Source organism: Vigna angularis, chromosome 7 (genome assembly GCF_016808095.1).
Source record: "Vigna angularis cultivar LongXiaoDou No.4 chromosome 7, ASM1680809v1, whole genome shotgun sequence".
NCBI classification, from domain to species: Eukaryota; Viridiplantae; Streptophyta; class Magnoliopsida; order Fabales; family Fabaceae; genus Vigna; species Vigna angularis.
In genome coordinates, this window is record NC_068976.1 from 2,998,417 (window position 1) to 3,070,505 (window position 72,089).

A 72,089-nucleotide genomic window follows, 5' to 3' on the forward strand; every position below is an offset into this window, starting at 1 on the left:
GTCTATTTGGAAAAAAAAATCTAGTTCAGTACTAGTGCAATTGTTGTTTGGCCTCTATTGGGGATTATCTGAATCTCTTTTATGGTTGTTGCTTGAAGATAGAAAAATTTGTATTCTAGTAGAATAATTTTGAAGGAGATACTTTTTGTGTGCATATTATTTTAAATTATGATATTTTTATTTTCTTAGAATAAATATACATAATGTTGAACTTTTCTTAAAAACTAGATCACAAACTTTTGTATGATACTGATGCTTCCAATGAATTTATTCAATTTAATTATAAATATTGAACTAATATGTTAGTTTAAAATAAATTAATTTAGATGAGTAAAAATTAAAAAGTTTAAACCAAATAAGGAGCTTTATATATATATATATATATATATATATATATATATATATATATATATATATATATATATATATATATATATATATATATATATATATATATATATATATATATATAAAAGTAAACAAAGTCAAAACACGGTTGCTTTGAAAAAAAAAAATCAGTAATAAGAAACGATTATTTTAAAGGGTTTGAAATTTTGAAAATGGTTAATCTGATATTTTTCTTCAGTATAATCTGATATTTTTCTTCACAGCTTTCCGGAATATATATATATATGGATTTTTTTAAGTTTATAGTGGAAAACGTAATCCGAATAATAATAGTTTTAATGGAAATTTTCAAAATAAGCTGTATATTGATAATTTCGTGATATATTATTTAATAATTAGATATATTATTCTGAGTAAAAAATTTATGTTATTTTATATCTTTAAAAATTTAGTTAGTATTTTAATCATTTTGATGAGGTTTATAAAATTTATTTTAGTATGAAAAATACAAGAAAGAGTGAATAGTGATTTTACTTCAACAAAATGAGTTTTCTTTCTATGTTTAAAATAATATACATGGTTAAAATATATTTTTTAAATTCCAGGTGTTTTATTAATTTATGAAATTGACTTAATGGAAGAGTGGAATGAATCTAGAGGGATATGTCGTGATTCGCGTAAAAAAAACTAATACATCAATAATTGTTATTTAACGATAAAAAAACAATTGTTTTCAAATATTTATTCATTTATTTGGTAATAATAAACAATTAATAAAAAAAAGTACTATCTCTGAAATATAATTTTTTCTGTTTTATTTTTAAGTTTATGAATAAATCATTCATTATCTTTAAGTGATATTTAACGATAAAAAATTAACAGTTGTTTTCATTATTAATTTATTTGGTCATAAATAAATAAACAATATAAAAAAACCTATCTCTCTTAAATATAATTTTTTTGTTTCATTTTTAAGTTTATGAATAAATCATTTACCATTTTAAGTGGGGAATATCTCTTACGTTAGTAAGGACAAAATAATTCAATTGACTAAAAATTCTTTTAAAATATTTGTTTTTACTTAACGATAAAGAATAGTAGATATAGTTTTTATGGAAGATAATACTTCATTATTTTATTATTAAAAATATTAATTATAAATAAAATTTTAATAATAAGTTTCATTTTATAAAAAACACTTAATCTTTCTAAAAATAGTTTTAGATTCTCTTCAACTTTTTTATAGATTTTTTACTAAATTATTTACCTAATTGACAATTAGAAACCACGGGTGGAATTACATCAAAGAATTATATATATATATATATAATCAAAATTATAAACAACATAAATTCATATTTTTAGAAACATTTTAGCATTTTGACGTGCAAATGGTTGTAACGATAATGGATATATTTTAAATCAACTTTAGGTGAATCTATATTTAATTGTGATATTAGTGATATGCTTAGTTTTCTCATTTAATGTTTGTGTAGGTAGAGAGAGAATATCATGTGCAATGTAAAGTTCTAGGAGCATATCTCTAAGAAAAAAAATGTGTTATATAATAGGGGAAGCTAGATTTGAATATAAATATACTGCAATGTGATGAGACGTGAATTGCATGACGATGTGTTGTGATAAATTGTTGTGTGAAATTTGATTTGAAATGATGTCTCTATATAAAAGAAATCTTAAATTTAGTGTACACTTGCTAAGTGAGTAAACGCATGACTGAACGAGTTAAAAAATGTTAAAAACTTGAGAGTAAGGTGTGTGCATGACTCAGAGAAAATTTTTAAAGAAGTTAGTCCTAAAACATTTTTGCAGGACAAGCCTACATGTTGTTGCTTTTATGCCTAGTTAGAGAGTAGAGTTATATTCTCACGTATTATGTTGTTACGTGCATCTCCTCCTCAATGACACTCGTTGAGCGAGACATTTATTCACTGAGCGAGAGTATACCAATATGAAATGGTGATACTAGTACAAAAATCGCATATAACATTGAATATTTTGGACTTTTAACGGCGAATTCGAGAATGACGTCATATAAGGAAACGTTAAATTTACATCGAATTTAAAAAATTTGACGTGAAATTAACGTCGAATTTTATCAATATTCGACGTTAATCATTTTTTTTGTTTTTTTTAATTAATTCTGATCCTTTTTTACAACTCTATGAGACCTGAAAAGAAAAACAACAACAAATTTCAGTGTTTGTATTTTATAAAGCATGAATTATGAACGTGAGTGTAGTATCAACAACAAACAATAATAACCAACAACAAACAAGTTCAACCAAACAACAACAAACAAGTTCAACCAAACAACAACAAACAAGTTCAACCAAACAACAACAACAAACAAGTTCAACCAAACAACAACAACAAAGTTCAACCAAACAATAACAACAAACAAGTTCAACAAAAAAAACAACAAGTTCAATACATAAGTTCTTCAAAACGAAAGCGAAAACTAACCTTCAAAAGGTGGGTTTATCGGAATAAAGTTTCGTCACCAGTGAGAGAGAAAGCAGAATACGCCTATGAAGGAGAAGAGCACGAAAATAATCGGTTAAAACAAACAAAAATCATACATAAAGTAGTTAATTAACATGCATTTGTATCAAATGAAAGAAAGATTACATGTGATGCTCGTCAAACTTCGTTCGAGAAAAGTTTGAGAAGAGAAGAGGGTATCGCACGCTAAGATAAAGTGAATGAATTTTCAATCTCCCGCTCAATTTTTTATTGAATTCACTGACCTTTTGACATCGAATTTAAAGGGCATTCGATGTTTTATATCCTTTTACGTCGAATTACAATTCTAAACGACGTTTAATAATTGCATTTATTTACAAAAATGTTACCGCTCATTTTTAACGTTGGCTATTTAGTGGTTAGACGTTGAACGCGTGACGTTATACATGGTTGCAAATTGTATTATGATTGGATATGAATAACTTATGATAATATAAGGATTCCTAGGGTATAAATACTACTATGTGTAGTGACGTGTGAAGTGTATTAATGTTAGAGTTGAAATGATATTTTCTTGACTTTACTAATATTGGACTCACATAGAGAAATAACCTAGTTGTGAGAGCCAAAAGAGGTTTTTATCCATAGATTTGGTAAGAAATTGATTCTAATAGATAACGATTTACCTAGCTAATGCTGTCAAAATGGGTTAGAAATCGTGCATCAACCCGGCCCACCACGGGTTCGGGTCGAGTTGAGTTTGAAAAAAATGTCATTTTTTTATACGAGTCATTTTTCAACCTGACCCACTTAGAACTCGGCTCACCAACCCACCTAATTTAATTTAACTATTTATTACTTTATGTTTCAATATTATTAATTCATACTTCTTATTATGTTGTAGATGAGGATAAAGAAAAATATGTTTTCAAGAGAGAAAAATATTGTGGATTTATCTATTCAAGACTCTAATATTATAAATGGATAAGTGACACAAAAATGAACCATTTTAGAAACTTATTTGTTCGCTTGTTGTGCTTGCTTTTGGATTACATTTGAATTGTTTAGTTTTTTTTTATTTTGAATTATCTTTGGAGTTTAACATCATTTTAGAGTGAAATTTATTTAGATTTGAATTAAAAAATAATATTTTTTTTAGATTTGAAAAGAAAATTATAATTAAGTGATGGTGTGTTTGACAATAGCAGAGGATAATACAAGGTCAAGAGAGAAGTAGCTTTAAGGTTGTCATGAGATGTCTAGTTGGTTATATAGTCATAGTATACATAGATATAAAAGTATTATATACTAGTTTAATGCTTTACTTCCTTTGAAATAATGTTTAGTAAGTTTTTCATGTGGATGAGTGTACATTATGTATTTAACTCTCTATGTATATTCTTGTGCTTGATATAATAGCTTTTATATACTATAATCAAGTCATTACACTTTATTTACGTTGGTTGCATATAAATGTTTCCATCATAAATTGTACTTAAAAATACGAAAAGAAAAAACACAAATTTAAGAATATAAAAATCAAATTTAAACAAAATTTAAAATTTTCTAATTTTAAACAATCAAATTATTTTCATAAAAACTTTATAATTTCAATTTTTTAAAAAATATCATTCAAACATTATATTTTAAAAATATATTTATTTTGATTATTTAGTGAAACAAATAAAAAATATATCTAAAGTAAAGCGAAAAAGGGGATTGAATAATATTTATATTAATTGTGAATGTTACTAAAATTTTGCAGTCATGACTAAATATACATTATTATAAAAACGAGTTTTTACATCTGCTATTTTTTATCTTTGACATAAGTTCAGACTTTGAGGTCTTAGTCGAAGATGTAAATTTGATGTCAGAATAACAAAACGACGTCAAATGACACTGGCTTTGAGCCAAACCAATGTCCATTGATAGCAAACAAAAGAGAAATTGATATCCAAGGGTGCTAAGTGATAGGATCTGCATCGCTTTGGCACTAAGCGGAAGTGGGGCATCATTGATCGTTATCTTTACATTGAAAAATGAAGAGCAATTGACGTCAATTATGTATAGACCGACATCAATTGACATTTGTTAACATTTGTTAGTGTACTAATATACGTCAACTATAGCATTTTTTTAATAATTTATTTGTTTTTACAATTTTACCAAACTTAAAAAATAGAAAACCAACACAATTTTTTGTATTTAATATTTTCAGCACATTTTCAAGATTAAAAGTATGAACTAATCAAAACTAAGTCTAAAATTAAAAGTATTAAAACTAAACTAATTAATGTCTTGAAAAAAAAAATACAATTATTGTTGTTGTGGGTCCTAGGTCCGAACTTCATTGCTCTAGAAGATATGTTTCTCGCTTCTGTCGTATCTTTATGTCATCCGTTATAGGTAATGGGTTTTTGAAGCGCTCCAAAAATAGCACAACTTCGTTATGTTTGCATAATAATGTATAAAGTTTAATGTGATTTGAAATATGTGAAATGTATATATTATTTATGTTAGATATATTATTTTTATTTTATATTTATCTTTTATCTTTATCTTTTATCTTTATCTTTTATCTTTATCTTTTATCTTTATCTTTTATCTTTATCTTTTATCTTTAGTTAGTTTATTATTATTTGTATTTTGGGCTTAGCCCATATTTTTTCTATTATAAATAGATGACCCTATGTGTATATTTAACACAAGGGAGATTAATCTCATATATATAGTTTTTCACTATATTCAACATGGTATCTAGAGCCTAAGGTTCTTTTAAGAAAAAGTTTTTGGTGCCTCTGTCACTACATCTGCCGCTACCGGCGGTGGCGCTATCTACTACCGCTGTCTATCATTGCCACTATCAGAGTTTAAGGTTCGATCGACGATCACATGGTTTTGATCGTCTCAGTTAGGCAATCACCATGTCATTAACGACGCCTTCATTGGAGCTTCTACACGCTCTTAGCACCTTTTGAAGTTATGGATTTGCTCCCTTTTCCGTCGTGCATGGTGGCATGTCTAGTAGCAATTCAGAGCGTCGAGGTCGCTCGTTTTCCTCTTTCAAATTCATCATCGCACGTTTTGTCTCCTCTCAGACAGTTATTTAGAGCATCGAGGTTGCTCTTTTCCTTTTTCAGGTGCCTTGATTGGAGAATTTTGGAATTTTTATGGTTTCTATCTCTTATTCATCCATGGCTTCTTCTGCAGGTGTCTCTTCTGACCTCCTTTTTTTGTCACTATTGCGTTTAACCCGTCCATATATGCTTTTTTGTCCCATGAAAAGATGTTTTTTGTTAGTTTATTTATAGCCATGGTGGCTCTCCAACAATTACCTCTTTATCCACTACTGGCATTCCTGAACGACGATTTGCAAGAAGAGATTTACATGAAGCAACCTCCCAAATTTGTTGCTCAGGGGGAGTCTGTTGGGTTGGTATTTCGTCTTTTATGTCGTTTTGCAAATTATTAGCAATTTGGTATCACTCGAGTGCAAAAGTAGATATTTTCACTAAGTCTTTATGGATTATATTAGTAATACGATTTGTATGCACCAGCTTGAGAGGGAGTGTTAGATATATTATCTTTATTTTATATTTTAAAAAAATCACGATTTGTATGCATCAGCTTAAGGGGGAGTGTTAGATAATTGTTGAATATATTATCTTTTATCTTTATCTTTTTATCTTTAGTTAGTTTGTTATTATTTGTATTTTGGGCTTAGCCCATATTTTTTCTATTATAAATAGAGGAGCCTATGTGTATATTTAACACAAGGGAGATTAATCCCATATATATAATTTTTCACTATATTCAACAATTACCTTTGTCCAATCATCTTTAATTCCTACTCGAATGATGATTTTCATCTAAGACATGATATAGTAGCCATATGCTCGTGAATATGGTTGCTTGTTTCACTAAACATGATAAAGAAAATAATCACATATCCAAGTCATAAATTGACATACAAAAATTAATAACTTAAAGATCAATGAGTTCCAACCTTTAGATACAGTACTTGAATTTGTTGTGCTCTACACTTACCCACAACTCTATTTAAATTTGAAACATTTAATGCATATATTAATATTAATATAACTAAGTAGATGATATGAAAAAAATGACACTTATGTTTGTAACATGGATTTCAAGTCAAGTTTCATCTTCTTATACAAGGAACAAAACCATACAACTGTGTATTGTCCTAGTATGATGACCAACAGTTGCCAATGAGCCATATCATGAATCACAAATAGTTAGTCGATTAATTAAGTAAACCTTCATAAAATATTATATTCAGTAACACATATCCACGAATGTGATAACTCCTCATTATACTAAAGATGAATAAATGATCATGCATGTTGCCAAAGTCCTGACGTATTTGATTAAGACAACGAAAACAATGAAAAAAATATGTTCCCTTCACAGAGTTTGCATGTTCTTGAACATATTGCAAGAACTCAGAAACCTTTTTTTCATACTTTTTATATGATGTTAATTCATCCAGTTTTGATCCATACTATGTTCGTAACAAACTCCATCAACCTCACATTTTTAACTCTTATAAGTTTAGACTATACCCTTTCGAAAAAAATATTTTTCATAATTGTTAAGACGTATACAAAAAAGTCTAATATCATAAATTTGATAAAATTTCAGCAGTATTTCACATCGGTCTTCCAAACACACAAAATGAATGTGATCACTCATGACCATAATCAAATATGCATATGAAGAACATTACAAAATGATCTTAACCAAAACTTTATCAAATTTATCAATAAACTTGAACGTACATGTTATTACAAATTATCAAAAATATTTTTTCCAAATTGTGTGACTGAACAATTTGAGATTTAATACAAATGATTATAAGTTTAATCACTTGTGTTAAATCTCAAACAAAACTTAAGTTTTACTTAGTGTTTAACTATCATTTCAACTACAAATATTTTAAAAATTTAATCAAAAATAAAATGTCAAAAATCACACTAAAAAATTGTCTACCATAAAAACAATAATGATGAATACAAATATAACCAATGTCACATATAATAAACAAGAGACAAAGTACAATGAAAACTAAACATACAATTTAATCAAATCAAATTCTGAAAAAAAAAAGTTTGGCTAAATTATATGCAAACCGTGGTATCCAAAAAAATTTCAAAGGAAAACACCAAAATGAAATCCAACTACCAATTTATAAAAAAAGTGCATTAAAAACCGAGAACCAAACTAATTGTATATATTTGAGGGTGGCGTCAATGCCAAAAGTAGAGGAGTCGTCATCAACGAGGGAGAAAAAAGAACTCGTTGTTGCTCAAAACAATGTCCATGCATGAAAACAATCGATCAAATGAAAGAAAATTGTACCCAAAGCATCCAATGAATGTGCATTTGTGTTAAATGAAGAAAAGATTACCTTTGGTGATCACCAAAGTTGTTGCCGAACTATGTTCGAAAGCCTGAGTGAACACACAAAAGCAGTAAGTGAAACAATATCCATGCACGAAAATAATCTTCAAACGATAGAAAATCATACCCAAAACATCCAATGAATGTGCATTTGTATCAAATTAAGCATAAATTACCTTTGGGAGTTGCCGAAGTTGTCATCGAACTGTGCTCGCAAGCTTATGAACAGTGAGCGCGCACAAGCATAAAGCGAGATGCACACTTTCGTGCTAATATTTTAAGTAATAAAACACTTTTAGACGTCAGAGACCCTGCATAACCAACGTTATACATCATTAGACGTCATACACCCTAGTTGGCCAACGTCTAATGGGTACTCAAAATCCATTTTAACACTGTATTTTTATACTTAGTATATTGATTTGAACACATTTAGATGTCAACCCTATGACCAATCCAACATCTAAAGTGGTATATGGACAACAAAACATCTTTTGTATTTAGGATTTTAATCATTACAATATAGGTCGACGACGGTCCTTAGACCGACCAACGTCTAAAAGGCTTTACACATTGGCTTTGGGGATTTTCAACGTCATATGCTTCAATTTTGCACAACCCTAACTTGACAACATAACAACCTAGGCTTTGTAGCTCGACAACCCAAGCTCAACAGCTCGATAGCCTGAGCTCGGTAGCTTGAGAGCCTGAGCTCAGCAGCTCGACATCCTGAGCTCGGCAGCTTGACAACTCGAGCTCAACAACTTAATAGTTTGAGCTCGGTAGCTCGTTAGCTCTAGCTCAACAACTACACAACTCAAGCTTTGCCAGAGTCGACATCATATTGGATGTTGGTTAGCTACCAAAGCCACCTTCAAATTGGGTTATGATGTCGGCTTGGCGTGGTGACTGACATCTATTTCGTCATTTTAATTCAAAGTCTGAGCTTATCAGGAATTCGACCTCCGAGTTATGAAATCAGTCTGTCGTCGTGGTTGACGTCTATTTTGTCATTTTTTTATAAAGTCTGGGATCGACAAGAGTTTGACCTCATATTGGACAATGGAAGGCTACGAAAGCCGACTTTGAACCGGGTTATGATGATAAACCGATGTGGTGGCCGACGTCTATTTCGTCATTTTTTTTATAAAGCTTGAGCTTAATAGAAGTTTCGCCTCATATTAGATGATAGTGGGCTACCAAAGTTGACTTCGAATTGAGTTATGACGCTGACCCGACAGGTTGACCAATGTCTATTTCATCATTTTATTTACAATAATGTCTATTTCGTCATTTTATTTTTTTCATTTACTGTTTATTGTTTGATGTTGAACAGTAGACATTGAAAGCCCATTTCGCACTGGTGATAATTTCATTAGGTGAAATAAATTAATGTAAAAGCTTGATATACTTTATTTCTCACTCTCTTATATATAAGTTGTTCTTTTAACAATCTTACTTTTTTCTTTTTAAAAAATTACAAAAGATTTTTAAATTTCACATTTATAGTATTGATTTTACTAAAACAAATTATTCTATCCACAGTTTTATTAAGTTTATTAACCGATCAAACCTTTATAATTGATGCAACATTGTTGATAAAAGATAAATTGTAACTGTAAAAATTTATTATAAATATTAAATAAATATTTTGAATAAATATATGCAAGTAATGTGTATAAATGTTTACTTACTTATTGATTAGATGAGTATAGACTAGAGTGACTAGAGTGATAGGATGATTGATTATGAAATAGTTGAACATAGGAAGAAGAACCATCACCTGACTAGTAAGATAAACCTTAACATGTATTAGGAAGCAATGTCCTCAATCTTGTAAGGAGTCTACAAAAATTGAAAAGAGAAATTGTACGTAGTATAAGGATAATGATACTTTGACAATATTTTTTTGACAATATTTTAACATCATCTACGTGTCATTCTGTGATTGGTTCAAAATTATTTCACAATCAATAATAATAATCATAAACACCAACATCGACCAATCACAGAATGACACGTAGATGATGTTAAAATATTGTCAACAAAACGTTTTCAAAGTATTATCATCCTTGTTATAATAGTATAATGATAACTTTGAAAGTAAGAATGATTTGATAAAGTACCTGTTTTAGCTGTATCTGATGTAATGTCTTGCTTATTAGACTGACTGTATTTGCAAGGGGATGTTACCTTTGCGTCTATACACGACACCACTTGTCTCAAATAATATATCTTTTATTTGTACAATAAATTAAATATAATAGAGTTTGCAAATTTATTCATAAAAGTATTTTTTTTAAGTGGGAAGCCAAGTCCCGCAACAACGTCTTCAATAGTTGAAGGTTAATAGACGGAGAAAGAGATTTAATGCGCTCCCATTACTAAAAATGCAAAAGTATGATGCAACCTCCAATACAACAAAACTTATTTTGTATATAAAATTAATAATAACATACCAATAAGACAATTAGAAAAAAACAAATATAAAAATCTTAAAAACTAAACACTAAACATTTAAATTATAACGCTATCTTTGAATATAATAATTGTGTTAATTTTAATGTATATTTTAAAGCCAAGAAAAAGTTTACAACTTATTATATATATAACACAGTTAAGTCTGGCACAACTTCTATCAGTCAATTAATCACGACTTTGGGGATAATTTTTTTAACTTTTGTCCATTTACATAATCTCCCGAAAAAATTGCGCAACTTTTGCACAACATAATCATGCGACAACAATGAATACTTTGGTTACTTAAAAAATGTAAGATTTGTCGTTATTTTGTCAACAGAGGAAGTGAGAGGAGAATATACTAGGGTACAAAAGTAATAATGGTTGGAGTTGAACCCTATTTTGGTAAGACAAGAGATAGTTTATTCCCACCAACCAATGAAAACCCACCACTCCCTTCATTATCCCAGTCAGCACACCAAGTCACCAACAATCACACAAAGCTTTTCCTTCTTCTTCTTCTTCTTCTTCCTCTTCTCCTCTCATAACACATTCATTCCACTTCAATTTCAATCCCACAGACACTTCTTCAGAAACCAAAATCTTCACAAAACAAAAATGACCAAACCCCAATTAACTAACTAACTAACCTTTCATTTCCCATGGCCTCAATCTCAGGCATTTGCTCATCCTCCCCAACTCTCAACCACCAAAACCACTCCACCCCAAAACGACGTCGCACCCCTCTCCCCTCATTCCCCTCCCGCCCCAAACCCTTCCCCCCTCGCTCCCTCGCGCGTGAGGCTCCCGCGCAACTCTCCTCGATAACAAAACCGCACCACGCGGGACTTGAGAAGGACTCACGCGCCCTATGGCACCGTTACGTGGAGTGGCTTTACCAGCACAAGGAGCTCGGCCTCTACCTGGACGTCAGCCGGGTCGGGTTCACCGACGAGTTCGTCCGCGAAATGGAGCCCGGCTTCCAGGCGGCGCTCCGTGCCATGGAGGACCTCGAGAAGGGCGCCATCGCGAACCCTGATGAGGGACGCATGGTTGGCCACTACTGGCTCAGGGACTCCTCGCGGGCGCCCACCGCGTTCCTCAAAACGCAGATTGATAACACGCTCGACGCCATTTGCAGCTTCGCGAACGACGTCGTCAGCGGTAAGGTTAGTTCGATGTCGCGGTTTGTAGTTAGCTGCGTTTCGACTTTATTGCATCTAGTGTGGTTGGTTAGAGATTGCGGTTTGGTGGTTTGCGTCTTGGCAGATTAAGCCGCCGTCGTCGCCGGAGGGGAGGTTTACGCAGATACTTTCGGTTGGGATCGGAGGCTCCGCACTTGGACCGCAGTTTGTGGCGGAGGCGCTGGCTCCGGATAATCCTCCACTCAAGGTAATACGATCCGAGCAGTTAAAGGAATGATTCATGCTTCGAAACCTCCATTATAATTGGAGTTTTTAGAGGTTAACATTAAAAATGTACTGGGCTTGGAAACTTCAATTTTGTTTGCAAAATGTACCCCTAATATTTGAAAGTTTATATATAAAATGGTAAAAGAGTAAATAATGTTTGCCGTGACGCTATAAAGAGTTTTAACATTGTCATCTAGTAATAGCCTCGCATGTTCGATAAGTTTGTTAAGTTTTACTATTTACTACTACAATGATTACATTAAAAGTCATACCAACGATGAATTTCCATTGGTTGACAATGCATATAAATTAAACTTATATATGTTTCCACTTATAGAAAATGGAAAACATTCTATCAAATCAAACAATCTCTCAAGCTTTGTTCTTTGTGGAATGTGAACGAGGCATTCTCAAACACATTGTTATGGGGTAAAATTGATGCTTTGGACTTTTGACAGATAAGATTTATTGACAACACGGATCCTGCTGGAATTGATCATCAAATTGCACAACTTGGGCCTGAACTAGCTTCGACACTTGTACTAGTAATTTCGAAGGTGTGCATGGAGATTATCCTCTTTTTGTTTGAATATGGTGTTAGTGGGATTTATTATTGTTTGTCGCTGAATTATGAATTTTGATTTATCTTCAGAGTGGTGGTACCCCAGAGACTAGAAATGGCTTGCTAGAAGTGCAGAAAGCTTTCCGTGAAGCTGGATTGAATTTCCCAAAACAGGTTTAATCTCAGGTTTTAATTTTCATAAGAAATTCCTTCCAAATTATTTTTGAATGACGATGTGTTAAATATTAAGATATTATTTTAGGTCATTTCTATGGCTTCTATTTTCACAGATTTTCTTGCCTTGTCTACGTATAACTGAGCCTCTTCAACTATTTAAGAGTTTTTTTCCACGCTCTGATGAATGAGTGAGGTTAATAGTGTATTTGGATATCAGTAGACACATGTTCCAATCCAACAAGTGCAAATGGAAAGGCTTGTCTCTTGGTGGATTGAAGTGAACAGATTAACGTATGTGCAAACGTAATTCCAACATGCACTAAGTCTTCGAATTATGGAAAATCTCTTTCTATATTAACTTAATATAATATTGATTTTGAGTATTTATCTGTCACAATTTTAGTTATTAGCAATGTGTTTTTCTGTTGGCATTAATATGAATTTCTCAATGACATTGGCCCTACTTTTGTACACATCTGTTGTCAGTTTGTGACCTAAAGAATCATCTTCATCTGCTGTTGCATGGTGTATAATGCAGGGTGTTGCTATAACACAAGAAAATTCTCTGTTGGATAACACTGCAAGAATCGAGGGCTGGTTAGCTAGATTTCCCATGTTTGACTGGGTGGGAGGTAGAACATCAGAGATGTCTGCGGTTGGCCTGCTTCCAGCAGCCCTTCAGGTAATTTGCCCTAAACAATAACAACTCATTGCTATTTTACTTTGACGTTTTATATTAAACTGTAACGCGTCTTGATTCAGAGCATTGACATCAGAGAAATGCTTGCTGGTGCGGCATTAATGGATGAGGCAAATAGAAGTACTGTGGTATGATCGTGTTTCTGGACATTCTATCCAATTTTTTAACATTTTAAGATTACTTAGTGTCGTGCTTATTTAGATGAACGTTTTTCCTGTATAACAATGCACCACCTAGTCCTGCATTTACTTAATGACTTACTGTATCTACGTTAGAGTACTATTGATGCTCCATGGGCCAAATACATGAGTGGTGCTAATCTGTTATGAAATTTGTTGGTCAACTTAATGTATTTTATCAAGTTGTTAAGGAAACAGTTGGGTTTTTGGTTGGTTATAAATGCAACTATTGCTGTTGCATGAGTTTTTTAGTTTTTGATGTACATTGTAATTCTTTCTTTTTCTGCATACATTCTTCAAGTATTTTCTAGAACTGGTTAGTTTTACAATATGGTTAGTTTTCCTAGATAAAAAAACCATAAATTAGAAAATTGCCGACATACCCCTAGAATCAGTAATAGAATGAAACAATAGCTTGGTAAAGTTTGCAGCGCTAAACAGTAATCACCTATGGAGGTGCATTTAGTGTCAAAATCCATGCTATAGCTAAAATACTGAGGTTTGGATCTTCTAGCTTATGATTACTTGACACAGATGTGTTGTGTGAATGTTTGCCAAAGTAATGCTCTTTTTTATCATTATGGTGAAAAACTCAATACTATCAGCTTGTTTTAGAATAAGCATGTTTTATTTCATCCTATGACATGCTTTTTTGGCCATGCAAACTATCGATTTCTCCTCTTGATGTTAGAATGTTCAACAATATGTGAAGGAAGAAAAATTGAGAACATTCATGCTGGTATGTAGGAATGGAAAGGTTTTTTTAGTGAAAAATTAGAATTAGATAAGCTGGTTATAACTCTAGATAACAATTTTTTGAATGCCCTTGCCTTCTTTTAAGCATAGTGTGATTAAGTGTGGTAACTGGTGTGGCATTAGTTATGTAGTTTTCTTTTACAATTCAGTTTCCAACTTTCTTTCTACTTTACCATTTTGGCTGTTCAACTTTCTTTCTTTCTTACTATTTGACGCTTCTATGCAGATAAGGAATAATCCTGCAGCTTTGCTGGCTTTATGTTGGTATTGGGCTACAGATGGTGTAGGATCAAAAGTATGCATCAAATAGTTTTAGTTTGTGAATGATTAGGCCACTGTCTTCTCTTCTGTTTCATGTCACTATTGCTTATTATGATTCTATCCTCCTTTTTATTACTCAGGATATGGTTATCCTTCCATATAAGGACAGCTTGTTATTATTTAGTCGATACTTGCAACAATTGGTCATGGAATCTCTTGGCAAGGAGTTTGACTTGGATGGTAATCGGGTATGTGAATGTGACGTGTCTAAAAATTCTTACTGCCATTATTTTGATACTTTTGTCGTTTTTTAGGGAAAATAATAGATTTTTCTTTATTCAGTTTACAGCTGCCAATATCTAATAAGAACTAGACAGTATCTTATTATCTGTAGTTTTGTAAAATGTAATCACGTAGGAAGCACACATTCCACACTTATAGATGGAGCTCTCTTGCTTTTATCATACCTGGGATATATCAGCTTGGTTGACGTGCTGCTGATAAACTCAGTTTGTGACGATGCTTAATCTTAAAACACTTAAAATTTTCATGAATTAATGCCTTCATAATTTTATCCCACAGGTTAACCAAGGAATTAGTGTCTATGGAAATAAAGGAAGCACGGATCAGCATGCGTGAGTTTTTATTCTAGTTTAAAGTTTGTTGGGCATAAGTTTTGGTTTAAATTGTTTAATAAATTTCACCCGAAACAGCTATATTCAGCAACTGAGGGAAGGTGTGCACAATTTTTTTGTGACATTCATTGAGGTGCTACGCGATAGACCACCTGGTCACGATTGGGAGCTTGAACCAGGTGTCACATGTGGTGACTACCTGTTTGGTATGCTACAGGTCTGACCTATTAATCAATCATATTTTCTGATTGCATTTGGTGGTGATTCTACTTAAATATTAATGTGGTTAGTTGTTATGTGTGCATAGTGCTAAAATGAGAAGTTTCTTCAGGGAACAAGGTCAGCCCTGTATGCCAATAACCGTGAATCCCTCACAGTCACGGTGCAAGAAGTGAACCCCAGATCAGTTGGGGCCCTAATAGCCCTTTATGAACGGGCTGTTGGAATATATGCCTCGATTGTTAACATAAACGCGTATCACCAACCTGGTAAGCTGTACACATTTGACATCTAGTATGTTTTAGGATTTTCTGGATCTCAGTAAAATATTGAAAATCATCCTTGCGTTCTCACCTGATCCCGGTTGGTTTGGAAGTTTGACTGATGCAAATTAAATTGTTTTATTCTTTTAGTGACTAAATTAGTGTCATCATTATCATTTAACTGCCGCTGATAATTAGGTGTGGAAGCTGGTAAGAAAGCTGCAGGAGAAGTATTAGCACTTCAGAAGCGGGTATTGGCAGTGCTAAATGAAGCTAGGTACGTTGTAGTATGCTTGTAAATAGCAGACTTCTCTGTGTGAGCAAGAGATATTTAAAAATATGATATATGCATGTACCGATCCTCCTGAATGTATGAGTTCACAAGAACTTATAAGCTCTGGGTGAGTATTTTTTTTATCGAGGGTAGCTGTGGAACTATGATGTATCCTGATGCTCAGCATTGGTTCCTATCATTTTGTTTACTTATGATGCAATTGACTTTTTGTAAGAATGTAGAAGCTTTGAATCTCTTGGTATAATAATCTTTTGTAATTTTTGTTATTAATCCAATGTTGTGCGTGCTATATATACGCACACCATTAAGGATAATAGAAGAGGATCAATATTTGGATTTCATACTAAGCTTTTGTACATAGCATCAATATTCTTTACCATGCAATTGCCCAGTTAAATCCATCACTGATTGGTGTTTATCTACTTTTGCCTTCAGCTGCAAGGAACCTGTCGAACCATTAACACTTGAAGAAGTCGCTGACCGTTGCCATGCCCCAGAAGATGTATATACTGCTACCCCACCGCTTCCTTATATTAATTTTCTTAAACTTTCATTAAGAACCGTGAGACTGATAAATTTTGTAACATTTTACTTTCTGCAGATTGAAATGATTTACAAGATTATTGCTCATATGGCTGCCAACGATAGAGCACTAATTGCTGAAGGTAACTGTGGTTCTCCACGGAGCATTAAGGTTTTTCTTGGGGAGTGTAATCTTGATGAACTGTACGCATGAGTTAGACTAACGAAATCCTCATTCATAACGATGTGTGTGAATACCCATCAAAAAGCAATAAATTGTTTTGGTTGTTGGATCTCTCCATCTGCAATGAAGATAATTTTTTTTTTCAATTTATTTAGACAAACTTTTGGAAGGCTGGTTGAGTTTAGGTGATCTATTTGAGTCATATTTAATTTAGTGGTTGAATGTATCCTAGTACGAAATGGAGGATCTAGATATTAATTTACAATTAAGCAAGCTGGTCTTTATAGAACTGGTGACCTTTTACCAGAATTTGTCCATAAAAGCATCATGACGAGCCTTTCTAGATACAATATTGTGTGGTAGAATGAGATTAGTAGATTAAGCACAAGCATTACATCGAAAAAGCACCACGTCAGTCAGGTAATGCAATACATCGTAATGTGTGATGCTACCTTAATTCCGTTCCTTTACATGTGTTGCTGACTTAGTCACAACTGTTTGCTTCTGAGTGCTAATCCTGACAAAGGAATTCCCACGACTAACTTTAAAATAGTTCTTTAACACCATTAAATATAACTTAAAAAATGGGGTAAGATCAGACCATTTATTTTACAATCAATAATATCACATCATGAGCCATACAATTTACAAGTTTGATAGATATTGTACCTAACAAAGCCAATGAGGAGGACAATTGAACGTAAAATGTTTCTATCAGGCAATAAACATAACAATTAGGTCGAATCAAGCCTTTTTCAATCAAATTGTCTAATTATTTGGTCCCTCATTTTTTTATTCTCAATTATAAGTCACCTCAGACTAACCTTTCACACGCAGCTGTCAGTAGAATTTGAAACACTCATGTTGCTTGGCTGTCCAAACGCGTTCACATTGATACACTTTAACGTAAAACGTCTCTCTTGTCTTGCACCTTATTTTGTGCTGAATGGAGGCTCAGGTGTTCCACACCAGCACCATGCCTATAACATGACCCATCTTTCTCTAACACAATAACTTCCTCTGCTTCATTCCTCCATTATTGCCTAAAAATCATAACGGTTTTATTTAATTTAATTCTTGTAGTATGTAGGTATATACTAATTGAGGTGTCATTGAAATTAAAAAGTTTGGTGTATGCATCTATAATTCACTATGCAGCAGAAGGTAACAACCAAACCAAGTACCAAGACGCCCATGTCAAAATGATAGTGCAATGATTGAATATTTGAAATGGAAAAATGGAAAATGTCAATATATCATAAAAAGCTTATCGTTAAGTTATATTGACATTCAAAAAATTTCAAATTAAAGTCAGAGCTAACACCCTTCATGATTCTAGCCGTCAACTTGAAGCATATTCCATGTGGCTGTCACAACAAATTTCTCAGAACCATATAACCAAATTTCCCTTCAATACCATTGCCACTTCTAACCAACCAACTTGCACCTGTAGCTGATTTGTGAGTAACTTAGTAGCCAATATCATATGTAAACACAAACAAAGAAATATATTAGGTTAATTGTGGGACCACCACCATGTGCTTATACCACTTGTGGGCCCCTTTTGCTCTTTTTCTTATTTTTCTTTATTTTTCCTTCTCACAACAAAAAATTTTATTGTTAAAGACAAAAGACCATAAAGTGTCCCCACCACTCCAACGTTCGATTTTTGATTTCATCCAACCTTTATTGTTTGTTTGAATTAAATATTTATAAAAAACTAATTAATTGCTCCATTCCTTCCACTCGTCATTGGTCAAGTCTCGTATTACCAAACTACTGTCCTTTATATTCTCACCCGTCAGCAATTCTTTTTTTCTTTTTTAGTCGGTCACAAATATATAAATAAAAGGCTTTTGGCACCAGGCAAACGGCGCCAAATCACCGTCATTTTCACAACACAAATTTATAGAATCACATAGACTATTTCTTATTACATGAGTAAAAATTAAAAAAATTAAAAAAATTAAAATATTTATAGAGAAATATATTTTTAATTCCACATTTTAAAAAATTTTATTATTTAATATATAATAATCATTTTTATTTAATAAAATATTAACTAAAAGGTTTCACTTTACTTAAAAATAATTAGCAAAATATATTTTTAATATTACCCATATAAAATTTATATACACTTTAAATTGAATTAATTTTATATTTTTAATATTATTTTTATAAAATTACTCGTAAAAACACACGTATTGTATTTTTTTATCTAAAAAATATAGTTATAATTAAAACTAAATATAAAACATTTTTTTGTAATTCATTGTAGATAGTCTTTTTTTTCATCTTGTAGGTAATATTTTATTATAAATAATTATTTTAGTTTAAAAAATGGGTTAATTCTAAAAAATGGCTGAATTTAAAAAAAATAGTTAAATTTTTTTAAAAATGACTTAAAATGTAAAATTAATAAATTATTACTTATAAAAGAGTAAAATTGAAAACCATATGTACATCTACACAAGATGATTTCTCTTTATATAATAAAATATATAATATAGTATAGATATATATTTTTAAAATTATATTTTTTTATTATAATAAAAGTGTAAATATACATACAATAAAATGTACATGTTTTTTTTATCAGTTCACAGTAATAAAAAAAAGTATAAAAAGAAAAGTAAAGAATTTTATTAACATTTTTTTAGCACTATAGTCTTCTAGAGAAAAAGACAAATTTTGTTCAAAATGTTAAGTTGTAAAGTTATCTTCTTAACATTAAATATGACATTGATTTCATTTTAAGATTTCTAATTACAAAAAATGACAGTTTTCCTATGTAAGTCATAGATTTTTAATTTAGCAACATTTACATACATGACGTTTCCTAGAAGATAAATAAAATGTTGTATGAATGTTATAGATACAGAATATTTTTTTAAAATATATCACATATTTTCTTTAATAATATAAACGGTCATAATTGGGTGTTATGGAGAGATCATTGAAGAATAGCACCAGTGCAGTGCAGAGACACCCAAAGAAAGAGACAAGCCGCAGAGGTTTTGAGTTTTGTGGGTCTTTCCTTTTTTCAGTCTGAGTTTGTGAGTGAGAGAGAAACCAAATTAAAGGAAGCTTTTTGAGTAAGCAAACCCTTTTCTTTTTTTCTGCTTCAAATCTCGCACTCCCATTACCTGTATAGTTCTATTTCTACTCTCTCTCTCTATCTAAACTGATTCCAGTCTCTCCTTGAGGCTTTATTTATTTTCCTTTTCCTGTTGGTACCCTCTTCTCTCTACTCAAACCCTTCTAATCTGTGTGTTCTTACATGTCAGAATGCGTAGTATCTGCATGATTTTGTTGTAGCATCCTTTGTTTTGTTTAATCAGAAGCTTCACTGTTTTGTGATAGGCCATTCTTTTGGAAGTACATTCCCTTCAAGGGGTTTCTATTTTAGATTTGGCGGTTAGGTTAAGATGTTCACTGAAGGTCTTGACAGAAATGCACTTCGATGGGTCCGAGAGGTAACCATCACTCGATCCTTTTGACTGTTAGTTCTTAGAGTTTTATTATTTGAGGGTATAACTCACATGCGGTTTTCTTAATTTGGGTAGGGTTTGTAAAGTTATGTATTTTTTTTTTTTTTAATTTTTGTGTTGGTGTTCTGGAAAACTCTTACCACTACATTAGTGTATGTGAAAATTCTGATTTTTTTGTTTTTGTTTGGTGGGTGTTTAGAAGGAAGTTCCAATCTCAAACAATGCATTGAGATCACGCAATGATCCCATCAGTGGGATGAAGAGTGGTGCTGGTAGAGGGTTTGGGCTACCGCCCCCAGCAAAATTCAGGAGTGGGCATCTTCCTGCTAATGCAATTCCTGTATCTACAGTTGTGCCAGGTGAGACTGGAGATAGTGCTTCAAATTCCGATAATGATGACAGCATTGAATCGGAGGAAGAAGTTTATGGTGGCAGATACTCATTGGATTCATCACCACAAGATAGAAGAATTCCCAATGGTGCTGCAAGGAGGTTTGGAAACTTCAATCAAAGGGGGGCTCGATATGGGAGTGATTATACATACTCAGAGGTCAGTTCTTCCAGGGAAACACTGGTTGGTAGACCTGGCACTGTGAGGGATCCGGTGATGAGGGGGGCTGCTAATGTGCGGCAGAGTGGCTTCACAGAGGATGATTCATCGGATTCTGCAGCTAGCTCTGAATTCTCTACCACGCAGGTAGGAGGAAGTATCAATGGAGCTCTGCCAAGAAGTAGAACTTATTTGTCTGAAGGGTATACTTCTAGTGTGCCTTCAAGGATGAATGTGAAAAATGCTGCAGAGAAGGTATGGAATGGTGGATGCGGTATAAACTATTGAAGTGCATAGCTGTAATGTGGCCTACAGTATCCAGTAATACTGAAAATTTTCTTGGTATTATAACTGCTAATATGAATTGATTTTTTGAAACATCAGATGGTGACAAAAAACATTGTTTATAGAACAACAGGCTTTTTATACTGTTATTTAAATTCGAGAAGGCAGATGCTGCGTTAATCACTGTTGTTGTATTGGCAATGTGCCTCTTCTTGGTCTCTATTATTTCCTTATATATTTTCTCATCTTTGATTTAGGACTTAAACCCACTAGTCTACAAATGTATGGCTGAAATTAGTCTAATTTCTTGAATTGTGTTACAAAATTCCCAGCATGGAAGAATATCTGATGATGAAGATGATGACATTCCCAGTGCACCCCCATTTTCTGGTTCTACTCAAGATATCAGACAAACACGCAAGGAAATCCCCACTTCCAGAGCTCATATTTCTCCAAACAAAGCTGAATCAAGTACTTTGAAACCTGTTTCAGGGGATAAGATAGAAAACCATGTTGAAAGTGGGAGCCCTGACCAATTTGTTAGGTTAGCAAGACATTTGAGTTTTTAACCTCTTCAAAAATACATGACTTCCTAGCTGAACACTTTATGTGCATGTGTAGCTATCCAATATTATTTAATCTGTTCTATATGTACAGAACTGCTACTGGTTCAGAGGCTGCTACATCTTCAAATTCACACCCACCCCGCCTTCCAACATTTCATGCAAGGTATTTCATGCCTCTTTGATTGTGCTCAATATTTTCTCCTTGGCTGTGGCTCATTTCTGTGTAAATTCATTTCAGTGCTCTTGGGCCATGGCATGGAGTGATTGCATATGATGCCTGTGTGCGCCTTTGCCTTCATGCTTGGGCAATGCAGTGCATGGAAGCTCCTATGTTTTTGGAAAATGAATGTGCTCTACTTAGGGATTCATTTGGGTAAGTTAAGGTTCTTCCTACACTTCTCTTTTTCCCTCTTTTGCCCTCTTCTTCCCTCTCCTTCCTCTAGTCTTGCTGTATTTAGTTCTGGTAAAGATACTCTTGCTGTTTCCTGTTGTGTATTGTCCATGAGTATAAACAAATGGTGCTAACTCTACATATTACAGGTGTATAGTATCTTGTGGGGAATCTAACACAGGTGTTTATTATGTCATGCTGACTCTGGCCAAAACATTGAAAAAGAAAACATTATTTTGCTGCTATCATGAAATAAGTAAACATTTTACTTGCATGATTCCATTCAGATGGTGGTTCAGGAATAAATAGGGAGACAACAGGGGACAATGTCTTGTCATTAAGTAAAACTTTATTTTATGAACCAAGGTCAATGAAAATCATGTGAACAACTTTCTTTTCCAAAGCTTTCTACTACTTCTCTTGGCACTTGGTCTTATTCTTTTTGTAAGTCTATAAAAACCATAAATAAGCCTTTCTCTATTGTGTATTATCCATGAGTATAAACAAATGGTGCTAACTCTACATGTTACAGTGTATAGTGCTTGTGGAGAATCTAACACAGGTGTTTATTATGTCATGCTGACTCTGGCCAAAACATTGGAAAAAAACATTATTTTTCTGCAACCATGAAATAAGTAAACATTTTACTTGCATGATTCTCAGGAATAAGTAGGGAGACAACAGGGGACAGTGTCTGTCTTGTCATTAAATAAAACTTTATTTTATGAACCAAGGTCAATGAAAATTTTGTGAACACCTTTCTTTTCCGAAGCTTTCTACTACTTCTGTTGGCACTTGGTCTCCTATGATGTGAGTGTGATATATATTTAACCATTCACATGCCTCTATTTAAGAATTTTTTTTTAATTGTGGATCCTTGACTATTATTTTGGTTCCTCTGTTCTTATTGGATTCCTTTTTTGGTATATGTAGATTACGGCAGATACTATTACAATCAGAAGATGAACTAATGGTGAAGAGCAATGCAGAGCCTTCCAGTGAGGGTATTGCTCCAAAACCCAAAAAACTTATTGGCAAGATGAAGGTGCAAGGTACATTCTCATGTTACCTTTTTTACTAATAAAATTATTTAACTTATCATCCCAAGTGCATCCTTGTTTAGACATTCTTCACTTTGTGCAGTTCGTAAAGTCAAAATGGGCTTAGACCCTCCTAATGGCTGTAGCATGTCATCATTAATGACAAACAAAATTAAAATGGACTCTGTGCGACACCATTTCTCCAATTTGCAATCATCACTATCTGCTGGATTTCAAGCTCTCAGAAGAATTCGATTTGTTCCACGTGTGCCTGCAAATGGTTCCTTGGCTCGACAAAGCCTGGCATATGTGCATGCTAGTACCCGCTACATACAGCAGGTATCTGGACTCCTGAAGGTTGGCGTAACAACTCTAAGGAATAATTCATCATCATATGAAGTTGTGCAAGGTATGTAGTGAAGCAAAATGCATTATAATTATTCATTATTTCTATGTATTATGGAGAAAACTGTCTGAAAAAAATTCCTTCTCAATATTTCTATTATGGCCAAAATATCAGACTTGTTTAACTCTAAGAAGGAATTTGGTCTAATTGAGTTTTGGCTTTCTGTGAAACTAACAGATTTTGCTTCTAGTGTTGTTGTGTGTACTCCTTAATCCTTGGAATTGTGTAATAGTACTGTCAAGTGTTCAATATTATGATATGTGTAAGCATGGAATTGTTTTTTTGTTTCTATGTATTGAATATAGTGAAAAACTATGTATGAGATTAATCTCCGAAAATACACATAGAGTACTATATTTATAATAAAGGAAATATGGACTAAGTCCAAAATACAAATAAAGAATTATAACAGAGTAACTAATGATAAAATATAAAAATAAGATATCTATCTCAAATATCTAATAATTTAATATATTTAACATTCTCTTCAAACTGGTGCATACAAATTGTATGTACCAAGCTTGATAAAAATATAATCAATTCTTGGTCCCGTAAAAACTTAGTGAAAATATATGCTAATTGATAGTTTGAGTTAACAAACTCAGTCTTGATGTCTCTAGATACAATCTTCTCTCGAATGAAATGATAGTCAATCTCAATGTTTTTTGTTCTCTCATGAAAAACAAGATTAAAACTAATATGAAGAGTAGCCTGATTGTTACATATAAGTGTCATTTGAGTGATGTCTCCAAATTGTAACTTTTTGAGCAATTGCTTAAGTCAAACAAGCTCATAAGTAGCTGAGACCATTGCTCTATATTCTGCTTCTGCACTAGATCTTTTCACAACACTTTGTTTCTTGTTTATCCAAGAGATCAAGTTGCCACCAATGGAGATACAATATCTGGATGTAGACCTTCTATCAAAAAGAAATCTTGTCCAATCAACATTTGAATAACAAACAACTCTTGTACGGTTATTGGATCATATAACAACCCTTTTCTAGGAGTTCCTTTAATGTACTTTAATATACAAATGACTGCATTCCAGTGATCTTCACATAGGGAATTAAGAAATTGGCTGACCACATTGACTACAAAGGAAATGTGACGAGTGATTGTAAGATAATTCAATTTTTCAATTAGTCTTTTATACTACCTAGGATTTGACTTAGGCTCCCTCTCATTTGGTAGAAGTTTAGTATTAGGATCCATGGGTGTGTCAATAGATTTTGAATTCATCAAACTTCATGTTCTTATACACCTCAATAAAATGGGGCGGTTGAGTGCAAAAATAGACATCTTATTTAAACAACTTGCACTCTTTTTAATTCATGGTGAGATTTCTCAATATTTTTAGGGTGATGCTATTCTTACTACATGTTATCTCATTAATCGCATGCCCTTTTTAGTTTTAGATAATAAAATACCTCATTCTATTTTATTTTCTCATGAACTTCTTTATCCCTTATGTCTAAAAGTTTTTGGGTCTTCATGTTTTATTCATAATTTAGTCATGGTCTTGAATAGTTATCTCCTCAATCCCACAAATGTGTTTTTTTAGGATTTACTAGATCACAAAAAGGACACAAGTGTTTTTCTCCTTCTCTTAACTGCCATTTTGTTTCTGCAGATGTCATCTTCAATGAGTCTTTTTTTTTTTTACCTTAAAGGTCATTCTTCTTCTGATAATGTCTCCTTCTAATACAGGCAATATTCCTTTTATTTGTGGTTCTCTAGTCGTGCCTTGTCCACCACTACCACCACTGATATCATATTGAATATAGTGAAAAGCTATGTATGAGATTAATTTCCTTTGTGTAAAAAATACACATAGGGTGTTGTATTTATAGTAAAAGAAATATGTATTTATAATAAAAGAAATATGAGTTAAGTCCAAAATACAAATAAATAATAATAACAAAGTAACTAAAGATAGATAAAGATAATATATCTAAGATATCAAATAATCTAATATATATATATATATATATATATATATATATATATATATATATATATATATATATATATAACACTATGCAATTATTTAAATGTGATAGTACTTAAAACATTTGCAATGTTACTGGATGTAATTTGCCTTGATTAATATTTTTATTATAGTTGTGATGGTTTTTATGAAAGAATTGCATATAGTCATTTGATTGTAGTTTAACAAACTCATTGTCATGTGTTACAGTTCAATCATTAGTAGCTTGACACCATTAAAATTGCATTGTAGCTATAGTGGTTGACATAAAGGTAGGAATAGGATTGAATAGAGTCTACATAAAAGTTGTCCAATTCCTGCTGCGGTTTGTGTGGTCTCATCGACTCTTGTGTCTCTCCCTAAATCTATAACTAGGAAGCCTCCACTCTCTCTATGTTATATTATTATTACCAGGGAAAAACTTATTGTGCTGTAGTGTAGCTATCAGGTATACTCCCTGGCTTGAACTAACCTTCTCTGTAGTTATAAGATAGTTCTTTGATGGACTCCTGTTACAGCTGAGTCAAAAGAAGTATTCCATTTTATTTTAATATAATCAGTTATTTTTGAATTTATGGATCTTTTTGTGAACTTTTATACTTCCTTACATGCTTGATTACTTTAGTCTGTGTTTCATGATGTTTCAGTTCTAATTGTACCTACTTGATTCTCATTTCACTAATTTGGATTTCACTGGGCTTGTTTTATGTTATTTATTTTTCCACCTGTGCATGTGATCAGAGACATACTCATGTATCTTAAGGCTGAAAAGCATAGTTGAAGATGATGCAGTAAGGTTGCAGCCGGGATCTAGTGAAGTCCATATGTTGTAAGTTTTCTTGTTTGTCTGTGTCTTTTCAATTTTTATGATTGTTACCTCTTGAATAATTTTCTGAATACTTGTACAGTTTTCCAGATAGCCTTGGAGATGATTTACTTGTTGAAGTTCAAGATTCCAAGGGAAAGCAATTTGGTCGTGTTCTTGTCCAAGTGGCTACTATAGCTGATGACCCGGTAATATAAAATGCTGTTTGTCTCTGGGTGTTATTATTGCCTGTCTTGAGTGGTAATTATATGATGAAATTTATGTTCAACTGAAACAGGCTGACAAATTACGCTGGTGGCCTATTTATCGGGAACCTGACCATGAGCTTGTGGGCAAGTTACAACTTTATATAAATTACTCAACCAGTGCAGATGATAATAGTCATCTTAAGGTTAGTTACTGTGAACAACAATCAGTTGTTTTTGGACATAAAGCTATAGCAGAGAGAGCTTCAAATCCTGTAATCTGTTCTTTCTTAAATCATAGTCAAGCTATCATGGCAGCATAAAAGAGCCAGGATTCTTGGAACTGAAAAATGATTTGAAATAGAAAAGATAATCATATTTGGTGGTAATTCCCAGGGCTTACTGCACAAATATTAGAAGTTACTTTCGCAATCCATGATATATGATGTATATAACTGAATTTGTTTTTTGGTTGCCAAAATACAGCACAATTTGATTATGTATTTTGTTTTTTATGTTAAACTGTATTTAAATTCATTTGTCTGACACATCATTTGCATGATTTTGGTCAGATGCAGATTATAGGTCTGTTTAGCTCAAGAAACTTTTTCTGTCTTCAAATTACAAGAATGCCACATTATTTGTATTCTGCCATGATATGTAGCTATTAGGCATACCTTTTTTTTTTTCTGAATGTACTGTATACGAATGCTGGTCCCTGAAAACAATGAAAACTGCAAACATTTCTCAAACAACGTTGGGGGCCAATATTTTCAATTCACAGGAAGATGCTCCACTCTGCCAACCCCCTTTCTTTTGTTGTATGCACAGAAAATGAGAAAGAACCTATGATATAATTATTCTGACCGAAATGAATAAAAATGTTGTGTGCTTTATGTTGGAGTAGTCATGCTTAATTATTTGTTCTTATATTTTCTTGAGCATTCTAATATAATGTGCCTCACGTGTTAACATTTTATTGTCTTCTGTAATCCCAGTATGGTTCTGTAGCAGAGACAGTTGCCTATGACTTAGTTATGGAAGTTGCAATGAAAATTCAGGGCTTTCAGCAGAGGAACCTAATGTTGCATGGTCCATGGAAATGGCTTTTGACTGAGTTTGCATCCTATTATGGAGTATCTGAGATATATACTAAGTTGAGGTAATGTAAAGTTGATCTGCAATTCCCATAAATTATTTGATTTCTTTAATATGTAGTTTCACACTTTTTTTTTCTCATTTTATTATAATAAGGTGTTCACAACATTCTGTTTAAATAGATATCTATCTTATGTCATGGATGTGGCGACACCTACAGCAGACTGCCTCAACTTGGTTTGTAATCTACTAGCACCTGTTATCATGAAGGGCAATGGCAAGACTTCTTTGAGTCACCAGGAGGTATCTTTGACATTTAATTATTATTCTTGTCATATAACTTCAACTAGCCACTTCAATGTTTTAGGTGTAGTCAATATACCTGAACTGATTTTTTTGTTAGCATTTGTTTACTATCAAATTCATTGATTTTTTGTGTTGTCTAACATGGTGTGATTTTTGTTCATCTCCAGAACCGAATACTAGGAGAGACCAGGGATCAAATTGAACATATACTAACTCTTGTTTTTGAAAATTACAAATCACTGGATGAATCTTCTTTCTCGGGCATCATAGAGGTTTTCAGACCAGCAACTGGCCATGCAGCGCCTGCATTGGAACCTGCTGTTAAACTTTATAAGCTTCTTCATGATATCTTATCTCCTGAGGCTCAAACTGCATTTTGTCATTATTTCCAGGTTAGAGAAAATTGATACTTTATGACAACAATTGTCAATTGTATACTCGTGACGTTGCAATTTAATTGACAAATTAATATCTTGCTAGGTTGCCGCAAAAAAGAGGTCCAAGAGGCACCTGAGTGAAACGGATGAATATATTGCCCAAAATAATGAAAGCAGTTCGATGGATGGCATAGCTATGTCTACTGCTTACCAAAAGATGAAAACCCTATGTATAAATCTTAGAAATGAGATTTATACGGATATCCAGATTCATAATCAAAATATACTTCCTAGGTATTATTTGTTTGAGGACTCCATTTTGTTTGCGTTTTATTTTTCTAGAACTTTGATATACGTTATGTGTATCATATCTCATCTTTAATTGTGCTTACATGCAAATATGTGCTGTGTTATGTGCATCTCTTCTAATCTTGAAACGCAGCTGTATGTAGGTAGACTTTCTGTTCTTCTATTTAAGTGATGGTTACACAGTGGGATGTCTACTATTTCAGGCTTAACGGAAATTTATAATGCAATTGCTATTAATTAGTATTATTAGCTTATAGAATGATAATATATCAGTATTGGGTACTGTAAAGCAGTATATTATTACTCTTTACCAAGTCCAATGAGTTGTACAAAAGTCCTCAGCAAAACAATTGGTGGGACTAATTGATTTTATTGTTCCCATTTTTAACCATGATATTTTTTCTTCATTCTTATCAGGATTAAAGGCTGTGCATTTTAAGTTCCAAAAAATTAGACCTGGTATTAAAGCTTTTATAGTAAATGAATAAGTTTCAGCCAAACTATGAAACGAACATGTAATTTACATATAGTAAACGAAAATGTTGCATTTTGTGTCTTTAACTGCAACTGTTATCTTGAGTCTGTATTCTCATATTACAACATCCCTTTCTTGTACAATGATTACTTTTGTTTTGAGCTTGACTCAGGCATTGAATTCAATCACATTATTAGATCCATTTCAAATTTCATCTTCCTTAGTTTTAAAGTATTGTTGTGTTAGTCTATCATATTGCTATTGTTTGTTAAAGGTTCTAATGCAGCTGGTTCAATATTTTCACAGCTTTGTGGACCTGCCAAATCTTTCTGCTTCCATATACAGCACAGAACTTTGCAATAGATTACGTGCATTCCTTATATCTTGTCCACCATCAGGGCCATCATCGCCAGTTGCAGAACTTGTTATTGCAACATCAGATTTTCAGAGAGACCTTGTAAACTGGAGTATTGGGTAAGTGTTGCTACGCTTTAGTTGGAGAGATTAAGTATGCCCTGGCTTTTTAGTCAAAGAATCAATCCCTTCTACTACACAGATCTAACTTGTTTTATTTTCTTAGTCCCATCAAAGGTGGAGTAGACGCAAAAGAGCTATTCCATTTGTATATTCTTGTTTGGATACAAGATAAACGTCTATCTCTGCTGGAGTCATGCAAATTAGATAAGGTACTTAATATTTAAGATATAGCATTAATATTGTCATATTTCATTTTGTGTCTTCAGGAAGATACTCCCTTTAGGTGAACTAGGTCTCAAGTAATCTTTTGATTGTCTTCAGGACTTAATTATAATCCCTAAAATGAATTTTACCTTAACCACTATATCTCTTCTGCAGTAAATTGTTTTGACAACGTGGTATATAATCTAAATGCATTCCTGTTGCAGGTGAAATGGTCTGGAGTTAGAACACAACATTCTACTACTCCCTTTGTTGATGACATGTATGAGCGGCTGAAGGAGACATTGACAGACTATGAGGTCATAATTTGCCGATGGCCAGAATATACCTTGGTTCTAGAGAATGTATGTATGCCAATTCTTGTTATTTCTTTCCCCTTTTTACCCCTGAACTTCTGATACTATCCATTTCACTTTTCATCTCTTCCACAAACAAATACCTATCCTTGAGATTTTTTTCTTCTTTCAATTATTTCCTATGTTAAAAAGGCCACTTTAGAACATGAGTTTTTACTCCTTGGCCCTAAGTCTGTTATTGTATTTGATGGCCAAAAGTTTGAAGACAGTTTGATTAATTTTTTGAAAAAAAAAATTGGCAACAGGCCGTAGCTGATATTGAGAAGGCCATTGTGGAAGCTTTAGACAAACAATATGCAGATGTATTATCTCCTCTCAAAGAAAGCATGGCTCCTAAGAAATTCGGTCTTAAATATGTCCAGAAGCTTGCCAAACGAACTACTTGTGCCTATGTGGTTCCTGATGAGGTGAGTTGAATTTCTGAAAAACTGTTTTTCGTGTCTTCGATACTTTATTTAAAATTTTCTTACTTTTTCCAGCTTGGAGTTCTTTTGAATTCCTTGAAGAGAATGCTTGACATCCTGCGTCCCAGGGTTGAATCCCAGTTCAAGACATGGGGTTCTTGCTTGCCAAATGTTGGAAATACAACACCTGGTGAGCGACTTAGTGAGGTGACAGTGATGCTGAGAGCAAAGTTCAGGAACTACGTGCAAGCTATTGTGGAGAAACTAGCGGAAAATGTTAGTCTTTTGAAAGAAAATTTATGGTGTTATCATAATATTTGACTTGTGTAGGTAGAGCATTACTTCAGTCACGATATTTAGGCACATATCAATTAATTACAAATTTCCTAAAACTCATTTTTTGGTTTTACAATGGAGTAAATACTGAGCAGATATTTATAAATAGCAAACTTGATTATCTTGCCTGTGAAGTTACTTATTTCTTCATATAAAGAACATTTCATAATATTAGCATCCTTTATGACGTTTCAGACAAAGTTACAGAATACCACAAAATTAAAAAAGATTCTCCAAGAATCAAAGGAAACTGTGGTGGAGTCTGATTTAAGAAGTAGAATGCAGCCGTTGAAAGATCAGTTGGCTAGTACCATAAGTCACCTTCATAGTGTCTTTGAGACTCATGTTTTCATTGCCATCTGTAGAGGTTTTTGGGATCGTATGGGACAGGTCAGTTCACTTTCATCTGGATTCTGTTGCCTTGCCTTTGAGCATCTTTTATATTTCAGACAAATATTAATTGCATCATATTTCGCTATATTTATGATTTAACAGGAAATTTTAAGTTTCTTGGAGAACAGAAAAGAGAATAGATCGTGGTACAAAGGCTCAAGGGTCGCTGTATCTGTGAGTAGCTACTTAATTGCTTGACAGTGTTTCTGTAGTATAGCTTTAAAGGTCTCAAAGAACATTGGTCTAGATTGATTGCTTTATAGTGAAAGTGCCAGAAAGGCATCCCTTTCTTGTATTGTTTCTATATGCTGCGTACTTTGGGTTATGATTTGTGACCTGAAGTAATATTGTGCAGATTCTGGATGATACGTTTGCTTCACACATACAGCAATTTCTAGGAAATGCTTTGCATGAGAAAGACCTGGAGCCACCTAGATCCATCATGGAAGTTCGTTCCATGCTATGCAAGGATGCTCCCAATCACAAGGACAACACATTTTACTATTAGGCCAATTCTACATGTAAATATGAAGTGAGGCATACATGGGGCTAAGAAGAAAAGGGGTCACCAATTTTGTAGTAGGAGCAAGCAACTCAACTGCTCTCAGAAAGATCAATGTGCTTTTCAATGAGGAATAGTGATTTTTTCTATACATGGTATATATACAGTAAATTACTCATTGTACTACTTGGTAGCAGTAGTAGGAATAATATATAAATTTATTAGTTTTTAACATTCTATATAACTAGCAGTGACATCGCTAATATTCTGTTTATAACTAAATATATGCACTACAGATTAAAAGTTCCTCCACTGTTGGTTAATTGATTATGATAAAAGTGTTGAGTTTTAAAATTTTTAGAACATATTATGGGATAATTTCTGATTGATTAGCAGTGTAAAACTTTAAACATTAACAGTGTATGCCTATTAAACTCTAACTGAGTCACTGTTTTGGTAGTTTCAAAATTCCTGCCATTACAAAGGTAACTTTTGATTATTAGGAGGTCTGATTAATATCGAGCTCGTTCAAATCAGCAAATCCTATCAACTGATTATCACCTTTGGTTATTTGATGCTTTTTTTTAAGTAATCACATGGTTTAGTTCCTGTTCATTGATAACTCTAATTCCAAGGAATGATGTTGTAGAAGTTTTTAAAGGAACATGCTACTGTGACAAGAACCTGGACATTTGATTTCACCATTTTGTTTTTACTTTGTGGCATTTTATTCTTATAGAAAGAGCTGTAAATCTAGGGGGTTTGCTTTGATATCTTAATTTTCGTTTTGGTAATTTGTTCTCTTAAATTTGATTCAAGGCCTGTATTTACGTATTCTCTCTATGGAACAGCCTCGGGTTTGCATTAATTTTCATACCCTTTTTCTGGTCTTTTATTTTTTTTAGTATCCATAGTCTTTTTAAATGGTTTTATGATGGTTGATTAGTAGAGGTGAAAGTCAGAGCTGGTTTGGTGGGGTTCATTTTCATTATATGTTCTTGTTAAACATCATTTAAATTTAATTAACCATAAATAAATTTTTAATTATCAAGATATCATACCAAATTAAAAAATGAACGACTTTCTACTTAAAAGGAATTCAATTTCTTTATTATTTCAATCAAACTTAAATTGAATTGTGGCCGGAATCTGAGTTAGATACAGCTGGAGAAAGCAATGACATGTTTCATGTTTCAGGGCCAAGTTGTGAATAAGAATTTGAATAGCACTTGGGACATTTGAATAAAGATATTTACATGATCAAACTACATAAAGATCAATTGAAACTCGGTGCAGAGGGAGTTTAGAAAACCAATCTTAATTGCGGCACAAGCAAATACACAACAGTCAATTTACTACAGTTCAACTTTTCTTCAAGCTGCATCGGCTGATCAGAGTAGCTTTGATATAACTTGGCAAGAAGTCCAGAATGCTTTAGTTGCAATCCTTGCAATAACAGGATTTTGATATATCCTGTCACGAGAAAAAGTGAAAGGAATCAATAAAATTGAAACAATGATCTGAAAAGAGGGTAAAAGAATCACACTAATTTTTCTGCACTTTGCTAAATATAAAAACAAATTGACAACATTTTAAACTCAGAATCAGTGTCCAACATAAGATATCATTAAAGTTATACTAACAGGAAGTAACCAAGTGCATAGATAAATATGGTACATGATCATGCAATTTAGCATTAACTAGGTTGGACATTAATCAGTTCCTTAACATTTACTGAGAAGAGCAGGGGTGTTTGGTAAAGCCACTTACCCAATGGCTGTAGCTCCCCATGATGCAACATTATAAACAACTTTGCTCCCATCCCATGCCTTTCGAAGCTTTCCCTTTTTCTTTTGCACAGAAAATGTCTTGCTAAGAGCTATAAAAACACGCCAAAAAAGTCATAAATGATAAATTCCTTCCGATTCTTTTATCTAGGTAATACTTGGCTAAAGTAGAGTACAAAACTTTATCTTAGAACGAGTAAGGTAGCCAAGGAGATGCTTCTACTTTCTTCCCCATTTTCCACTCAAACGTACGGAGTTGTGGACAAAAAAAGAAATAAGACCACATATATTATGGAGAAAGCAACCAAACTCACCATCCTGGAGTTGATTTGGGGTTAAATCCTGCAAAAAAGCAAGACACTCAATCAGAGAGAATATAATAAAGTATAAACTATTGCAGTGCTCAAATTGCAATTTAAATTATAAATCAGCGAACTAAATTTTGAACTGTAAATCATAAATCCTACCAAATTGTAAAATACGGGGACAAAAAGAAATAGGTTGAAATTTATCATACCATAGTGCTCAATGCAATAGTTTTGAACAAAAATATTTACATAAAAAGAACAGATATTGAACATCAAAGCCTGAGACAAAAGGAAAACAATATATTTGGAGGTAGTTATTAATGCAATACTCATTTTGCACACTATTTTCTGATATTCAAACATTGCCAGATATAAATTGGACATCTTCTAACTTTCTATAAGCATCAGAAACTTAAAGTTCACTATAAACCATGGAAAGAAAAACATTTTAATGCACCAAATAGTCATGTTCGCTTAAACAGCATTGCTGTAAACATACAAGAGAACTTTACAAATGGTTAAGGAACAATCCCCATAACCTTTCAGGTAACATACAAGTCCTTTTTTCCGTTTGTGGAATTTGCATCCTAACTGAGAAGCATATGCAGTGTCCGTTACATAGGCATACCAGAACTCAGAAGGTGCTTTTAAGTCAACAGATTTCGACTTTCACGTATTTCACATTATAGCAGAAGAGTGACACAATTAAGAGTAAATTGATGGGTACGGTAGAGAGTCTGAAATAACAAAAGACTACACTGATAACAAACCTTGGTTTGCTTGAGGGACAACAAATATGCAGCCATGAAACATGCTATTCCTTCCACAATATCTTCTTGTTTAACAAGGACATAATCTTCTTGGTCTGAGTTAGAGTTAGCATCTTCACCTTCCCAAAGATCATTTTCGCTAACAAGATCCCAAGAACTACCTTCTTCTGTCAAAATCCAAGCTTTTTGCATTAGCATTCTAAAAGTAAAGACCCAAACCAAAAAAGAACATTTGCACGAGTTGTTACCAGCTACACTGAGAGAAACTGATGCTTGTGCATACTCCAACTTTTCAAGGAAGTCAGGGCACTCAACTCTAGATTTGATTAGGTCACACAACTGCATGGAACACACAACATTCCCAGCTATCAAGTTAAATCTCAACAAAATATCAAATATCCTTCTTACAAAAATCATCAAGCATATCCATAATACACATCGCATCAACTACAATTTACAACACAGCACTAGCAACAATTACATCTAGAAGAAGTACTTGTTCCACATAAAAAGACTAGCGTCAAAACAGACACAAAAACACCTTTGTTGTAAATGGTTGTTTGGATTAGCACAAAAAAAACGGGACAATTGTGTATTTGGATTAACCCCACATCAGCTTCGATCCAACACTTATCTTGCTAATCGTTTTGGCGCTATGGAAAGTACCATCGAACATATTTGTTGCCTTTAAAACGGTAACCAAAACACGGTATTAGACAGTCGTTTTATACTGTTCTTCAACCAGAATTGGAATTTCGCCTATTGACCAATGTCCATCTTCAATGCAAACTTTTATTACGCCGATTATTAGGGTAAATCTTCAATCTTGATAAGAAAGCTGCATAAAAGGTATCTAAAGTGCATCTAAGTTTTACCAAAAAAAAAAAGAATAGAAAAAGAAGCTTTCTCACTTCAAAAATTCGAAGTAATCCGTTCATCAAAGAAGCCCTCATTTTTCCTCTAACACGAGACAAGCCTTTTGTTTGTTCATCACATAAATCATACATAAAAAGGCAAGTTTTCTTCACTCGAAACGCACAATGCGAACATATAACATAGAAAATCCCAAAACGCTTACCCTAACGTATAGAGATTTGAAGTATTTAAGTTGAAAGAGAAAAAAGAGAGAGTAATTGCCTGATCAGTTTCTGGATCGGGGGAGGTGGAAGGTTGTGATTCATCAGAGTCTTCTTCTTCTTCTTCCTCTTCTTGCTCTTGGTGTTGTCCATCGGAAGCATTGATGAGTTCAAGGGCTCTCTGACACTGTTCCAGCATGGCCTCAAGGGTTTTCCGCTTCACCCGAACCGGGTTCGGGTTCGGATCGGAGACCCCAACCTCCATTCCGGTTCGGAAAAGGGAACGGGTTGGTGTTTTTGCGTTGACGACGGTGGGAGAGGAGAGAGCAGAAAGTTATTGGTGGCGGCGTGGAATACACGTGACTTTTTGTTTCTTAATTTTAGCAATTTTGAATTTCAATTAATTTTGAGGACGAGGTTGTCGGTTGTGTTTTCGAGGACGAAGAAAAGAAGAACAGAAACCAGAGCAGCGTCAGGATTGTGCTGCTCCCAATGCAATTCATAGGTTTCTTTCTCTTTTTTTCTCTCATCAAATTCATGCTTTTATTATTTTAGAAGTATAATTAAAAAATAACTAATTATTTTAGCATAATTGTGAACAAAATGTTTTACTAAATAAATTTAGATTATATATTAAATATCCTTTATTTTTGGAAGAATACAAGTGTATCAAAATGAATTATTGGAAATGATAGAACCTTCTAATTCTTACAATATTAGTAGAAGAAAATTATAAAATTATATCATAAAATCATTGATCAAGTTTGACTTGTTGTTCCACAATTTGAAACAACCAAAACAAATGGGCGAAGTTAGTTTTCCATCATAATCTCGGTAGTTATTGCAACCAAGAGCAAAGAAGAACCTTTTTTTTTTACTTCAATTTCCTATTCATACCATGACAAAACCGATTGATATAGCATGGTGAAGAAAATTTTGGAACTGTTATAAGGTATAATTTAATGTATAATTAAATAGCTTTACTTATTTAATGTATAACTTTTAATGTTCAAGAACTGGTAATTAATTATGTGAATGATATTTATAATATCTACTAAGGTAACTACTACTTCATTTGCATGTGCTACAAAAAGGTTCTAATAAGTTAATTTGTGAAATTATCTTTATCCTTAGAGTTTTCTATGAATAGTTACATAGATATACTAAGTTTTATGATCTAGCAGGATGAAAGGTGATGAATGATTACACAATTGGTTCAGGATGTTTGTTCTTACAATTCATTTCATTTTATTTTATGAAATTGTTTGATGATACATTATTACGGAAAGTATGTATTTTGTATGAATAGTTACATAGATATACTAAGTTACGATGTAGTTAGAATAAGTGAAATTATTTCATTTTATTTTTTGAAATTGTTTGATGTGTATGTTATTATGAAATTGCTTTATAGATACTTTATTACTTGAAAACAATAACATTTGAATATAAGATTTTGTTTGAATGTAAGATTTTGTGTCTTAGAAAAAGTGGATATAAGATGTTGTTTGAATATAAGATTATCGTTTATTAATATTTACCAATATCTCATAATATTTAATAATATCTAATATTTTTTTAATTAAATAATTACTAAATTTTTTTATCTTTTACTTAAAATACGTATTAACCTCATTTATTTATTTTTTTAATTATTATAATTTTTCAGAGTGTCACATTTCTTACCACAAATAAAAATTTTCTTCTTCAAAAATGAAATTTCGAGCATTATTAATTCAAAATAAATCAATAAATAAATACATAATTTTCCAATAAAATTTACTTACAACTCATAAAATTTACATTACATTGTATATTGGTAAATATTATGACATTACATTATATATATACATAAACCTACACACAACATTTACATTGCTATACTAGTTAAATGTTTTAACAAAATTTAAGTATGCAAACACATGTAATACTTTAAAAAAAAATCCAAAATTTATATTCTTGAAAATCAAACTGAATAAACTTCACAATGTTGAACGTACTTTCATATTACAATTTATTTAAATAAAACTAAGGCTTTGGAAATTATAAGAAGATTTAGAAAGAACACACATGCCAAAGTTGGTGGAAGATAATTTCTCTACTTCTTTACATGGTTAATGGAGGAGAATAGTTCCTTGTTATAAAAAATTTATGTTCTGTTATTTTCAATCTAGTCCAACCTTCAAACACTCATAAAATGATGCAACTTTGGAATAACGAAATAAAAATTTCTCACAAACAATTAGAAATCGGCTCAAAACATATTCATTTTAACCTGGATCAAAAATAGTCCCACACTTATAACTAAAATGTTCATAAGTAAAATTACTGCTATAATTAGTGTCAGAATGCTATACTAAAATTTATATCCAAGAAAAATACAATTTGGTGAACAATGTACCAAATTTGAAAAGGATAATGATACTTTGACAACAATTTAATACGGGTCACTTGTCAGAATTTCAGTGGTCCACATGGAAAAGAAATTAGAAAAAGGAAAATGACGTGGAAAGAAAGTGGTGCAGGATTTCAAGTGGCGGGGTTCATTTTGTGATTTCAAAATTAGAATCTTAGTTTGGGTTAGAGAGAATCCTAGAGAGAAGGACTTCCCTCCCATCCACCTAGAACCGTGCCTCTTCCCACAAGCGTGCCCATCGTTGTCAGAATTTGTAGTCTGCCGAAGTGCTGCCGTTGACGTACGTTGTACCATTGTCCCTCCCACCCACCGACAAGCATTCGTCTTCATTCAAGCTTGGCCGCCGTTGCTGGAGTTTGAAGTTGGCCGGAGTGTCGCCGTTGACCGTAACATTGGAGGCGGCGCCTTTTCGCCTTTTGGAACCAACGAACTTGGAAACCGCCATTGGAGGTGAATTTTGAAGGTTGCCTCCGTTCGTTTCGGTAATGTATTTTTTGTGTTCGATTGGTTTAATTTTTTTTGGGCATTTAGGGTTGTAGTATTATTTAGGTGTTTTTCGTGCTTTGGTTAAGTGTAGTATGAAGTTGTGTAGAACATTTTGTCGTTGATGCGGTTTTTGGGTGGAAAGTATGAATTTTTTTGCTTTGTGGTTGTTGTTGGATTATTTTGACTATGGTTGTGTATTATGTTTGGTTTGAGAGTTTTTGTTGGGTTATTTTGACTATGGTTTTGTATTATGTTTGGTTTGACAGTGATGAATTTCATTAAAGAAGGCCATAACAATGTAAGTAAATTTCATTTATTCAAAATTTATTAGTTTGTTTGAAAATTGTTGTTTAATGGTTGTTTATTTGAAAATAATTTGTAGTTTTGACACAATGCTCACTTACACAACTGTAAGTTATAAAAATTTCATTTTTGGGAGCTTTGATAGAAGATGGTGCATTTTATTGATATGTTGTGCATTTATGTCTTCGTAAGAGGAATTGCAACAAGGTTAGAGAAGTATGTTTGTGATTGGATATTGGATATGGACAATGTGCGGAGGGATGAAGTGTTGCAAGATTTAGGCTTTATGTAGATGTTGTTGAATATAAATGTTTGGAATGTGATTGATTTTTTGTTTACAACTTTTTGAATATGTATTGATGTGGTATGAATGTACATTTTTTTGGTTAAAAATGTGCAAAGAAATGTATTGGTTACATTTATTGGTAATCAAATTTGAAGATGAGAATGGTCATTGTTTACGATGTATGTACTACAGTCATCACGAAATTTCGATGTCATTATTTAGGAAATTTTGTATGTACAGAGTTCTATGTAGAATAAATGATGAAAAAAAATTTTGACCAAAAATGGATGGCATGAACTTTGTTTAATATGTGAAAAATATTTAGCTTAAGTCTCAATGAATGCGTCTACATGACTTGTATGTCCAGTATGAACAAAAGAATTGTGCATTTTAAAATAAATGTCATTTTCAAAGTTGACCTGACTGTGCAAAACCGTTGCCTGAAGTCCATAGTTATTTTGCGTTTGCTACTAAAGTTGTTTCTGCACCATGAGTTTTACAAATATTGTTTCCTCAGACATGAAATTGTATATAAATGTCAAAATGATGGTCTGGACATCACTTTTATGTTCAATTATTATTAAGGAAGAAATTGAAACTTGAAAATGAATGTCATTTTCATAGTTTACCTCGCTGTGCAAAACCTTTGCCTGAAGTCCCCACTTATTTTGCTTTTGTTACCAATGTTGTTTCTACACCATGAGTTTTACAAATATTGTTTCCTTGGACATGAAATTGTATATAAATGTCATAATGATGGTCTGAACATCACTTTTATGTTCAAATATTGTTAACGAAGAAATTGAAACTTGAAAATGAATGTCATTGTCATAGTTGACATCGTTGTGCAAAACCTTTGCCTGAAATCCCCAGTTATTTTTCCTTTACTACCAAAGTTGTTTCTGCACCATGAGTTTTACAAATATTGTTGCCTTAGACATGAAATTGTATATAAATATCATAATGATGGTCTGAACATCACTTTTATGTTCAAATAATGTTAAGGAAGAAATTGAAACTTGAAAATGAATGTCATTGTCATAGTTGACCTCATTGTGCAAAACATTTGGCTAAAGTCTCCACTTATTTTATCTTTCCTACCAAAGTTGTTTCTGTACCATAAGTTTTACAAAAATTGTTTCCTCGGACATGGAATTGTATATAAATTTCAAAATGGTCTGAACATCACTTTTATATTCAAATATTGTTAAGGAAGAAATTGAAACTTGAAAATGAATGTCATTTTCATAGTTGACCTCGTTGTGCAAAACCTTTGCCTGAAGTCCCCACTTATTTTGTTTTTGTTACCAATGTTGTTTCTGCACCATGAATTTTACAAATATTGTTTCCTTGGACATGAAATTGTATATAAATGTCATAATGATGGTCTGAACATCACTTTTATGTTCAAATATTGTTAAGGAAGAAATTGAAACTTGAAAATGAATGTCATTGTCATACTTGAAAATGAATGGACACTGAATTGTATATAAATGTTGTTGATAGGGGGAGTAATGTGATAGTTAAACCCAATCCCTGTTATGTTGGTTTTTGAGGATGAAAACACATTAATACTAACAACAAATGAATGTTGTCATGTCACAATAGAAAAGTGTTTCTGTGTTATGAAATACATATGTTGAATGTGTACATGCTTAGTGTGATAAATGCATATAATGTGTTAAATGCATATGTTGGACATACTGTGTTGGTTATGCATACTATTGTGATTATGATGTGATTATATCTGTGTATGCACACTGTATGTTTCTGTGTATTGAAAACCACAAGCACAAAAACATATCTACATTAAATAATCGATTATAGTGTTGTAGTAATCAATTAAGGTCATCAGACAGCTTAGTTTTTGAACTGTGGCAAAACAACTAGTTTGAATCGATTACATTAGTTGTTGAATCGATTAAAACTTGTGTGTTTGCATATATCTTTTTCAAATGTGCTGTGATGAGCTTTTGAGAAAAAAAGTTTTGAAAATCTGTTTAAGTGTTGAGATTAATCGATTACATATTTGATGTATTCAATTAAGTCTGTTATGTTTTGAAAACTGATTTCATGCTAGTCATAACTGCTTTAACAGTCATATTTTTAAATGTGTTTGACTAACATTGAATCGATTACATTAATTGAGCATTCAATTAAGAGCTGAGTTAGTTGTAATAATGTTACATCTGTTTTATGTAACCGATTACATTACAAATGTAATCGATTACTTTGCGTCTGATATGATAATAACTATAAATTGACGCATTGTTTGTAATTATGTCACTTTTGATCATTCTAACAGTTTCATATCTTATAGTTTTGATCTTAGAAAGATTTACAGGTTGCACATACGCTCCAAGAATCAAGAACATGAAGAATTTGAAGAATATTGAGGCATTCTTGAGAGGGATTTTCGTGAACTACATTGGCTAATCACATTAGCACTACTGCAGGTGTATCTATTTTGATCAGAAGAAGTTTCTGCAATCTTTGATTTGCTGTTTCCCTAGACGTGCGTGTCAGGAGGAAGAGTGAGGAGCTCTTGGACTTTGAGAGGAAATTCTCAAAAGGTTTCTGCAACAAGGACAAGAAAGATGGAAGAAAATATTCCAATTATTCTCTACAAATTAGAAAGAATATTCCCTCATGCATTCTTTGATTCAATGGATCATCTTCCAATTCATCTTGCATATGAAGCATGGCTTGGGGGATTGGTGCAATACAGGTGGATTTATCCGTTTGAAAGGTTTATGGGAGAATCCAAACGTTCAGTTAAAAATAAAGCTAGAGTAGAAGGAATAATTTGTGCAGCTTACTTGCACAGAGAGACAACGTATTTTTGTTCACATTATTTCAAAAACTTCATGTTGTCCCCCACTAATGTCAGAAATGAAATGCAATGGCAACCTGAACCATGTCAAGGTGCATTATCAGTTTTTCGACAATCAGACCGTCATGCAGGGAAATAATTCACTCATTGGTTAACTGATGCTGAATTTAACTCTGCTTTTGTCCACGTCTTAATCAATTGTAGTGAAGTTAAGTCATACCTTGAGTATGTCATCATCCAACTCTTACCTTTGAAATGATTAAATTGTTATACACTAATTCATTGCATTCATACCAGCTCATTTCTTGTGGCTGAGCAAGTCGCAGAAGGAAATGCTTCTGCTTGAATACACTCAGAGTTTCCTCAATGGTTCAGATATCAGGTCCGTACTTTTTCCTATGTTTTAAGCAAGGTCAATTTGACTCTTGCTGTAAATTTTTTTTGGCATATTTGTAGGTTTTTAACAAGGCATTAACTCCCACGGTTCAAGAGTTAAGACATTTCTCCAATTGGCTAATGAGATGTGTGAAAGAATGACACACTTACTTCACCAATGGTTACAAATTCCACATAGATGAATGGTCTAAAGGAAAGAAAACAACAAATTATGGTGTGTACGTCAAGGGCCTTATAGAGGGTTGTTATGATGATTTCTACGGCATCATTCATAAAATATATGAGCTAGAGTACAACAACACTACTTCTACAAACAAAGTAGTACTTTTTTATTATGAATGGTTTGATCGTTCTAGAGTTGATACTAGAGTGGATCCTAGGTTAAACATTGTCGCACTGCAAATGAGATTAAGATATCGACCGTTTGATTCTTTCATTCTACCAATTAATGTCAGACAGGTTTATTATGTGTTATATTCACCATTCTACAATATTGACAAACGTGGTTGGGCTGTTGCAATACAAACCAAGCCTATAGGTCGCATTGACTCAAATGAGGTTGAGGAAGATGTCACCTACCAACTTGATCCAATGTCACAAGGGCACGATATTTTAGAAGTTGAACGTATAACTGCATTGCACGACCCTAATGGTGATGAAGATGAATTAGAAGCACCAATACAAGGAGGAGGAGGAGGAGGAGGAGGAGGAGGAGGAGAAGAAGAAGAAGAAGAAGAAGAAGAAGAAGAAGAAGAAGAAGAAGAAGAAGAAGAAGAAGAAGAAGAAGAAGAAGAAGATGATGATGATGATGATTGAATCTTCGACATTTATTGTAGCAAATTTAACTAGCATTTGAAAAACATTCCATTTGAGTTATGCAAAGTACCATCTTAAAAGTTGTATGCAGTTATTTTACATTCACTTTAATTTGTACTGATCCTTCCTTAGTCTAGATGAATGTTTTACTTTATTTGTAGCCATTTCAATGCAATAATGACAAGAAAAGGTCCATCACGTCCTGATAAAGGAAAGGGGGTAGCAAGGCCTAAAAAGAGGCAACGGTAGGCACCATGGTATGTACTTAGGGTGCCTACTACACTACCTACCACTACTGGCCCTAGTCTATCGTCTATGGGACCATCACATGCAGCAGACCCCCCCCCCCCCTTTAGTGGTAGGAGACATTCCTCCTACCCCTCCAGTACACCCTCCTACTCTCCTTGTAGCAGACCCTCGTCCTCCCCCCTACAACAGACACTCTTCCTCCCCATGTGGTTATTACCTTCATTCCTCCCCTTGACCCTACTTCTAGACCTTCTTCATCTTTTATACCTGCTTCTGAGACTACCATAACATCTATTGATCCAGATTCAATTGGTGATGCTGTTGACCCGCCTCTCCATGATCAATCATAGATTAGCCTTTTGGTCGAGGGTAAGACTTTAATCCCTTGTTTAATTATTTTGAGGTTTTAAGTTTTCCTTAATTCGATTGACTTTTATTTCTTTATATGCCGGTTTTTTCCATCCAATGTTGCTTCCCAGGCCATCACACGATCAATTAAGCAACAAATTTGAGTCCATGGCCTACTTGGGGAGCAATACCTAACGACGATAAAGAGTCATTCTGGTAGTGTTTTAAGGTGAACAACCCATTAAACTAATTGTCATTCTTGTCAAAGTATGTTCATTAATCAATGTTTCTTTTTTTTATTGTAACAGATGAATGTGTAGTGGAACCTGAATATGAAACTCAAATACAAAGAAATTTCCACAATAAAGCATCTCATCGAATGTCAAAGATGTTTAGGGATGCCCTCTTGGCAGGGGAGCGACCTTACTGGCTGGGCGAGCACATTTGGAACTCTTTACTCGCTCATTAGAATTCAGCAGAGTTTCGCAATAAGTGTGCTACAACCCAAAGGAACAAAGCTTCTGAAAAGGGTGACACCCTACATACTGGTGGGTCGATCACAATTCATGAGAATGTCATTCATATTGTTGAGATTGTTGATAGGGGGAGCAAAGGTTCAGCTTAACCCACAATCTTAGTGATATTTGTGTTTTTGATGATGACAACAAATAATTAATAATACATGTGTATTCTACGTTACATGTTCTATATTTACATGTTAGATGCTTTTGATCAATATGTTAAATATGTTTAAGCATATATGAGAGCATGATTGTGTTGTTCATTGCATATCATTGTGTTATATACGTGTTTTTATATGTGAATGCATGACATATGATGTTGAAAAGGAAAACCACAAGCCCTTATGTTGAACTTTAAATGTGTGGCAAAATAAAAGTTTTAATTCGATTTCATTATGGGATGAATCGATTAAAACTCGTGTCTTTGCACAAACTATTTTCAAGTGTGCTGTGACATTTTTTCAAAGAGAAAGTTTTTCAAAACTATGCTTAACATTGTTACTTAGTCGGTTGCATGTGTGCTGTATTCGATTAAGTCTATTATTGTTTTGAAATTCTGTTAATGCTTGACATAACTGTCTAACAGTCATATTTTTAATTGTGTTGACCAAGCATTAAATGATTATCGACTGCATTAATTGCGCATTCAATTAATTGTCGTGTTTGCTGCTAACTATTATAGCAGAATTGTTATATTCGATTACTTTAGTAGCTTAGTCGATTAAATTGCGTCTGAGATATGTTATTCTATAAGTTGACGCGAATTTGATTTCTGTAAGAAGTTTTGGAAAATCTAATAGTGTGATATCTTTTACAGAAACCTGTGATCTTACAGGAAGAGAGAAAAAGCTCCAAGAAACAAGAGTGACCGTGGTGATCAATTACTTGTGATTTCTTGAAGAGCAAGACTGCGATGTTTTGCAAAGGCTGATCAACTTGCACATTTGGGTGTCATTGAGCGATCAAATTCTGCAATCTTTTGAAGATTGGTTTAAGGTTCCCTGTTGTGATTACAGGAAGAAGACAGTGTGGCGTTCTTGACTTTGAGAGTGTCTCAAAGGGTTTAGACGGCAGGAGAGAGGATTCTTGCTACTGGTCTAGTTTGTGTATTGCCTATATTTTGATTAGAGGGTTAGAGAGGTGTTTTAAATTTTTGATGTGAGGTCTTTTATAGAAACCTTGTTGTAAAAACCTTGATCATTATAGTGCATTTGCTTCATGTGGTTGGAAGGACACTGGATGGAGGCTTGGCCGAACCAGTATAAAAACACAGTGTTTTAATTTTCTGAACCTTACTCTTTTATTCAGTCGATTGCATTGTTTACATATTTGATTAAGTTTCCACTACATTGCTATTTAATTATCTTGCAATTCAGGAAAAGTAAAAGCATCAATTTTTCTATGAAAATATTTTTAAAGATTGTGTTTTTTACAGTTCATCAATTCACCCCCTTGTTGGTGTGAGAAATTGAGTCATTCTATTTTAACAATTGGCACTAGAGCTGCTTTTCATAAAATATTTGAAAAACTAATCGATTACTATTTCTGATTAATCGATTGATCCTGAAAAATGGCTTATGTTTCTCAAATAAGAAAGACAAGTGAATATGCGTTTGAACTAGTGTATGTTACTTGTAATGTCAAGTCAAACTCCATTACTAATGGCTTTTATGAATCTTTTGAAACAGGTCTCTTGCGAAACAAGAAAAATAATGTAGATGGATTAATATACAAGACCGAAAGGATAAATCTGCAGGCTGACCAAAAGTTTACAAGATTTCTAAATGAGAAGAAAGGTCACATGCATCAAAATGATAATAAAGAGAGTGTGTCAGGAAGCAATCCCATCATGATGGCAAAATCTGAAAAGGCAAAATCGTGTTTAGAATAAGGAACGAAAGGTTCCCTATGGTATCTAGACAACAGATGTTCAAGGCACATGACATGAGATTCAACAAAATTCATAAGAATCTCTGACAAGACTACTAGACACGTCGCTTACGGTGACAACAACAAAAGGGAAAATCATCGGTATTGGTAAAATTCAAACTCCCTCTGCATATGAAATTTAAAATGTGTTGCTTGTTGAAGGATTGAAACATAATTTTCTCAGCATTAGTCAATTGTGTGATAAAGGGCTAAATATAACTTTTGAACTAAAATATTGTTTGATTAGAAATGGTTTAACTAATGAGTTATTATTAATAGGGAAAAGATATAACAACATTTACATAATCAATTTTAGAAAAACCTCTTTCAAATCTGTTGTTTGCCTGATGTCTAAAGAAGATGATGCATGGTTATGGCACAAAAGACTAGCTCATATTACCATGGGTCAATTGAACAAGCTAGTGTATAAAGATCTTGTCATTGGTCTTCCTAATATACGTTATATTTCTGAAAGATTGTGTGATGCATGTCAAAAAGGGAAACAAACAAGACAATCTTTTAAGAATAAAAGAGAAATGTCAACCACCATACCTCTACAACTCTTACATATGGACTTATTTGGTCCCTCAAGGGTTAGGAGTCTTGGAGGAAACTTGTATGGCTTAGTTATTGTTGATGACTATTCTCGATTTACTTGGACTTTTGTCATTTATGCCATGAGTGAATCTTTCAGGGTGTTCAAGAAATTTGTTGCAGCCATTCAAAATGAAAAAGAGCTCAGAATTAAGTGCATAAGAAGTGACCATGGGAAAGAGTTCTAGAATGAAGCATTTGATGAATACTGTGCAGAGATGAGAATCACTCACAACTTCTCTACTCCAAGGACACCTCAGCAAAATGGAGTTGTAGAAAGGAAGAATAGAGCACTAGAAGAACTTGCAAGAACCATGCTAAACGAGAGGGACTTGGCGAAGTACTTCTGGGCAAATGTAGTGAGCACAACATGTTATGTACTGGATAGAACAATGATAAGGTCAATGCTGAAATTGACTCCCTATGAATTGTTCAAGGGAAGAAAGCCTAACATCTCACATCTTTGGATCTTTGGATGCAAATGTTTCATTCTAAACACTGGTAAGGAAAACCTTGGTAAGTTTGATTCCAAAGCCGATGAGGCTGTCTTTATTGGCTATTCTCTTACAAGTAAAGCTTATCGTGTTTATAACAAAATAACAATGTGTTGAAGAATATGTTTATGTAGCCTTTGATGAGTATATTGATATTACCACTAATCCTGTTCAGTCTAGAAAGTCAATAGATGCAGATGATTCTACTGATAAGGAAAAAGAAAATGAAGATGTTCCAGGAGAGGAAAATTCTGAGAAGACAATCGAATCCCCCAGAGCTGAATCGATTAAGGAGTGGAAAACACCAAGAAATGTCTCGACAAGCAACATCATTGGTGATATCACGAGAGGAGTTTCCACTAGGCGGCAACTTAATCAATTCTTCATGAATGTAGCTTTTGTTTCTAAAATCGAGCCCAAAATATTGAAGCTGCTATTGTGGATGAAAATTAGATGATGGCCATGCAAGAGGAATTAAATTAGTTTAAGAGGAACTATGTATGGGAGCTGGTTCCAAGAACTGAAAAGTTACAAGTTATAGGCACCAAATGGGTCTTTAGGAACAAGATGGATGATTAAAGGGAAATCATAAAGAACAAGGCAATGTTAGTTCTAACGGCTATAGTCAAGAAGAAGGAATCGATTATGATGAAACGTATGCACCAGTGGCCAGACTGAAAGCAATAAGAATTCTGCTTGCTGTTGCATCTGTAATGAAGTTTAAACTGTATCAAATGGATGTCAAGAGTGCGTTCTTAAATGGTTATATTAAGGAAGAAGTCTATGTGGAACAACCACCAAGATTCCAAGACTATGAGCATCCAGATTATGTCTTCAAACTCAAAAAGGCTCTGTATGGGTTAAAACAGGCACCAAGGTCGTGGTACGACCGCTTAAGTGAGTTTCTGGTAAAGAAGGGATTCTCGAGGGGTAAAGTTGATTCAACTCTCTTTATTAAGAAATCACATCAAGATAGATTATATGTTCAAATTTATGTGGATGATATCATCTTTGGATCAACTAATCCTACTTTGTGCAAAGATTTTTCTAAGACTATACAGGAAGAGTTCGAGATGTCTATGATGGGAGAACTCTCATATTTTCTAAGACTTCAAGTCAAGCAGATCAAGAATGGCATCTTTATTCATCAATCCAAGTATTGCACTTATCTATTAAAGAAATACAAAATGCTGGACTGTAAAGAGGCTGCAACTCCTATGGCAACAAAATGGTATCTTGACCTTGATGAAACTGGAAAAGAAGTTGGTCAGAAAATGTATAGAGGTAGGATCAGATCTCTATTGTACTTAAAGGCTAGTAGACCAGACATCATGCATTGTGTCTATCTTTGTGTTAGGTTTCAGTCTTCCCCAAAAGAATCACACTTAACTGTTGTAAATAGAATTTTGAAATATTTAAAAGGAACCAAGACTCTTGGACTGTGGTATCCCAGTGGTTCAAATATTTTCCTTGAGGGTTATAGTGATTTTGATTTTGGTGGTTGTAAGCTAGACAAAAAGAGCACTATTGGCACATGTCATCTACTAGGATGTTCACTAGTTTCTTGGCATTCAAAGAAACAAGCTTGTGTGGCATTATCCACCACAGAAATAGAGTACATAGCAGTTGGAAGTTGTTGTGCTCAGTCTCTTTGGATCAAGAGTCAACTAGAGGACTATGGAATATCATTGGATCATATTCCTTTAAAATGTGATAACACAAGTGCAATAAATCTGACTAAAAATCTTGTTCTTCACTCTAAAACTAAGCATATTGAGATAAGGCATCATTTCATACGATATCACATTCTCAAATGAGAAATTAAGGTCGAATATGTAGATACCTTACATCAATGGGCAAATATTTTCACAAAACCATTGAATAAGGAAAGATTTTATACTATTCGAAATGAACTGGGAATTCTGAATGATAGTAGTATAAAATAACATCTAAATTTGTTTCACTATGATTGTATGCAAACGAAATATTGCTTACTGTTACACTCATACATTTGCATACTCATATATTATCTGTGATAGTTCCTGTACTATATTTATTCTAAAATACTTAATCTAGAAAGACCATGAAAGGTTTTGCAGGAACATTAATTGCTGACAGAGATGATATGGAAAATCAACTTATAGGAAGCAAGAAGTGGATTACGACTGAGATCTAATCGATTGAATATCAACAGGGGTTAAAGATTCCAAACTTGGAACTTTTGATATCTTTAAATCTTGTGTTATATGCTATTAAATGTTTATTCTTCATTGTTGAGATGGTTGATAGGGGGAGCACAGGTTTAGGTTAACCCACAATCTTAGTAATATATGAGTTTTTGATGATGACAACACATAATTAATAACACATGTGTATTCTGTGTTACATGTTCTATATTTACAAGTTATATACTTTTTGATCAATGTGTTAAATCTGTTTAAGCATATATGAGAGCATGTTTGTGTTGTTCATTTCATATCACTGTGTTACATATGTGTTTTTATATGTGAATGCATGACATATGAGTTTGAAAAGGAAAACCACAAGCACTTATGTTGAACTTTAAGTGTGTGACAAAACAATAGTTTTAAGTTGACTTCATTATGGGTTGAATCGATTAAAACTCGTGTCTTTGCACAAACTATTTTCAAATGTGTTGTGAGAGTTTTCAAAGAGAAAGTTTTTCAAAACTATGTTTAACACTATTGCATAATCGATTGCATGTGTGTTGTATTCGATTAAGTTAGTTATTTGTTTGAAATACTGTTAATGCTTGGCATAACTGTCTAACGGTCATATTTTTTATTGTGTTGACCAAGCATTAAATGTTAGTTGACTGCATTAATTGCGCATTCAATTAATTGTCGTGATTGCTGCTAACTGTTATAACAAAATTGTTGTATTCGAATGCATTAGTAGCTAAGTCGATTAAAATGCGTTTGAGATGAGTTATTCTATAAATTGACGCAGATTTGATTTCTGTAAGAACTTTATTGATTCTAACATTTTCATATCTTTTGCAGAATGTTGTGATCTTACAGAAAGTAAAGAAAAGCTCCAAGAAACAAGAGTGACCATGGTAATCAACTACTTGTGATTTCTTGAAGAGCAAGATTGTTGTGTTTTCAAAGGCTGATCAACTTGTACATTTGGGTGTCATTGAGAGATCAGATTCTACAATCTTTTGAAGATTGGTTTGAGGTTTCCTGTTGTGATTACATGAAGAAGAGTGTGCGACGTTCTTGACTTTGAGAGTGTCTCAAAGGGTTTAGACAGCAGAAGAGCGGATTTTTGCTACTGGTTTTGTTGTGTAATGCCTATATTTTGATTAGAGGGTTAGAGAGGTGTTTTATATTTTTGACGTGTGGTCGCTATAAAAGCCTTGTTGTAAAAACCTTGATCATTATAGTGCATTGGCTTCCTATGCTTGGAAGGACACTGGATGTAGGCTTGGTCGAACCAATATAAATACACAGTGTTTGAATTTTCTCATCCCTACTCTCTTTATTCAATCGATTACGTTCTGCATTCATTCGATTAAGTTTCCGCTGCATTGAAAATCTTTTACCTTGTGATTCAAGAAAAGTATCAAGGCATAATTTTTTTGAAAAAGATTTTATTTTTACATTTCACCAATTCACCCCCCTCTTGGTGTGAGAAATTGAGCCATTCTATTTTAACAATTGGCACTAGAGCTGGTTTTCATAAAATATTTGAAAAATTAATCAATTACTATTTCCGTTTAATCGATTGATTCTGGAAAATGGTTTTCAATTCTCAAACCTTTGGTGAAGGTGTATCCACAAATACACCACCACTATTTGTTGGAGAAAACTATGCTTTTTGGAAAATAAGGATGCAAATCTTTCTTGAATCCGTGGATAAAGGAGTTTGGGATGCCACTCTAAACGGTCCATATGAACCCACTCAAATTGTGAATGGAAAAACTGTTTTGAAAAACTTTTCTGAATGGACTCAGGATGAGAACCGCAAAGCATAATATGATGTTAAAGCTAGAAATGTAATTGCTTCTACGCTAACAATGGATGAATTTTTGAAGCTAGAAATGAGGATATCACAATGCAAGACTGCCAAGGAAATGTGGGAGGTTCTTGAGGTGACGCATGAAGGCACAGACGAAGTGAAACGTGTCAGGAAAAACTCCCTTGTACAAGAGTATGAATTATTCAGGATGAAAGCTGGTGAGACGATTTATGAAGTGCAGAAAAGATTTAAACATATAGTAAATCATCTCATGCCTCTCGACAAAGTGTTTAATAAAGAGGAGATCAACATAAAGATTCTTAAAAGTCTCAACAGGAGTTGGCTGCCAAAGTTAACAGCCATATTTGAATCAAGAGATTTGACTAACATGAATATGACAACTTTGTTTGGCAAGCTAAGGGAACATGAACTGGAACTTGGAAGGCTAAGAGAGGAAGAAGAAATTGAAGAAAAGAAATCAATTACTCTTAAAGCCAAAAGCAAGAAATCCTCCAAGAAGGCTGAATCTGAAGCTGAATCAGATGCATAAGTACTAGAAAAGGAAATCATGAATATGATGGTGAGAAAATTTAACAAATTCATGAAGAATAAAAATTATGCAACTAACAATGCAGGCTTTTCAAGAGGAGGAAAGAAGAACTCAAGAAGCAACGCTATACAATGTTATGAATGTGGAAAGGATGGTCATATCAAGCCTGACTGTCCAGACTTGAAGAACAAGCAGAAAGAAATCACCAAGTATCCTCAAGAAAAGAGCAAAAAGCAAAGGAAATCATACATTGCCTTGGAAAATAGTGATGGAGACTCTTCAAGTGATGATGATTGTAGCATTGAAGAGGAGTCAAATTTATGTTTCATGGTAGGCTATGCAGACTCTGATGATGACAATGATAATGAATTTGAGAATGAACCAATAGAGGTCAAGTACCACATGCTGTTGGATGCATTTCACGAGATACATGCAGAAGCCATGCGACTCCAGTATAAGGTAAATCGATTATCCTCTTAGAGAAGAGACTATGAATATAGAATTGATAATCTAGTAGAGGATAATGAAAAGCTTGAAAAAGATATTGAAATTGCTTTAAAATCTGCAAAAATAGTTAAGACTGAAATACAAATTGTTGAGAAAGAATGTGATAATTATCCTGTAGACATTGAGAAAATTGATTACTTAACCAGCACGTTAGCTAAATTTACACAAGGCAAAGAAAATCTTGATGTTGTGTTAAGATCATCTGGAAGAGAAATTAATAGGCAAGGTATTGGCTACAAAGCAAAGAGTAATAGGATTAATTCAAAGAAGTTTATTGATCTCAGTAAGCCTATTCCAAATGCTTGTTTTTACTACAGTACTATTGGCCATAATGTTAGAAACTGCTACTATAGAAAGGTTGGAGTTCCAAAGGGAAAATTCAAATGGATTCGTAAGGAACTGCCTCCTGCAACTAAAAGGACAGGACCCAAGTTCAAATGGGTACCAGCGTAAAAAATGTTTAATTATTTTGCAGGAAAGTAGCTGCAACTGAAGTAGTACAGTGCTCAAGGATGAACTACAAATGGAACAAATCACAAGTTCTTGAGTCACTGATTGTGGTAACTGGAACAAATTTTTTGTATGCATCATGCATCATAAGCATTTGTATGATTGATTGTTATATGCATGTTTGTTGTGTGTTGTTTGATTGACTGAATTCTGTGAAAATATAGTTGTGCGAATTTTAATCGATTATGTTATGAACTGAGTCGATTATAATCTGTGAATGTGTTTCTCTGTATTTGGTAACACTTTGTAATACACGAGTCAACTTTGTCTTTAATGAAACTGATTAATAATCTCTGTTTTGGGCTTTAATATTTTGAAAACATAAATGGGCCTGATTGAATTTGATGGTTGTTCGCGCCCTTATAAGAGTTGATGTTCTTTAAAAAAATGTCTCAAAATTGTGATACTCAAAACCCTTATCTGAATCAAGAAGTCTCTACAAATTCTTAATCTGCCATGGCTGCTTCATTTTCACGCCTAGGAAAGCGTCCTGCATCTTTAATCAGAGAAGCAAACCCTTTTGGCTGGTTTAGTGATGACGAACAAAGAATCTACTTCATCTGTAAGTGGGGATTCAAATAAGTGATCAGACATAAGCGCTTAAACATTTTATTCTTTCGCTCAAAAGGATTTTTGTTTCAAGAATGGCTAGTTAATTCTGGTCTAACAAAGTTTCTTGAACTCCAAGGTGATTGTTATCCTAATCTTGTGAAAGTATTCTATGCAAACTTAAAAAGAGAGAGGAACTATTTGATTTCCAGAGTAAAGGGTGTGAATATTCGTATTGATTATTCCATATGGAAATATGTTGCTGGATTCCAACCTAGAGGACTGAAAGCACATCATGGTGTACCGGGGCTTAATAAATTTGATATCTATAACAATCTTTTGAAGGATCTGAATATGATAGGGAAATATGACTCCTTCAGCATTGATCATCTAAGTAAAGAAGAAAGAATATGGGCATATGTGATCACATGGATTTTACTTCCTAGAAGTGAAGATCAGTCATTGTTGAATGCAGAAGATGTATACCTACTATATGCATTGCAAACAAGTATACAGACAGATTAGGCATCTGTAATCGGTGATTGTATGATGAAGGTTGCAAAGAAAAATGAATATCACTTACCATAGTTGTCTTCATTAGCAGAATTCTAAGATTAGAAAATGTGGACATCACAAATGAGATCACCATTGTTGATATAAAAAAGAATGTGATTGAAAAAGTATTCTTAGAACACTTGGGGCTTGGAAAAGGCAAAGAAGGCTGGATTTTCAAGGACGAACTTTGCCCTGATACTGATAAAGTTGATCCTATCAATATTGACAAGTCAAGATATGAGTTCAGACCTCAAACAAGATTTGAGGAATTTGTAGAAGTAAGATTTAAAAGACTTGATGAGAAAATGTCAATGCTTCAGAAGTCCTTTACTGAGCTGCATAGGAAGATGGATTATGCATTAAGGATAAATGCATTTGGTGAAACTTTTGTAGATGATTCCGAAAGCAAGAAGAATAGTGCAAATGAGAAGATTGTAGAGTCATCTGAAATGGAATAAGGATTCTGTAGTTACAGTTTAGAGCTTTGTGTTTTTCTGGTTTGCTTTGATTGTTCTGTTTTGTTTGTATTGTTGGCTTTATATGCCATTTGTGTTTTGTTTTTGTCAATCTGATTGTACTTCCTAATTAAATATCAATGAAATCAAAGTTTATGGTTAGCTCAATCTGTGAATGAAAAATTATGTTTGTGATTGAGTGAAACAAATAGCATCTAAATCAATTACACTATGATTGTATGCAAATGAAATATTGCTTGTTGTTACACTCATACATTTGCATACTCATATATTATCTGTGATAATTCCTGTACTATATTGATTCTAAAATGTTTGATCTAGAAAGACAATGAAAGGCTTTGCAGGAACATCAATTGCTGACAGAGATGATATGGAAAATCAACTTACAGAAAGCAAGAAGTCGATTACGACTGAGATCTAATCGATTGAATATCAACACGGGTTAAAGATTCCAAACTTTGGGATATCTGTTATCTTTAAATCTTGCTTTATATTCTGTGAATGTTTATTCTGCATATATCTCAATGCTTATCCGTTATATCTATGCTCTGAGATGATAAGAGAATAAACTGTGTTTGATGATTGAAATTGTATCAATTATGCTCTGTTATTATTATCTTACATTTACTTTGATACAATGCTGGATTATGCTTTTACATGCTCTTATATATAATCTGATTACTGCATTGTGCATCTGTGTTTTGAGATTGAAGCATGCATAATGATAGGGGGAGCATTGCATATCATTGATCTATTTCACATGTATTCATTTAAGGGGGAGAAAATCCTAAATCATTGATCTATTTCACATTGCATATCTGATGCATCTCTATGTTACTGATTATCTATGTATCAATTACTGTTTGCTTATCTTTTTGCTAATGCCCAAAGGGGGAAAATTATGACGATTAATAATCTGTACTGTTTTGTGCAACATGGTTGTTTATTAATCATGGTTGTGCATCATCAAAAAAGGGGGAGATTGTTGCGATTGTTGATAGGGGGAGCACAGGTTTATCTTAACCCACAATCTCAGTAATATCTGAGTTTATGATGATGACAACACATAATTAATAACACATGTGTATTATCTGTTACATGTTCTATATTTACATGTTATATGCTTTTGATCAATGTGTTAAATTTGGGTGTGGTTAAGTGATCAAATTCTGCGATCTTTTGAAGATTGGTTTGAGGTTCTCTGTTATGATTATAGGAAGAAGAGCGTGTGGCGTTCTTGACTTTGAGAGTGTCTCAAAGGGTTTAGACGGCAGGAGAGGGGATTCTTGCTGCTGGTCTAGTTTGTGGATTGTCTCTATTTTTTAGAGGGTTAGAGAGGTGTTTTACATTTTTGACGTGAGGTCTTCTGTAGAAACCTTGTTGTAAAAACCTTGATCATTATAGTGCATTTTCTTCCTGTGGTTGGAAGGACACTAGATGTAGGCTTGGCCGAACCAGTATAAAAACACAGTGTTTGAATTTTTTGAACCTTACTCTTTTATTCATTCGATTGCATTGTTTTCATATTCGATTAAGTTTCCGCTGCATTGCTATTTGATTATCTTGCAATTTAAGAAAAGTAAAAGCATCAGTTTTTTTGTGAAAAGATTTTTAAAGATTGTGTCTTTTACACTTCACCAATTGACCCCTCCTCTTGGTGTGGGAAATTGAGCCATTCTATTTTAACACGTATGGTAATCCTTCAATACTTTTATGTTTCTTTCATATATAACGTGTGTATTTTCTATTTCATGTACACTTCTAACTATTATTTTACAGGCACAAGCTCTAGGATGGGTGGTCCATGTTGATGAGGTCTTTGCACAAACTCATGTTCGGAAGGGAAGTACTGAATTCGTTGATGAAAGGTCTCCCAAGACTCATGTAAGCAAATAACATTGCTACTACTAGCTAGTAATTTTTATTTATGTTACTGTATCATTCCCTAACTTTTAATGTTTAAACAGGAAGAATTTTCTACGCGACTTTCACAGGTTAGATCCGAACATAGGTCAGCTCCTACACCGGAGGATGTGAGTATTGAAGACAATGAAAAAAAGGAGGTACTTTGAAGCACCAACCTTCTTCTTCAACCACCACTGCTGACGAGGTCGTCAAGCGCTTGACACAGCTAGTACAACAACGTGACCAGGAAAATCGTGATTTGAGAGAAGAATACAGTGACTTGAGAAACGAGTTTACAAACTTCAAGTCCCTGTCATAAGAGCGCTACCTGAAGCTTCACACGTTCATTCCACCGTCCCTCCGACCCAGCCACGACCCTCCCCGTCACCCGCCGTCCCTCAGCAACCCACATCAGTCCAGCCATCTACAAAGCAGCAGGATGATGAAGATCATTCTGATGATGACTGTGTAGATTATTAGTTTTACTTTGTTATTGAACATAGTTGTTAGAACATTTGGATGTTAGAACATTATGATTCTGCTACATTACATTTTCTCATGTCTAGATGAACATATTGTTTTATGTTTTATGTTTCATGTTTCATTTACAAATACAAGTTCTTAAATTTGAACAATACAAATGATGTTATTATTATGTTGTTTACTCCATCAATGATTGGATGATTTTGGGATGCATATTATGGAGGTATTTCTGTGCTTTGAAAATGTTATGTAGGTCTGTTTGTGCTATGAACATGTTATGCAGGTTTGTTTGGTAATTACCGAAGGTTTCTGCCCTTTGATAATTATTGAAGGCCTCTGCCCTTCGGTAATTACCGAAGGCCCCTGCCCTTCGATAATTACCAAAGGCTCCTCCCTTCGGTAATTACCGAGGGCCCCTGTCCTTCGATAATTACCGAAGGCCCCTACCCTTCGGTAATTACTAAAGGACAAAGGTCGTCGGTAATGGTTAGCGATAAACGATTTACTGACGAAAAATTGACCGTCAATAATCCGTCGGTAATGCCTAACGACTTTTTTGCTGTTACCAAGGGACTTCGGCCGTCGGTAATGCCCTCCTTTCTGGTAGTGAGGTGATATCGATCATCTAACATAAATTTTTGTTGAGATGTTGTGTGGTTGATGTGGTGTCTATATGAACACTTTAGTTGAGCTTCGTGGCCTTTGTGGAGCCATTTACATGAAAGGAAATGTCTTTTGCATTTAAATAACTTGCATTAAGATTTTATAACAATGCGGTCTCTAGACCAGAACTTTTTGCTTATGTTAAGACAAAATTATCTATAAGACTAGATCATCTAACATCTTCATTTTTTGATGTTTAACAAAACAACAATAAATGAAATGAACATTTGAAAAAAATATTATCTTTATGAAAAATAAGATCATTGAAAATGAAGTGCCTTACAAAAAGGCTTTGTGAAATTTGAATGTTAAAAGAAAAGCTTTAGTAAATGCGTTGATATCTTAGCGAATGCACTATCAAATGATTTTTCACTAAACGCATCAATATGTCATGTAAGAGTCTTACTAAATGCGCTCTTCTTATACATTACTAAATAATGTTAAACGAGCTCTCATTATATCTTCAAAAAATAAGGTGCAAAATGATGTTTTTGGTAAACGGGCTAAAAGTTATAAACAACACTCCAAAAACATGTGTTGAGTAACATTGCCCTCAAAACACTCTTGAACTAAACATAGATCACTAAAAGATACTCTGTTAGTAAATATCTTGTATAGGCGAAACGATACCTTGTACCAAACGATATTTTCATCCCATAGTGAAACATTTATGAACTACTTGGTATCTCTACACAAATGCTTAAACGATAAAATCTTGATTGGACAATAGAAAATTTGAAAATCTCGTAGTTGTTTTGAGCAAGCAATAAATGCACAATGTTTCAAAAACGACAAAGTGAAAAGAAAAAGGACATATTTGTCTGCATACATATATACTCTACTCTTTGTAGTTGCCTATGTCAAGTATCTACCTACTCTATCATATACAACTCGGAAGTGGAAATTAGAGACAAAGAATACATTCATGAAATGTTCTCACCATCAAAAGTCATGCTAAAAAATACATACAACCTACTTTTGATAAAGTCCTAAAAAAGCATGTTTGTTTTGACAAGTTGACTTCACCTAATAGTTGCTCCCTACAAAAAGGCTATGAAGATCCAAAGATAAAAAACAAGCACTATATGACAAATATTTTCTCATGAAGCCTATAAATTAAAGATCTTAAAGAGAAGATCAAGAGAATAAACACATAAACAACGAAAAGAATATTTGAAAAGAAAAAACTCGTACTAGTGAAAGAACATATTCTCAAGCTTTATAGAATTATAAGCTTACATTTGTAAGTAGAGAGAAAATTCTACAAAGTCTATTAGATTGAACTATATTGTAAACACATCCTCTTTGTGAGATTAATCGTTTAAGAGTTGTAAGTAATCTTATTGATGGCACATTCTAAAGAGAATTCAAACACTTGCTCATTAACTCTATTGAGTTAAACGCTACCTAGGCAGCATGTCAGGTTGATACCGGGATTATCTAGTGGAAACCAAGAGTGAGTGAAACTCTACTAGACACTGTATCAGGAAGATATTGGGATTGTCTAAGGATACTGGGAGTGGTGAATAATACTGTAAAACCAGGAGTGGGTGATACTCGATTCTAGACAGTGTAACGAGTGTTACTAGGATTGACTAGGTGTAACTAGGAGTGATGTAAATACTCAGTTGTAATCTTGTTGAAAATTATAGTGAAACCCTCTAAGAGGTCTTAGAGGAGAACTGAACATAGCTCTATTGAGTGAACCAGTATATAATATCTGTGTGCTCATTACTTCAACCTTGCAAAACATTTTACTTACAAACATTGTAGTTTCTTCTTAACTCAACCATTGATAAACGCTCTCATCACTAAATGTTGCCCTTCTTGAGAGCTATCCTTCTTAAAAACTAAAAAAAGCATTGCAAAATGCCCTAGAAATCCTTCTTATAATTAGAGTGTTTAACAACTTGTGTAAACTATTTGACTTTCACCAAAAAATGTTGAACGTTCATTTATGAACAAGTTTTCCAAAACATTATTCAACCTCCTTTTAATGCTTTCCTATTATTTCAACTTCATCACAGGGGAATGGTGTCGAGAGTGAAGTTTTGGTAAGAGGAAAATGGTGTAAAGAGTGAAGTTTTGGTAAGGTAATGATGAAGTCAAGGGAGAGGAAGTGGAGAAGGGAAGAGTTGCCACATGTCAACATACATAATTATGTGGCATAACCAATGTCAACACTATTTGCCACATCACCAAATGCTTAATGATTCATGAGATGTAATTCATACTGAAATAAAGTATAAAGATAAAACTATACAAACTTTTTTGAAAGAGAATAATTTTAATTTTGCCCGTCAAATCAAATACCCAAACCATATATATTAAAATATAATACTTCTTTTAAAGAAAATCTTATTATATAGATTTCAACATATTGATATTAATTTTAGAATTATTATAATCCACTGTTAAATATCAAAGTTCAAAAGCTAAGCTAGAATTGTTGATATAACATTAGAATTGAAACTTTTTTAGTTAAAGAGTATTAGTGTAACATCCCAAAAATACAGTATAAAATCATACAATAGAATAATCACATCTAATAATATTACAGCTCAGTCTTACAAGAAATAGGTTGCGCTTGGACCGAACGACCTTACAGAAATAACAAGAAAGTTAAAACTGTACCAAGATGCAATCATGACCGAACGGTTTACAAAAGACCTATACCGAACAGTCCTACAAAAGAAAAGGGAAAAGATGATCGAACGATCATCTTTCAACTAAACTAAAATATTGACCAAACGGTTCTACTGTTCGGTCTTAACTTCTACCTCGACTAAATTTTCTTCTTCCAGTGCTTTTCCAGCAGCTCGTCTCCTTCTACTCACATCCACATGGATGATCATTGCAACAGAAAGACAACTGAACGTACAAAACAGACAAGACAGGAAACATAGGGTAAGCTTATGTAATTTAATTCATGTATCAGCATATATTTCACACAATCAACCAAACAAGATAATTCATTAACTCTTTCAGGCAAAGCCTAATACTAGACTCTGACTGTCCGGACTGTATGAATTCTGTGTAACTATGACGTTCGTGCACCCGGGTGATGTAGTAACTGGGATACCCTCAACAGCTGCTACCCGAGGTTAGTCCTATCTGTCCAAATTCCATAAGGACTAGGATCTCCTGCCATTCCCACACATGACTTACCCTTCTCTACGTGAGAACGAGTGATCACGGAATATCAGGATGAACCGCCAGCTTAGCATGCCCACATTCATACTTTACCAAATTCCAATATCCATTCATGAGATATTCCTCCCCGGAATACTCTTTCATAATTAAATACGTTTCATCCATATCATACTCTATCATCTTTCATTATTAAACCTCAACTGAACCAATTTGAACAAATATCCAATAGGATACCAAATACCGAACGTACATCTTCAACCCCGAACGAGATCGAACACTTGGACTAAGACCGAGAGGTTTCCAGTTCCAGAACAGATCAAAACCGAGAGAGATAGTTACTATCGGGGTTGGGAAGAGACCGATTACAATAATATTTCATAAGGAATAATAGAAGCGAATGTTATTTACAAAGTGAGTCAATTTAATGAACTGACTCATGAACGTTTAGACCGAACACCGTAAAGCCTAGGCCGAGTACTAAGACTCTAGGCCGAAACCAATAGAGACAAACACTGTAAGACATCAATTGATAGTACTTGAAGGAATCATATGAAGAAACCGAACGCTACAAATACTTAGCTTATTTACGAGTTTAACATCAATAAAACCGAATGTCAGTCGAAGACCGAGCACGGTAGAGGGTGGACTCTAATGGAGTTTGGACGAATGCTCTTATTATCAAGATAGATTACGAAAAGTAGAATGAATGCTTGGTGTAAGACCTAACACTTACTTAGTACAAGTAATTGGTGTAAGACCGAGCACTACTTAGTACGAGCGCTTGGTGTAAGACCGAGCACTACTTAATTTATAAAAGAAAGACTTGATAAATATACAATATCAATTAAATAATGTTCAAGAACGAACGAACATACTACTACATATAGATATACTTAAATTTATAACACAATGCCAAGGAACGAATATCCTTGGTTGAACGCCTATACACAAATTTTACTATACGAAGACGCTCGGTCCTCAACGGGAATTCCCTCCAAATGAAAGAATCCAGTTCTAAACGAGTCCCCGAGAAAACCGAACGGTCAAAGACCATTCAGTAACGAACATACATTTTCATATGGAATTTCATACTTAGAATTATTTATCTCAATTCATTTCTCAACATCTATCTTCATAATTTCATACATCCAAATCATAGTAAATTTTCACACTTCATACAGTCAAAACATAGCAACAATCATATTTCATATTAATTCAGCAATTCAACGAACATACATACATCCCAAACAAACATAAAAATCAAATTATATAAGATTCCCTTACCTCTTAATCGTGACCGAACGCTCACTGGTTCACCTCTACAAATCCTTCTACCCTCAACGCTCAACAATTCTCCAAAACTAAACCAAGTAAAATCAAAACACTATCAAAACTACTCATTTTAGAAGAGTGATCAACGCATGAAACCAGAACTTGGTTTGCATGTCCAGAAACCGCACGACTGAGTGAAGAGAAAAACTTACCAGCTCAGCTTCACAAATCGATCGGTTCAATCGAAAGCTCTTGACTCCGGAAGAGTGGAAATGGTGCCTGAGTGATGATCGGAGGAAGAAACGGTGAGAATCCTTAGAGAGAAGTAATAGCTTTTTAGAGAGAAGGAGGAGAGAATGGAATTTTTCAGAAATCTGGGGAAGAAGGGTGCATGCAGAGAGTAGCGTGAAATTTTGAAACTTAGAGTTTTGAAATTTCCTTCCAACGTCAAAACCGAACGGCCACTCAGTTGTTCACACTTGCCTTCCACCATCTGAGTGTCAGACCCCCTTCTTGACACATATAATCCACTAAGACGATCCTTGAGTGGATTTTAATGGTTCTGACAATTAGTAAGATTGATTATACATTAACTTAAGAATATGATATATGAATATTTTTTAGATACTCGTGGTTAAATATATTCTTATTTTATATATCAAATTTTACCGATTGAACTTTTTAATATGAATAATGCAACTAAATGTATTCATTAAATTTGATTAATATAATAATTAATTTGTTTTATTTATATTTGATTTTAAAGATAATGGTATATTAATAATGAAAATAGAACTGTTGTTTTTTTTTTCTTTCATAATCATCATTAAACAAAGTATTGATTTTCGGTATTTTGGATTCTAATTACTTTCACTTTAATTCATGATATCATTTCAAAAGTATCACTCAATTAATTGAAATTACATTCTCAAATATTCTTATTCTAGATCAAGTTCTAGAGAATAATATTTTTATGAAAAAAATTCAAATACAATTAATAAAGTTAATTGATTAATTTTACTTATATAGTTAATTGCTTAAACAATGCATCATATTTCAAATCAAAATAGCATTTAATGAGATTGGTTTTAGCAACAGTCATCATTAGACAATAGGACTATTGCTTTCCTTGCTTGGATTGGTAGTTTTGATTTGCTCTTTTTCCTCCTTTTATGTAATCAGGGATGGGAATTGAGAAGTCACGTTTTTTTTTTCAAAATTAAAACTTAAAGCTGACTAGAAGGAAAAACATACTTTGGGCCTGAAAAGCCCAATAATGGAGATTTTACGAGCACATCACTAAATTTGAAGGGGCTGCACGTTCAATTTTCCTTCTCCAATTTTTCCTATGATGTCAAATATATCTCTTCAGAATATAAATATTAAATTAATTCGGTAAGCAGTGCTTACCAAACGTTTTCACTGCGGAATGATATATTTACTGCAATCCTCGCATCCTCAAGTCATTTTCACTTTCAAAAACAATGATGCTTTCTTTCTTCTTCAACTTCATCTTCAACTTTCTTCTTCTTTCAATAGTGTTGAACTCCAGCTTTGAACCTTCCTTCAATTTCGTTCATCTGGTTTAAAACTTACTTCATTTTCGTCCATCTTTGTTGTTTGAAATAGGTATTCACTTCGTTTTTCTTTGTTTTTGTTTTTGTGAATAAATTTTGATATATTTTTTTATTATATTTTGCATGTACTGAATTTTAAAATTCGATTGGTAAAAGTATTCATCAAATTTTGTAGGTTGAATAATTTTAGTAAAAACTGAATTTCAAAATCTGATTTAGAGAAGTATCAAATTTTAAAATTTTTTAAGTAACTTAGTGGATTTAGTAACTCATTGATTGTTGAAATCCGATTTTAAACACTTAATAGATTTCAAAATATGGTTAACGAACTCACCAAATTTCAAAATGCGGTTAATGAACTCACCGGATTTTGAAATCCAACTTAGGAACTTACCTGCTTTCAAAATTTGACTAAGTATTCTTACGAATTTTGAAATATGGTGTTGCTTTGATTAATTTTTTTAAGAAAATTTATTTGGCATCTTTTTTTATTGTTTTTAATTTTTAAACAAAAAACTATTTTACTTGTTTTGTTTTATGAATTTGTTAATATCCAATTATTATTTTTGAACAAGTGAGATATTCTATATTGATGTCATGTTCTAGTTGGTTAGAGTCTAAGATGGAAGATTGTTCTTTAAGTTTTATGGAATCTTAAGTAAATTTCAACTTCAGGGTTGTTTTCTCTTCTTTTATAAATGAAATGTGTCATGGAGATTACATAAATAACTTACATTTGATTAGATTTTTTCCATACGTGATGAGTTAATTCATTGGGTTCGGGGATAACTTTTGATGTTGTCATTATAAGATCTCATAAAGCTATTGGTCAACTTAGGAGAAAGACTTATGTATTGTTAGCATGTGAAAGAGGTGGAAAGTATAGGAAATATAAATTTGATGTTCAACCTAGTATATCTAGCATAAGAAAATGTGATTGTCCTTTAAAATTGAGAGACAAACCAAATTCTAATGGAGATGGGTGAGTTTTGAAGGTAAAACATGGATATCATAACCATGATTTGTCATAGACTTTAGTTGGTCACCCTTTTGATGGGTGGTTAAAATCCACCGAATAGTCATTGCTTGTTTATATGACTAAGAGTTAAGTATAACTTGTAAACATTCTCCTTACTCTCAAAGAAAATAATGAGTGTAATGTGACAACAATCAAGCAAGTATAAATGTAAGATATACCTACAAATGATCATTGAGAGGTTCGAGAACTAAATTACAACAATTGATGATGATGTTAGAACATGATAAATATATCCACTAGAGTATATGTGCAGATGAATATGAGGTGGTAAAGTGACCTCTTTTGGACACATTTTGATGCAGTAAAATTGTTGAATGCATTTATTATTGTTTTCTTGATGGAAAACACCTACAAATGTCAAGGTAAGACAAGCTCGTCCAAGAAGAAAACTAGGAGAGATTGACAAAGTATTACAAGACAAGCTCATCTAGAAGAAATCTTGATATTGGTTTTGACGTTTAACTAAATAACATAAATGAAGAAGTCTTTTTGTATGAAAAGCTAACTCTAACTAGAAAAACTATCAGGACAAGAAATCAACCCTTAGAACACTTTGTTAGGAAACCATAACACTAGGCTAGACAAACCTTAAGATATGATAGAAAAGTAGAAACACATCTCAACACCCTTAGTTCAACATTAGGATGAAACAAGAACATAAACATTTCAATCCAAAAGAGAAAACCAACCCTTTAGTTAGATACTTCCAATTAGACTCTAGGATCAACCAAAAAGAGAAAATCAACCCTGTAGTTAGATACTTCCAATTAGACTCTAGAATAGAAAAACCCTAGAATAGAAGAAAATTAGAATAAGAAACTTAAGACAAAACTAGAACCTGAACCCAATCTTAGAAAACCTAGGAAAACACTTAGGTTCTAGGAAATAGAAAAACATCTAGGTTAGAACAACCAAACGCTTGACTAGAAAATGTCTTGTTTAAAAGTGTCTGAGAGAGAACTGAGTTAAATGCTCAATGCTTAAGATACCTGAAGTAGGTATTTGGCATCTCTCGAAAACGAAAACAGGTCGAAACAATGTCTTTGACTAAAACGATTAAAAGACTTAACTACAAGATATAAGAAAGCTTGAGAAATCTAAACGTTATATGCCTACAAGGTACACATACAAAGAAGCGTTTACTTACATTCAAATGATATCACGAGTGAAACAAACATGTCATCTTATGATGAAATATCTATATTTTGGTATCTTCAAATTAAAAGAACTTAATTGAAAAATGTTATCTAATGGTAGGAAATCAAAAGACACCTTGTTGTTCTGAACAAGCATTGAATGATCTTAAATGTTCAACGTTCAAAAACAACAAAAGTGATATATGATCAACTGATTACACGACAAGTCTAATCAGAAGCAAGTAAGAGGAAAGACATTCACAGAATGTTTTCTCCTAGAAAACAAAAAACATAAAATGATGACTAAAAGAAACACCAAAGAAGTAAAACTTTAAAATACTCTCAAACAATAACGAAGACACAAAACTTTAAGATAAAAACATTAAAAGATATATAGAATTTCCATATATGTTTTTTTTTACCTTTACAGGACAATCACTACGAATGTTCATTTTTGTAGATAGAAAAATGAATGTTAGAGATAAAGGGAAAGAAGAGCACTAATCAGATTATCGAAAGTTGTGCCAAATGTTAAGTAAAAATCACTTTTGATAAAAGCTCTGAAAAGCACATCTACTCTGATGAAAGTCACCATCCTATGACTAAAACCTACATAAAAGCCAGAAAAGAACAAATCTCAAGACACGCTTCATCAACAATCATAAAGCCCAAACTCTAAAGACAAGCATAATCACAACAACTATAATTAATGTGTATAAATAGAAGAACAGAAGAAAGAAAAGATGATGATGATGAAGAGAGAGAATATGAAGATATGAAGATATCTCATCATCTAGTGAGCAAGGAAATCTCTTTGAGCAATCAATGCTAAATCACTCCTGTCAAAGAAGAGGAGGAAGAGAACAACTCAAGAAAAGAAGATCATTATCAAACTTCATTAAATATCCACAAGAAGAAAGAGTGAAAGAGTGAAAAATATGAGAGTCTCTCAGATTTCATTGTAATATCTACTTGTGTGCATGACACAAGAAGAAAAAAATTAGAGAAAGAGAAAAGTAAATCATCCCCCTTATACTTCTTTGTATGATATGCTACTTTTGTAATGAAAGAGATGAGAGAAACACCTGTGAGTGCATAGACTGGTTTATATTGTAATCAAATCATCTCGTAGAGAGATATAGTCTAAAATACATGTAAGCAATCTATGATTGCAATTCTGAAGAGAATCAAAACACTTTCAACTTAACTCTTTAAATTTAAGGAAATCTAGGCAAGATCATCTAATACCAGGAGTGGTGCTAATACTCAACTGATCCAGGGTAACTGAATGTTATTCACTGATCAGGGAGACCAAGAGTGGTGAATAATAATGCACAACCAGGAGTGGGTAAAACTCAAGGAAATCTTGGCAGGAAGTTGAGTACAAGGAGTGGTGCAAATACTCAAGGAAATCTCGACAGGAAGCTATGTACCAGGAATAGTGTGAATACTCAAGGAAATCTCGGTAGGAAGCTGAGTACCAAGAGTAGTACGAATACTCAAAAATATCTCAGTAGGAAGCTGAGTACTAAGAGTGGGCGAATACTCAACTAGTCTAGGGTAACTAAAGGTTATTCGTTGATTAGGGATATCGAGAGTGGTGAAGAATACTACAAAACCAGAAGTGGGAGAAACTAAACTAAATAAGTCTAAAAGGGAATGGGAGCGTTTAGGGATAATAGGAGTGCTGAATAATACTACACAATCAGGAGTGGGTTAAACTTGATTGTACTTCATTAAAATACCTAATGGAACTCTCTAAGTTTATTTAGAGGAGAACTGGATGTATCCCTAACAAGTGAACCAGTATAAAACATCTTGTGTGTTTTCACCTAGTGATAAACGATGTAGTTTTTAAAGTTCTTTAAAGCTCGCTCTCGCTTAATGTGCTTTACAATTGATTATTGTCTACTCTTCAGCCTAGATGCACTAAGTCGGTTAAGTAAATGATCTGACTAAGAGAGCGTTTTTTAACTGAATGAAAGTTCGTACAAGCCTAACGTACATCATAATCAGATCATGAGCTGCAAAAAAGCTTGGAAACACTATTCAACCTCGCCTCCCTTCTAGGGTTTCTCCATACCTTCAACAAAACCAACAAATATAGGTTTTCATTACTTGAGATAGTTTAAGTCACATCAATAGGGTTGACTTTCTTAGCTGTCTTTGTATTCATGAACGAAAACATAATTTCACTTGGACACAAGAAAGGCTAAAAGGGTTATTTGCGACATCTGAGGGTGGTCCACTAATCATTTTTAGCGACATAGACCTAGCTTTGATAAATGTTATTGCCACTATATTTCCTGAATTTTATCATCTCCTATGTCATTTCCACATTTAGAAAAATGTGCAAGCCAAGTGCAAAATATTAGTCAATACTATTGAAGCACGAGATGTTCTCATGGATGCATGTGAAAATATCATGGATTGTTAACATGAGTCGGGTTTTAGTGATTGTGTTGATCGCCTTCATTATATTTGTAATTCATGGCCTTTATTATTTGAATATGTCAATGATTCTTGGATCATTCTATAAAAGAATTATTTTATAAAGGCATGGACAAATTGAGTAATACATTTAGGTACACAATATGAAACGAGTATGTTTGAATCTTATTTGAATTAGTTGATTTTGTTAGATGTTTTATGATATTTGTCATGTCATTTGTATCATGATTGTAGAGAGGATATGTATACAATACAAATCAATATAACATACTCTTAGAGTTTTCTCTCTTTTTTCTTCTTAGAGTATTTTCTTTTCTTTTATGCTTTACTTTTCTTGTCAGATATTTTCTTTTGTTTTTTGTGTGTTTATTCTCTTACTATTTTCTTCAACATTCTTCAATATATAGGCTTCAAGAAAATGTCCGTTAGATAGTACTTTGCTTTGATCTTTAGATCTTCTTAACCTTGTCGTAGGTAGTAGTCGTTGGTTAAAGTATATTTGTCAAAGCATACATGTTTTTTTAGTTCTTTATCAAAAGTAGGTTGTATGAACTTTATGGTGCGACTTTTGATAGAGAGAACAATACGTGAATGCTTTCTTTTTCTATAATGTTCATTTTTTATTTATATATGATGGAGTAGGTAGATACTTGACATAGGTAATCTGCAAAAAAGTAGAGTAGATATGCATGCATGAAGATATGTCCATTTTCTTATCACTTTTTTTTTGTTTTGAGACGTTAATGGCATTTAATGCGCGTCTAGAACAATTATAAGAATTTCAAATTTTTATTGCTCAATCAGCATTTGATCGTTTAAGCATTGTAGAGAAGATACCTAACAAATCATGAGTGTTTCATCATTGGATGAAAGCTTCATTTAGCATAGGGTATCGTTTAGCCTATGAAAGGCTTTTCCTAATGGCACCTTGTTTAGTAAATACTAATTTGATTCAAGAGCACGTTTAGTGAGATAAATTTGTACCTTTTAGTACCTTTATCAAAAACATCATTTTATAAATCATAATGAGAGCTTATCTAGGTTTCTTTAGCAAAGTACAGCACGAGTGCATTTAACAAGACTATCATTGATGCATTTAATAGGAAAATTGTTTAGCATTGCGTCTGCTCAAGTATTGACGCGTTTACTAAAGCTTTTCCCAAGGTAATTAGATTTCACAAAGCTTTTTCGTAAACCGCTTATCTTTTAGCTATGTTACTTTTTCAAAGATAACACTCTGTCATATGTTGATTTCATTTATTGTTGTTTGTTAAACTTCAAAACATATGAGGACGTTTAGACAGTTCAATCTTATAAACGATCTTGTTTTAACAATTCAATCTATAGCTAAATTTGATGCATGATTTGGATTTATGCAACGAAGGCGAGTACTTATGTTAGATCAAGTCCATCTAATTTGTCACTCTTACATTGTCGATGTTATTGATGTTATTGCTAATGATAATTGTGGGTATAAATGCATTGTTGCTTTGTTGGGGATGGGTGAAGAGTCATGGCCTTTATTCGACCTAATTTATTTAAATAACTAAGTCAGTTGCATGATGAATATGCAAGATTAGTGGGAAACTATGATCAACTAGAAGAACTAAGGAAGTTTTTGCTAGTCGACTCACAATCAAGGATACATGTTATATTTTACACTTTACTTATGCTCTAAATTTATTTAATTTTTTCATGGAAGACCAACTTTATCTCTCATCGATCTCACATAAAACAATTGCATATAAATTTAAACAAGTTACCAACCGTCAAAACCTAAAAAAAATAACATTACTAACTCAACTTTCTCATAATGCATATGCAACGTGATCAATAATATAGCTCGTCAGCAAAGAAGTGTCGTGTGATCCTCTAGGATATCCAACCATTTCATCTTCTAGGTGAACAACATCCTCATACGACTCAATACCATCCTTTTGCTTCTCAATAACATCCTTCTAATGCTTATCAACATTATGACTAACTAATGTTGCAATTTCTCCAAGTTCACCATCATGACCCCTTCTATGAGCAGATATCATAGGTTTCCTTCTAACTTCACCTTATGCAAAACTCTTATTCCGTATAAGAACTTTGTGTTTTTGTCATTTCTTTAACAAACAAATTTTAAAAAGCATTAAAACTAATACACCTAACAAATAAACAAAACAAAATCTCACAAAATAAATAAAATTAAAAAAAACTAACAAAACCATAATCAATGAAAACTAAATTAAAAGAAAATATAAGAAAATTAAAATTAAAATTAATATATATATAAATTTTGGGTTTCTAAATTTGATATACATTTTAACCCGATTTCAAAATCCAATACAATCTTCAACTAGATTTGGAAACCGATACAATTCTCATATTCAGTATTCTCTTAACTAAATTTCAAAATTTGATACAAAATTTCAAAATGTGATATTTTTTTTTGTAATCTCTAATTCCTAAATCTCTAAAAGCCTAAATCCTCACATTCATTTTGTATCTACATTTAACTAGGTATTTCGACGTCTGATTCACAAAACATTTATAAATTTCTCATATTCACAATTATTATCCCAAATATATAAATTTCTTAAATTTAATGCATGTAGTTACTTACTTATCACATAATCTTGTTTTGTGGTGGGGTGTTTTTGAGGTGTGTGTGAGAGAGGTCAAAGTAAGTGGGGATGCAAGAGAGGGATGTAGTGGTAATGTGTGAAAAAGAAGGAAGGGTGCAGGAAGGTGAGGGAGACTTGTTGCTGCGGCACCTAAGGTAAGAAAGAAAGTGTGAGGGATGAGTACACGTGGGTGGTATAAATATAAGGAGAGAAAACAAGAGTTTTTTTTTACCCTAATCCAAAAGTTTATGGTCAATTAAAGAATTTAGAAAAATTTACAGTACAAGAGAGGAAAAATTGGAAGTGCAATAAGAAAGACCCAATTTGAATATGTGTTGAGATACAGCCAATAAAATAAAAGGAAAAGAAATAAGAAATAAAAGGAAATGTTTGTTTCACACAATTTTTACATTCTCGAATGTAAAAACAATAATGTTGATTAAACGATTACTAAAAAAATTCAAATGTATCTTTTTTTTCTTTTCGAGAAAATTATATTTTTGTATATGACTTTTATTTTCACATTAATACATTGTTTATATATGTTCAAATCGGAGGGGGGTGGTAGGAAGTTTTTGTTTGAAAATATTTGCACATAAACCAGAGGAATTGAAGTGTGGAGGTACTAGTAAGAGTTTCCTCTCTCTCAATTCATGAGATTTGAGAGGAAAATAAGTTTTGATTTATTTTCACTTTATAAAATGTTTTATGCAACTTGCTTTTTATATTTCTGACTTTTGTTTTTATGCTGTTTAAACATGCGCAATTACCAGTTTCTTCGTAATTAAATTTCCCTTTTTCTCCTAAAAAATTTATTGTTCACAGTATAGTTAAGATCAATATTATGGAGTGATTGTTGTTGTATGTCTAGATTTGGTCCCATATATACTCTATTTTTTGCATTTGATAAAAATAATCTTATGGCATTGATTTGTGGATTTATTTGTGTAGTTTGTGTTTATATTGTTAACACATAAAGCGTTTGATTGAAATCACTTAATACATGTCTTTTATTGATTTTGTAGTTCAATTGATTAAAAAAGAGTGAGATGAATTCTTGAGAAAGGATTCAACTTTTTTTAGCATGTTAGTTAGATTCAGCTTTTACTTTTGACCGTTCGATTTCTTGTTGTTAACCGTTCGGTTTTATGTGTGGTCGTTTGTGGCCAAACATTCTCTTCTTGAGC

General features: G+C 33.1%; 3 protein-coding genes across 3 annotated transcripts; 2 read left to right on the forward strand and 1 right to left on the reverse strand.

Moving 5' to 3' along the window:
• Positions 1–11,184: 11,184 nt before the first annotated feature.
• On the forward strand, positions 11,185–17,030 carry LOC108336279 (glucose-6-phosphate isomerase 1, chloroplastic). The gene is made up of 14 exons (XM_017572669.2): positions 11,185–11,888; positions 11,989–12,111; positions 12,590–12,688; positions 12,784–12,867; positions 13,409–13,552; positions 13,633–13,698; positions 14,732–14,800; positions 14,907–15,014; positions 15,349–15,401; positions 15,480–15,618; positions 15,733–15,889; positions 16,082–16,160; positions 16,614–16,680; positions 16,780–17,030. Exons 1-14 carry the CDS (start codon positions 11,382–11,384, stop codon positions 16,912–16,914), a joined length of 1,830 nt encoding a protein of 609 aa, XP_017428158.1. The 5' UTR covers positions 11,185–11,381; the 3' UTR covers positions 16,915–17,030.
• Positions 17,031–19,824: 2,794 nt separating this feature from the next.
• On the forward strand, positions 19,825–32,222 carry LOC108338321 (uncharacterized). The gene is made up of 23 exons (XM_017575120.2): positions 19,825–19,979; positions 20,248–20,360; positions 20,575–21,180; positions 21,543–21,754; positions 21,868–21,939; positions 22,015–22,149; positions 23,101–23,219; positions 23,311–23,616; positions 26,344–26,431; positions 26,511–26,616; positions 26,706–26,819; positions 27,612–27,775; positions 27,894–28,014; positions 28,185–28,409; positions 28,498–28,688; positions 29,485–29,652; positions 29,759–29,864; positions 30,084–30,221; positions 30,479–30,640; positions 30,713–30,913; positions 31,169–31,363; positions 31,469–31,540; positions 31,722–32,222. Exons 2-23 carry the CDS (start codon positions 20,313–20,315, stop codon positions 31,872–31,874), a joined length of 3,702 nt encoding a protein of 1,233 aa, XP_017430609.1. The 5' UTR covers positions 19,825–19,979; positions 20,248–20,312; the 3' UTR covers positions 31,875–32,222.
• Positions 32,223–33,072: 850 nt separating this feature from the next.
• On the reverse strand, positions 33,073–36,324 carry LOC108336364 (uncharacterized). Its single transcript, XM_017572795.2, has 6 exons — positions 35,871–36,324; positions 34,982–35,072; positions 34,734–34,900; positions 33,970–33,997; positions 33,639–33,747; positions 33,073–33,341 (listed from the first exon to the last, which is right to left on the reverse strand). The coding sequence occupies exons 1-6, from the start codon at positions 36,072–36,074 to the stop codon at positions 33,260–33,262; spliced, it is 681 nt and encodes a 226-aa protein (XP_017428284.1). The 5' UTR covers positions 36,075–36,324; the 3' UTR covers positions 33,073–33,259.
• Between the last annotated feature and the right edge of the window lie 35,765 nt (positions 36,325–72,089).

Bases quoted from the DNA above. Each gene is read 5' to 3' on its own strand.
- LOC108336279 (XM_017572669.2), top strand. From the start codon at position 11,382: ATGGCCTCAATCTCAGGCATTTGCTCATCCTCCCCAACTCTCAACCAC. The intron at 12,868-13,408 runs GTTTAATCTCAG...TGTATAATGCAG, and splicing joins GATTGAATTTCCCAAAACAG to GGTGTTGCTATAACACAAGA. The intron at 15,619-15,732 runs GTCTGACCTATT...AAGTTTCTTCAG, and splicing joins ACCTGTTTGGTATGCTACAG to GGAACAAGGTCAGCCCTGTA.
- LOC108338321 (XM_017575120.2), top strand. From the start codon at position 20,313: ATGTTCACTGAAGGTCTTGACAGAAATGCACTTCGATGGGTCCGAGAG. The intron at 23,617-26,343 runs GTATGTAGTGAA...GCATGTGATCAG, and splicing joins ATCATATGAAGTTGTGCAAG to AGACATACTCATGTATCTTA. The intron at 29,653-29,758 runs GTAAGTGTTGCT...TTATTTTCTTAG, and splicing joins CTTGTAAACTGGAGTATTGG to TCCCATCAAAGGTGGAGTAG.
- LOC108336364 (XM_017572795.2), bottom strand. From the start codon at position 36,074: ATGGAGGTTGGGGTCTCCGATCCGAACCCGAACCCGGTTCGGGTGAAG. The intron at 35,073-35,870 runs GCAATTACTCTC...TGTTCCATGCAG, and splicing joins CCGATCCAGAAACTGATCAG to TTGTGTGACCTAATCAAATC. The intron at 33,748-33,969 runs GTGAGTTTGGTT...GTGTTTTTATAG, and splicing joins CCCAAATCAACTCCAGGATG to CTCTTAGCAAGACATTTTCT.